This window comes from Diadema setosum, chromosome 20 (assembly GCF_964275005.1).
Source record: "Diadema setosum chromosome 20, eeDiaSeto1, whole genome shotgun sequence".
In the NCBI taxonomy this organism is placed as follows: domain Eukaryota; kingdom Metazoa; phylum Echinodermata; class Echinoidea; order Diadematoida; family Diadematidae; genus Diadema; species Diadema setosum.
This window is the reverse complement of record NC_092704.1, coordinates 19043187-19104134: the sequence shown is the minus strand read 5'-3', so window position 1 is coordinate 19104134 and position 60948 is coordinate 19043187. Positions and strand designations below refer to the sequence as shown.

The window sequence follows — 60948 nt, the reverse complement described above, 5'->3', positions numbered from 1 at the left end:
TATGCATGTGTGTTATTGCAGGAAAAAATAATGTGTCACATTCTAAGTCTTTTATTACAGAAAATAATCATTATCTTAATGCCAAACTGTTGTATCTAGCGAGTTTTACATACCAGTTCAGAAGCTGTAGTGCAAAACTATATACAGAAAAAAAAAACAAATCATTTCATACAGAATAAATTTTTTTTTTCTTCTTATTCCTCTGATAGATTTTACAAATAAGAAAGATCAGACGAGGTTTTTCTCGACATTTCTCTTCCAACACAATTTTTTATGTATAATGCAGAATGGATATTTCATACAACGCGAGTCTAATGCTTTTCATTGTCCACTTAAATGTATCCTTTATATGCTTTTATAACTATACCTATACTGCCACAGCATAGGGGCCTAGACTAACTGCATGTTCCCCGTCTAGCTAGACCTACTATAAGGGCCTACTCCGACTGATATATCGTGCTACCAAAATATGAGACATAAATCTCAATTATCGATCGTTATCTTTTTCAAACAACATCATCAATCATAATTTTGCGTGATTGACACCGTTGTTGCAGAGTTTGTTACACTATAACGACAACGAATGATATATAAGGAATACACACTTGGTTGTTAATTATTACGCAATATGGTCTCAAAGTCCCAGTATGTCCCGCTTTTTCTAACATGGCCATGATTTGGCAAAATAACGTACATCAGTTTCGGTACTTCATGGATATTTTACAATATTGCATACAGTTTGTAAGTATATAGTTCCAATAAAAACGCATTTTTACCCATTTCGAATTGATGAATTATTTCCCAAAAATGAGTTTTCAAAAAGGCGCCTGCATGAGCTTTCGTCTCTAGAAGAAATTCCTCGGAGGGAAAACGGACGCGCGCTTGACAGGCCTATAATCAGGCAACAACATTATTGCGCACACGTTTGGGGCTATAAGGACACAGAACAATGAAAACAATGGGGTAGGAGATTGGGTATTAAAATCTGTGATTTGTTCAGGTATTGGAAGGGAGAATAAAACCATGGAGAAAGCAAACACAATGCACGTTGTAATGAGGCCAATGATTATCCTAAAGTTCAAATTAGGTGGCAACCTGTGAATTAAATATGAACGGAGAGGCAGCATTAAACAAGATCAGTACAGTTACTGACAGTGATGATCCAATGATGCATGGGTACATAATAAAGGGAGAAAGAATAACAAGTTAAAAGAATCCTCTATAATTATGATCCGCTTCCTCCTGAGCAGCCAGTTTTTTTGTATTAGTGTTCTGGACAAATGAGTTCCCATTCTTCCTCATTCATACTTACCTAATTCGCAACATTTTGGTGTATTCCAATACTCAATATGAATTTTGATCATAATAAAATATGCGACCAAAATGTTGTAAATCATTCGAGTGATTATCATACAATAGAAGAATTCAATGATAAATTTTATTCTTTATAATCATGATCAGAGATATACAGATATTTCAAACGATGCAACTAAAAAATGTTCGAATTGTTTGAGTTTAATCCACATAAATGCGAGAAGTCTTAATAAAAAATTTTGATTCTGTAGAGTTACTGCTATCATCCGTAAAAAAAAAAAAAAAAAAAAAAAATCCCTTTTCAATATTATAGGAATAACAGAAACCTGGCTTAACGCAAATTCACCTCCTTTATTTAGCATTCCGCATTATCAGTCTTTGCGTTTGGATCGCCGTCACGGGAAGGGGGTGGTGTTGCGCTTTATGTTCATTTCTGATTTTAAATTAAGAAACGATTTACAGATAGTGAACAGTGAATCCTTATTTCTTGAAATACTACAAAAACACAAAAAGAATATTGTTCTAGGAATGATATATAGACCACCTGGTACATGTAATTCTGCAGATAATTTTTTTGATAAATTTGAATTATGTTTAGATAATATAACACGTGAAAATAAGTATATTTATTAATTGATGGGTGATTATAATATTGACTTACTGAAAATGGATGCAAATACCTCACAAAAATTTGTTGGCATCCTTAATTCGTATGCTCTTTATTCCCACATCTCCAGAGCAACTCGCATTTCGACAACATCACAAACTCTCCTTGACAGTATATTTTCAAATATATACCTCATGACACTTGTTCCAGTGAATTTTGTATTATGACATTTCAGACCATTTACCGATATTCACTGTCATTGACCAGCTACATTTTACGCCGCCTGTACCCCAACTTAAGAAAATATATACACGTGTAGGAAAGAAACTCCCATGAATATTGAATTATTAATTTCTGATTTGGTAAATGAAGACTGGTCAGAGGTGTTTCATCAGTCCAATACTGACAGGACCTATGATATATTCATATCTAGGTTAACGGATTTGTATGAGAGAAATATACCGTTAGCCCTCACAAAAAAAAAAAAAAAATAGAAAAAATAGAAAACCTTGGGTAACCAAAGGTATAATACAATCTATAAAACCCGTAATAGATTATATGAATTAGCATTGAAGAGTAAATCAGAATCTCAATATTCAAAATATTGTTTTTATAGAAATAGACTTATACCTCAGTGATACGACTTTCCATGCAGAAAACTTCATTACTCACGGAAAATTGAATCACATAAAATTGATATAAATGCGTTTTGGTAAATGTTTTACTGGGGGAAAAATCTCATAATGACAAATGTAATTTACATATTGATGATGAGCTGCTGGTAAACGATACACTAAAAATCGCAGAAAAATTTAATGCGTATTTTGTTGAGATGGGTCCTCGTCCTGCCTCTACCATAAATTCGGGAAATGCTCATTTTACTCAATACTTACCGTCATCTCCCGAAAATTCTTCATTTCTTACGCCCACAAATCGTTATGAAATTATCAAAACAGTCAAGGAATTTGAGACTAGCCATTCTAAAGGCTATGATGGGTTTAGTGTTAACCTTGTTAAGCAGATAATAAACCACATAGCCGACCCATTATCACATATTTTTAATTTATCGCTTTCTTCTGGTCAATCCCCAAACTCATTAAAAAAAGGTAAAGGTTATACTAATTTACAAGAAAGATGACTCGTCTCAAATGAAGAATTATCGTCCAATTTCTTTGCTTCCTGCCTTATCAAAAGTTTTAGAGAAGATTGTACATAAAAGACTTTATGGGTTTCTGAATGATAATGCTTACGTATTAGTTTCTAATCAATTTTGGTTTTAGAAAAAAACATTCTACTGATTATGCAATTATTAAATTACATGATCAAATTATTGAATCGTTTATGAGAAAAGGACATGTTATCGGGATTTTCATGGACCTGAGCAAGGCATTCGATACCATAGATTATGTAATATCTTTTTGTATAGAATGCAGAAGTACGGTATCCGCGGCCAAGAACTAAACTAAGCACATACTGAATCTTTGTTTTATGATTTAAAGACTCTTAGAATTTCTGATATACATGCAGGGCAAACAGCAATATTTTTGTACAAATATACTAACAATCAGCTCCCTGAATTGTTTAAAGATAATATCTTTTATTAAAATATTATTTCAAATTATAGTAGTCGTTCATAATCCTTACCCGTCATGCAACAGATTATCATTTGGAAAACCCTAAACCCATTATAGCTCAAAATTCCATAAGACATCATGGTCCAGATATATGGAACTCACTGAATGATGACCTTAAACGCAGTTCTTCTTTACAATATTTTAAATCATCTTATAAAAATGTTCTTCTCGCAATGTACCACTCGAATTAGAAATTACGCTTTAGTTGTATATTGTCCCCAACTCCTAAACACTGCATCTCATCGCTTTTCTTCTCTTCTCTCTTTCCTCTACTCTTCCTATTAGGGTACCTTATTCTCGGGATTTGTTTTGTTTTGTTTTGTCCTTCTTTCGTCTTTATACATTCCACCTTGTGTTGTCCTTTTTGGTCATATGACATTTAAAATACTTTAAGATATACATTATTTGTTCTACGTGTGTGTTATTGTTCCGTTCCTTCCTTCAGTTAAATTAAAAAAAAATGATACAAGGCATATTATGTTCAGAGACCGTTGTCCAAGTAAAAGCGTTTTGCCTATTGATAACGGTCTCCTCCACCTGTACACTTAAAGATTTGTAATGATATTTATGTATCATTTCACATGATTATATATTTGTAATGCGACATTTTGTTCATATTTTCATGACTTGTGAATAATAATGTTCGATATTGTTATACTTATCTTATGTTATGTGTGAAGTGGAGAAATAAAACTTACTGAAACTAATGATTGTAGTTGTCTTTTATTATTCACCCTATGTGTAATTATCGCTAGTCTCTCCTAATGATCACCCTTTATTTCCTTTTGGATGATTCCTGCCTATAATACTAAGTATGATATTATAATATTATGTTAATCTAATATTTTTCTGGAGGAACAGTTCCAATCAATTAAGGCAGGGTTCGTTCTAACTTTTATGAATGTAGGCCCTACTACATGCATGGTCAAACAGGATCGATAGACAAAGTCCATTATGCTGGTTTACAAGAATGATGGCAAAAATAATAAAAATGATGATGATAATGATGATGATGATAATAATAATAATAATAATAATAATAATAATAATAATAATAATAATAATAATAATAATAATAATAATAATAATGATAATAATAATGATGACAAAGATAATAATGATGATAATGAAAAGTAGGAGCCAACCACTTTTTTAGAGCCAACTGAACAGTAACCATAGGCTATACATAACGTTAAACCTAGAATAATGCAATACAGTCATGTGTAATTATACATAATCTTCGTATAAATAAAGTCTAGACATATAGGCCCAATATCTAAAACGAGAATGATGAGGGGAATGATGCGTGCATGAGATTTCTAAAAAAAAAAAAATAGTACATATAGGAGCATACAATATGTGGCATGGGAATTATTTAGAGGCATAAAAACAGTGAAATGGATTGTAAAACATAAGACCATTCTAAATACTATTAATACGTCAGTGGGGAATATAATGAAATGTGTTGCACTGTCCGTGAATGAGAGTGAAATGTGTTGGGTATGGGGTGTTGTTTCACGAAGAATTTAAGTCAAACTTATAATTTAAGATTGACTAAAAATTATCGTATGCTGTGTGTGTCTTCCATGCTGCTCAACTTTCTAATGAAAATGAAGATTTTAGTTACTTTTTTCATGTAGCCATTGATAATACAAGATAAAATAGATAACAATGGAAAACATTCTGTAAACATTATATTAATGATAATTTGAAGAAGGTGGTGATTAGGCTAATGAAATTGAACAGGGAAATACCAATCATATCGCTGTGTACTTTCTCTCTTTGTTTATATGTTGTTGTTTTTTTTATGAAGTATTGAATAAATAAATCCAAATCCAAATACCACAAAGTTCGACTTCGTGAAACACCCCCCCCCCCTGTACAATGTAAGTCGATTTTAAAAGTTTATGGTATATGCTGTGTGTGTCTTCAATGGTTTTCTAGGTTCCTAATGAAAATAAACAGTTTGGAGACTAACAGCCATTAATACACAACATAGAATCCATAACAAAGTACTATTTCTAGTAACTTTTCACAACAATTTGAGTGAATTCTGAAAGGAGCTAATAGAACTAAACAGGGAAACAAGTGGCATACCATAAATCTTTAAAGTCCACCCTCTTTTCTCCGGACCCCTTTTCTCCTCACCGCTGGGCGGTCCTACTAATTGACGCAAACTAATGCAAACTGATGCAAACTAATGCAAACTCAATGCAAACTACTAATTAATGCAAACTAATACAAACCGCTGGCGGTGAAAATTAGGGTTAATTACAGCACCTGGACCTGGCTCTTCCCAGGCCACTCTAGCCCTCTCGAAACAGAAAGTGATCAAGTAAATCCGTCCTATCGAAGAATGACTAACGTCACGTTTACTTCAGTATATCAAGCATCTCACCTCAACAGTCAACAATAACTCGGAAAAAAAAAAACATTGTATTGAAAAATCATCAAATTCATATTTTTGACCAAACAGATGTCGTTTAGATTTTAGTTTGCTTTCAAAATTCAGAAAATGTAGAACAGAATGAAGCGTAGAAATACGGACTGTAACGATCGATCATTGCTGGCCGAACTATAGTAATCAACTTAGCGAACTCAACGCAAACCCCAAGCAGGAAGGTCTCACCCATAGCTCCCCTGCTCCAAGACATAACGCTATCCTAGGGTCTATGTGAAAACCAAGTAATACCTATTACGATTATCAGAAAATGACACCCCGAAATCAACGCAAACTGCAAGACACAGCGCTATCCTATGAGAAAACCACATAAATCGATTCTAAATTTCGGAAAATGACACCCCGAAATACTGGCGTAATTAATGCAAACTCCAAGACCCAACGTTATCCTATGTGAAACTGACCTAAATCGATTACAAATATCGGAAAATGACACCCCGAAATCTTAATTAATGCAAACTCAAAGACACAATGTTACCCTATGTAAAAACGACCTGATCCGATTACAAATATCGGAAAATAACACCCCAAAATATCTAAAAAATCTAGATATCTGACAACCTAGGTCTCACGGAAAGTTGGTACAATCAAGCATCAAATCTTACTCTAGCAGAAGCAAAAGTTTAGTTAGCGCCAGATTAAATGAAAATTATAAGGAAGAGTGGCGCAGTGATGTATAGAAGAAATTTTAATCCCCAATGTTTGCACTATCGAATTTTCAAGCAGGAGCTTCATTTTAAGAAATACCTCCAACACTGGAATGATTCGCAGGGAAATTTTCATGCAAATTCCGTTGTGCTAATCACAAATAAATTATCCCCAACAGTTCTGGAAGATATTCAAATACTTTAATATCAAAGATTGTGTGAATAAAAGTGGTGATGAATTCTATTACCTTTTCATTGCAGCCTCTGAATGAACAGCGAAAGAAATAGACCTGCTTATAATAAGATAACACAGAAAAATACCCCAAGTGAAGATGGATCATTTAACTGTGAAAAGTATGAAAATAGGGCAGTGCTTTCTAGTTAAAATAAGTTTAGTAGTTATGACACATGTTAAGATGACTATATTTCGTCCTTTTCTTAGTTACTGCGTATCAGCCTTTTTACAGACTGCGACTTCTTTATCTGTAACGTGTCTTTTCACTCTCCCCCTCTTTCTCTTCACTTCTCCTCCTCTCTCTCTCTCATCTCCATTTTTCCTTCATTCTTTGTTCACTTATCATATGAATATATTTCCGTACATCTTTGGGGTTTTTTTTTCCCTTTTTGTTTTTCTTAACTATACGTGACTTGTATTTCTTCCTTCTCACTCTTCCCATTCCCCTTTGTTTTCTCTCCCACCGCCTCTCTCTTTCTCTCTCTCGTCATATTTTCCTTCTTCTTTTTTTGTTCACGGTGTCGTGTATTGTAATAGGCCTATATTACATATTACTGCACATTTCCTTGGTTCTTTTCATCATAATTCACTCTGATTTACTTGATTATAGTTATTTTGCATATTTTCAAAGTTACTTGCAACTCTGTTTGTATTATTGAATTGAAATATGACTTTACATTGGACTCCGATACCAAGGATATGGGTTATATAGTGAAGGAAATAAAATTTTAACTTTCCACTAATCACAGTACTGCAAACTTGTGAAAGGAAGGTGTCTATCGATTAACAGGTTCTGAAATGCAAACTCCTGAGCGCAGTTGATCGTAAAATTAATCTGTTTCCCCTCAAATTACTGACAATATCATACTGTACCGAAACAATCAAAACCACATTAGCTATATTAATAGTTGCCTTCATATGTTTGTACTTTTATCAATGTTTGTTCAATGTTTGTTCACAACATCAAGTTTAACAAAACCTCGCATATAAAGAATATACTAACCAATTTATATGCAACTTTGACACATTTATTTTAAGAGACAATTTAGGAACTAAATATCACAGCAATGTTATGTTTGAAATGTTAAATCCTTATCAGCTCCCCTCTCTCCATCTCTTCTTTACTAATCTCAAGTTGTCTCATCTATTCCTTCTGTTTCGTATCCTTCCATCTCATTTTTTGTTATCATTGCGGGGCTTTAGTTTCAGTTGTTATAGTTATTGGCTTGTTTTTAAAGGTATGAATACTTTGTTGTCGTTGTTGTTGTTTGTGTAAATTACGGTTCTGTTATAATGGGATTTTTCAGGGGCCTGTCTAATATACTGGTTGTGCTTTTGACTTAGACTCCTCCACCTAGGTTCTTATGACCACTAGTTATTTACGGTTTGTTGCAAGCGTGTATGTTATCTGAACACGTTTGAGATTATTATGTTTTTTACATTAAAAAGATATATATATATATTTCCTTTTTTTTCATAATCACTGTAACTCATTTTTTCCTGTTCTTGTGAACATAAAGTGGAAATGAATTCAGATCAATTCAATCAAAGTAACGATGTGATTTATTTCGGGGGTCCCAGGTAATACGATTATTACAAGCTGCGTAGGCTCCCCCCCCCCCCCCTTTGACTCTATACATAGGGCCTAAATGCTCTTCTGTTGTTATGTATTGTATCATGCTATTGTATAATCATTGTAAGTCAATTATGTTTGTTTTTGTGCTAGCGAACACAGTGGAAATAATTTCAAATCGAATAGATTTAATCAATCAATCAATCAATCAATCTCCTAGACGGTGCATTTTGTTTTACCTATTGTTGTGAACAAGCATTCATGAAAGTATTAACATATTATACAAATAAGTCTATCAATATCGTTTCGGCACAGTGGCAGCAATTTAGTCAGATATTATAAAGAGATCGATCTAATGCGCTCGGGAGTTTGCGTTACACGACACCTTCCTTTCATGAAAAAAAAAATCATGACGTGTTTGCGGGACTGTGATTAGTCGAAAGTTGAAAGTTCATTTTACTCAACAACCCATACTCTGGCTATCGGAGTCCAATTTAAGATCATACAGAGCTGCAAGTAACTTAAGTTTATACATTCAACTATAATAAAGTAAAGAAGAGTGAAATACAATTGGTGAACAGAAATAAAGAAGAATGTACAAAAACACATGCTTTATATACGATATAGTGAACAAAAAAGGAAGGAAAATATGACGACAGATGAGAGAGGGAGAAAGAGATAGACAGCGTTTGTCAGCTCAAACGTAGACTTTGAAGGACTACAGATTGAAAAGTAAATGACATCATTTCAATTTTTTAACGAATCGACAGAAAATATACTTCTGCTGATATTTTGAGGTCTGAAACACAATTTTACCGCTGTGTGCCTCCTTAAAATGAAGAAAATGTAAGGAAGACACAGTTCGCTCCATAGGCTCGCGTTTTAAGAAGCTCGCGGTATTAGGGAGCTTTAGATTTTAGACGCGCGGACGTTCAAAGAGAAAAAAAACATGATCTGAGTGTGCGCAGTAACTTGATCGCGCTACTGCGCACGCTCAGATCGTGTTTTTTTCTCTTTGAACGTCCGCGCGTCTAAAATCTAAAGCTCCCTATTATTACTAAAATGGCCGCCGTTCCGGCTCCATGGCGTGCTCATAGAGCTGTGAATGCAGCTCTATGGGCAGCTCTATGGGCGTACTACACCCGTTGCGCGTTGCGTTACATATATACCGGTACAACATTCTTTGTACACATCCCACGTGTGTTCCCCATCGCATCGATCACAGTGCAGTAGTCAGTACACCTGCTCGCTCTGCTGCCATCTCCAGTCAAAGTCAACGTGGCCGCTGATCCGTGTGCGTGCGGACAACTGGAGGAGTCGAGACCATTATTTGGTTGTTGTATCCTGTAAAACTTGTTCTACGATGTCGAAGACAGTACGAAAGAAGAAGAAGATGGAGGGTGTAAAAAAGTCGAATAGCAGCACGAATGTTGGTAAGTCATGAACAAGAATTTCACGAACGAACTTGCCATTCTTAGGCTGCGTGCTGCCGCAACCGCGTGTTATGAATAAACTGCACTGTTGTGTAGTGTTGCAATATGAGTGTGACTTCGATTCGACACTTCGTACAATGTATTTCAGGGGTGTAGCATCGGTGTGCTAAGGAATTTGTACGCCTACAGCACCGGGAGCAATACCTCGAGCGTTCCGATTACTACTAGTTTAAAGTTATTGGCGAAGCGGTTCATTCTTTCAGGACATGCCATGCCAATTTTGAGCGGTCAAGTGTGCATTGAATGTATCATCAACATTTAAAGGGTGTGTACAGTTCTGCCCGAGGTGAGGATTTAGCTTTTACCGGTACCGTTTTGCGAGATATTCAGAAACCACTCGGCACTCTATGATCACACTGATGATCTGATGATATGGTGTGAGATGTCGACAGAGAGCATGCAATTTAAGGGGTATCAAAAGTTTATTTGCTGAAAATCGGTTTTGAAATGGCTGAGATATCCAAAAACAAGGTACAATGTAAAACAAAGAGATCCTAATAAAAGGCGTGGCGTGTAAATTTAGTCTTTTATTATAATCACTTTTTTGGATATATCTCGGCCATTTGAAAACCAATTTTCTTCTTAAATGTTGAACTCTTTGTCTTCTTAAAATTGCATGATCTTTCATACTTCATAGGAGGTTTCTCATTATCTCACTTGGGAATGTTCAAAACCTCACCTCACCTCAACCAGTATTGTACAGCCCCTTTAACTTTGGGTAAGATTAGAAAGGTAAAACCGGGTTTGAAGCCACCGGGTCTAATGATAATATCAATAATGGCCGGGCCAGTAAATTGCTTACTGGCACTGCTGCCAAACTGGCACTGGACTGGCACAACAAGGAGAAACTGGATCGCTCATAATCACGTCAATCACACTAAAAAGTCACTGACACTAGATCTAGTCATAGTGTTCAACATGACGATGGGAGTAAATAGTGGCGAGGCCTGTGTACCCTGTGGTCAGGCCCATATGGTATTGCACGAGCACGCCTGTAGAGCCTCTACTAGACTATGGATCTAAATCAGATTTTGTTTTTCTTGATGAATGACTCAGAGTTAAGACTATTACAGGAGTTTTTGTTTTTTGTGTGGTGTTGGTTTTTTTTTTTTTTTGTCATTAACATTTTTTATTTAGTTGTTTCTATGTACGATATGAATAATGCATAGGGCCTACAAAACTGAAGTAGTCTAAACAAAGTCATGTGATGTGATTGCGATAGCTGTTTAAAGGACAAGTTCACCTTCATTAACATAAGAATTGAGAGAATGTAGCAATATTAGTAGAACACATCATTGAAAGTTTGAGGAAAATCGGACAATCCGTTCAAAAGTTATGAATTTTTGAAATTTTTGTGCAGTTACAGCTGGATGAGAAGACTACTGCAGTGTATGATGTCACATGCGTACAACAATATAAGGAAAATATAAAGAGAATTTCACAAAATTTCATCTTTTGAAATAAGTACATTTTCCCTTGACTCGTTACTGACATATGTTATGGGTAATGTTATTCCCATTGCCTTTAGAAAGAGGCAAGTCAAGTGCTCTTTTGTTATGCGAAAAAAGTGAAAATACTGTATGTTGAAATTTCTTTACATTTTCTTTATACTGTTGTACTCATATGACATCACGAGCCTTAGTAGTCTCTTCATCCAGCGGTTCCAATACCAAAATTTTAAAAATTCATAACTTTTGCATCGATTGTCCAATTTTCCTCAAACTTTCAATGTGTTCTACTAATATTGCTGCATTCTATCAATCCTTATGTTTATGAAGGTGAACTTGTCCTTTAAAGGGGAAGGCTAGTAACTGATCAGTGGGAATCAGTGGAAATGCTAGGAGATGATTGTTCCAATCCTTATGGGATTCATTCAAGAGTTCATTGTATATCTATTGTTGTGTGAAAATGATTTGCTTCAGAACGGTCTCATATTCAAGTAATGTGCAGATTAATGCTCCGTCACTGACCAGGGACACTAACCTGGAAGCATTAAACTGCACATTACTTGAACATGAGACCACTCTGAAGCAAATCATTTTCACACAACAATAGATATACAATGAACTCTTGAATGAATCCCATAAGGATTGGAACAATCATCTCCCAGCATTTCCACTGATTCCCACTGATCAGTTACTAGCCTTCCCCTTTAACAGTGGCTATGGTGTGTACGTGATGGTATACTCCTATCATTGTATTGTAGTCACTGTCTTGTCGTTCAGCTACGACATACATACTTTTCTGTTGTGCTCAAGCTCATCTTGATCTGAAAGTTAAGGGTCTGTTTCGTAAAGAGGTTTCAACTGTCTGGGATGTGATAATTGCAGTTGATAGGGCAATATTGAGACTTCAACCAGATATGCACATGAGCAGTTCAAACATTACAATTTGAAAAGAACCTCTGTAAATCTGTGTCTTTCTTCCTCAACATTTCAACCAACTTATCTTTCTAATCTCTCATTAAAAAAAAGGATACTACACTGTAAATACCTTGTCATTGTCAATACATTTGTATTATTTTTTTTAGTATTTTGAATAATAAGAGAATACTTGGCACTTGGTCAAAGTTACACTGTACTTGTAATTCTAATTCTGTAATGGTTTCTTATACAGTACGCGCAATAGAAAACGCCCGACGAAAGTGCGTCCAAATTTCGTCCCAACGCTTTTAGCGTTGTTGATTTCGCCTGGGACGTTTTCAACGCTTTTTGCGTCCAGACTTCATGGACGGATTTTGGACGAATTCAACGAATTCAACGAAATCCCCGAACGCTTTTCCGAAGCTGTGGACGCTTTCAACGCTTTCAATGCTTTCAACGCTTTCAACGCTTTCAACCCTTTGTACGCGCGATCACACACACAGCTACAGTGTATACTAAGTTAGCTCTAATCGCGAATCGCTAGCTCTTCTTTCGTCGAAGTTCTCTAGGTTTCCCGTCCATTTCTCTCATTTTCTCTCTTTTGCTTCCGTATCATTGTATCCCTTTCTTTTCAGAGTACAATCATACTTCTGAGAGTGTTTTTTTCTCATTTTTATTAAGTGATTACCCTGTTTGCCACAATTTTGGGTGAGTTTTTGTTCGAGTGTTTGTTGAGTTTTTCGATTGAACGATGTGTCGATTATCTTCGTGTGTGCGAGAATATCGTACCCACTCGTTTGTTTCCGTGTAAGTATTTTTACCGTAAAAGTGTCTTCATCGTTCGTCTTCACGCATCGGGTTTTCACCCTAGTTTTCCTCATCGTAGTTTTCCACGTCCATTTTTTTTTTCCAGTGCAAGATACTCTGTGTATTTTCTGCTACGGTAAAATGCCATCGTCGATAGTTTTTGTGTATTCATCGTAGTTTTCCACCTCCATTTCATTTTTGTGTGCAAGATGTGTAGCTAGGTCTGCGATGTCTGAATCGTTTACAGATGTGTTTTGTGAGAGTATTAACCACGATGATTTTGAGGATTTTGAGGGTTTCGCTTTGGATGAGATTGACTGGAATGATAGTGATAATGATAATGATTCTACTATCTAGTGGTGTTGATATAAGAGCTCTTATGATGATGCAGTTTATTTCGTGTGACCGACCATCATGACGTTGGCGATGACGAGTACGAAACGATGTATGTACAATGTAGGCCTGTATGACGACATGGCCTGGCCCTGGGGGCTGTTTTAGTGTTGCTCGCTCGATCGTGCACTGTAGTGGTCTAGAGACCTGCATTTTATTTTTTCACTTAATTGTATCCTTTTGCTTGTTCACTCTGGTTTACTGCTACCAAAATTTATGTCTCTGAAGAAACTCAACCAGAAGCTAGACAATATGTTTGCATCAGGTCCAAGTCTGTAAATTGCGATGTTCCTACTCCTATTGAACTCGAAATCCCATTTTCTTTGCTCTTTTTTCCACTGATAAATTATTTAGAACTGTACTGCATTTCTGATGAATTGCTTTTGCGTTATATCAAGAGCCTGCTGAGTAGGTGTTTCATTCTATCCTTTCAATTATCTTTCTATCACTTTCTTCTTTTGACCCTGGATGGAAAAAAAAAAAAACCTATCTTGCCATGTAAAGACAGAACACATGCCATCATGAAATATCATGACATTACGAAAGTAATAAAAGAAATAGGTAAGCGATGAAAATTCTTGTTTGTAAAATCATAAATCAAAGGTGATTTCATATGAACCAGCTCTTTGAAATGTATTTATTTTGCCTATTGATACTTGCTTTGCAAGTATACATTTTCTCTCCCATGGACTTTGTGTCCCCCTTTTTTATGTGCTTTAATGATTATTATTCTAATTTGTTTTGTCAATATCATCATTATTACTGTATTAATATTACCATACTTTGATATGGTTAATTGCATTTGTTGATTGACTCTCACTTTCATTTTGTTGCATCCTCTTGGTACTTGTACAGATCCTTTCTAGGGCTTGCTGTTTGCTCACCCCCCCCCTTTGCTGTTGCTATTTCACGCTTTACCTTTCTTTATCTCTCTGTTGTTCCTTATCTTGTTTGATGTTGCCTCCATATTCATCCTTTTCCTTCAATGGTTGCCCCCTGGCCCTCACGGCGACCATTACTAACCTTCCCCTGTCTTTTGTTTGTCCATCCTCCTGTTCTAATCCCCCTGGCCCTCCCTTTACCTGTTGGGCTCCTTGCCCATGACTTCCTACCCTCTCCTTTTGTTTTCTTTGTTCCGTGTCCCTTTGCCCTGACTGTTCTTGTTGTGTGAAGTCGCTTTACATGTGTGTGGTTGCTTTTTCCGCCTATTTGCCATTTTGCTTCTGACGAAGATTCTGCTATAATCGGAAGCTTAGGTCCCTCTTGACTCTATCCGAAAAACATTCATGTACACTCCCAAAACTTGCTGGGCTAGTAATGAAAACTTCCATTATCTAGCAGGGGAGGGGGAATGCTTTCATTTTCTCAAGAGAGCTTTTGTGTGAGAGAATGAAAAACTTGATTGAGTGTTGCCAAGTTGTTTTCAAACTTCTTCATTTTATTTGATCTTAAGCATAATCACTTTCGTAAGTACATGTACAGTATTACGATTTCTTCTCCCTTGACTGTAATCGGAAAGTTTGCCATAACGACGATCGCTAATGTGTTTGGATGTGCCGATATGCGAAACATGTGGTTCAAAGGAATGCACCATGTGCTACAGCTGTACTAACTTACTGCCTTAGAGGTTACTGCAAGTTGAATGGATCGAATGCGCCATAGGCTTAGTTACGGTAAACAGTTTACGTTCGATGCGAATAATTATTACGTCTTTCAGGATCGAGGAATAATACACACAAAACATGCAAACAAACAAATCCACGAACGAGTGTTGATAACCAAAATTCATATGAAAAGTAATAGGCAGTTTTGGTGAGCGTGAAATTTTACTGTCATGATTTTGCTGTTTAATCGGGTGGTGGCTGCATCTCACCAGGGAAGTGGAAGAAATCCACCTCCCTGATCTCACATAGGACATCTCAGTGAATTTGTCTAGGCATATGAGACCTTTCATAATCTGTGATTGCATTTTTGAGTGATTAATCAATTCCTTTTTACAGCTCGGGAACATATAAATACATTGTACTTAGATCAAGTACGCAATAATCGACTGTTCGATGTATGCGCCTAAAGAAAGGCGAAAGAATCAGAACATCTTTGCAATGATTCCTTTAACTCAACTCACCAGCGAGTTCTTACACCAGTGCGCGCATTCTTTCGTCTGGCACCTGGGGTCTGGCACGCACCTGGTTTTGTGGAAATTTCCACAAAGGGATCCGAGGGTGGGGTTTTTCCAATCCCAAGAGACCGCATTATACACAAGAAGACAATCTCGTCGCTTCTATCATTTTCCGTCACTCGTGTTTTCCCCTTATTCTTTGCTAATAATGAACGTTTCGATTGAACTTAACGATGGTTGTTCACACGTGGTTCCTTTTGTTGTGAGGTGTAGGTACAGTATTTTCTTTTTTTATCATTCCTGGGAGGGGAAAGAAGAGTAAAAGAGGGAAAACTTATTTAAATAAACGAAGGACACGTATAAACGCTCAGCATCCACAGCAAGCCGTCTTTTACATCAGCATCGTTGATTATCATCACCTGCACTATCATCAGGCATCACTCAGATAATGTCCTTTTTTTTATAAACATTTAGAAACACGATCACCATCACTCGAGATAAACACGTAGCAGTGGCAGATCCAGAGGGGGCGCATGAGGCGCGCGCCCCCTTTATTTATCGTGAAAAAAAAAAAATAGAAGTGAAACCCGGAAGTGGCACCAGAAATACTAGTTGTGCCCCTCCCCCCTCCTGTACAGAATTCCTGGATCCGCCCCTGCCTGTACGAAAATAAATGTCAACAGACAAAGTATCAACAACCTCCCCGACAACTACATAAACATTACCACAGAGCACACCGAAGCGGCTGGCATCAAACACCCTTCGAAATACTGCAGCAAAGCGGGAAATCGCCGTTACGAAAATGCATGTACACAGTGCGAGGCAATTGAAAGAATTACCTTTAGATTAAGAATATGAAGGGAACAAATACAGTGATATGAAACGAAAGAAATCGTACACCAAACGAGAGGTATAACGACCTCCAATAGGCCCTTAGCCGCAGCATATCAATAAACATGACGTATAAATAAGCACACGGAATATGCGTGTTTCGGATTCCTCCCTTCTGTTTCTTTCCTGAACTATTCCCAATGCCCGAATAAAATAATGACTAGTTTGTTACTCTGATTTCTTCTTCTGAGGAAAGGAAGTTCGTTCATCCGAAAACAAAAGGATTGACACTCCGAAGGTTTGCTAATCGGGCAATGCCCCCCCCCCCCAAAAAAAAAAAAGCCAACAAAATGCTCGTTAATCAAAATATTGGTTAATAATGTTAAAGACGATAATAATAATAATAATAATAATAATAATAATAATAATAATAATAATAATAATAATAATAATAATATAACAATAGACAGAAATAAAACAATATATGGCCCTATAGCAAATACCCGCAGCATGATTACATTTTCGAATCAACAAACATGGATAAGCACAAGGAATATGCGTGTTTCGGATTCGAAATAACGCCGTAACCATCGGAATAGCGCACCCGCTTTCTTTTTCGGAATAATGAACACCACGGAAATCAATAAAATGATTTCAAACTAAGAATCCATCGTAATTCTTGCCTTAAAGATTTTCCTGAACTACGTGTATTCTCAATGCCCGAATAAATTAATGACTAGTTTGTTACTCTGAAAGTGGTGTTGTGAGTTAAGGAAGTTCGTTTATCCGAAAACGAAAGGATTGACACTCCGAAGGTTTGCTAATCGAACAATGGGGAAAAAATAATAATAGTAATACATTTTATTTTCACACTAGGTACGAACATCTATGGTGTAGGGAATTTGCGTGTTACGGAACATTTGATCACTTTCGCATCAGCGAACTTTACGTGCAGTGGGTACTACAAAAATGCCTCCCCCCTAAAAAAAAATAAATAAATAAATAAAAATGTATATATAATTACACCAACACTTGAGCATAACAACAAACAAGCAAGCAAACAAACAAATAAACAACTTAAGATTTAATCTCATAGCTGCTTTGAATATTTCATGTTCCGTCTGTATACTTCTTTTCAGAATTATCTCTCGCTTCCCGCTTCACAACTAGGAAATAAACGATGTCAAACTATAATAAGAATTAAACTTATTGTCTTGCTCTGAATATAAAATTCATTATTCCAAAAGTTCGTTTATCCGTGAATACAACAGGCTCGATACTACAGTACTCCGAAGGTTTGCTAATCCGACAATAACGCACCTATCCAATCACAAACATTCGTGCATTTTCGGATTATGAATCATAATTTGACTATCACATTTACGAACATCTATTTTTCGTGTAGGGAAGTCGCGTGTATCTGAATGTTTCATTTTCGTACTAACGAACCTTATGGGTGCATGGGTACAACGAACATGACCCTCAACCCCCCACCCCCCCCCAAAAAAAAAAAAAAGAAAGAAAGAAAGAAAGAAAGAGCCAAGTCAAACTAAGAATCAGTCTGAATTAGTCGCTTTGAAAATTCCACGTACCGTCTGAATTATCTCTCTGTCCAATAAAGAAATAAACGATATCAAACTAAGAATTAAACGTATTGTCTTGTTTTGAATATCATAAAACTTACCATTGAATTTCAATGGTAACTACCGTCAAAATTAGGCATCACAGCCAATCAGCATCAAGGATTATAAAATTTACCGCTGATTTGAAGACTTACCGCTAGAAAGGAGCGGTAAGTCCAGCGGTAAGGGTTTTATGCAACAGGGCCCTGATTCAATAAAAAAACGGGCAATGTAACGCGCAATTGCTGAAGAAAGAAATATATTTAATGACCAAATAACGGCGAACAAATCCTTCTAATTTCTTTTTTCCTCTCTTTGGGGGTTAATTTTCTTTCTATACTCAAATGGATTTTACGTACACGCAATTTTAGTGAAACCATTTTCTTTTTGGTCGGCATTCTACGATAAGGTTCCTGTGGGTTCACCCTCGCCAAAATTGCGTGATTTCTCTTAAATACTATGAACCCGAATGATCTCTGATTGGTAATTTAGTCTATTTCATGATCAACAGTTGTTTATTTTCTGCTTGTGAAAAACAAAACAAAACACGTGAACTACTACATCGTATAACATCTCTGTTTCGTTCAGCCGAGCGAGCCATGCCATAGCAATGGCGACGCACATACGGCGCACTCGCCTTTCCCATACGTGCACATTCCCTGGTTACATGCAGCCCGCATACCACCATGTGATGTATCAGGTGACTTTCACTAAATGCAGTGAATAATCTGCTAACGGTGCCGTACTTACAGCTAGGGTAAGGAAACTAAAACTTTTACAAATTGCTTCAATGAAAACGGCATCGATATATGTATACATGTTACCATTTTTAATATTATTATGTGTATCAGGTGAATTCCACGCCTGTCTACTGTTCTCATTCCCGACCGCTGTGCTACTTGTTGAGTCTAATCTTGCACTGATTCTTGCCGGCTAGCGGCCACTACACACACACGTGTGTACTGTATTCCATGTGCGCCTTGGATCACGGATGCTTCTAACGAAATTTGGACGAAACTGCCGAGCTCCGAACACGCATTTTCCGAACGAGCAACGCATTTGCCGAACGGAATTGAGCGGGCGGTCGTGCGTGAAATGCGTCCACAAAGCGTCCACAAAGCGTCAGAATCGTTGCTAATAAATCGATAACGAAATTTCGTCCAAATTTCGTCCAGATTTCGTTGCTACTCGATCGATAACGAACTTTCGTTGGAAAACGAAATTGACGGAGGCGTTTCTTATTGCGCGTACTGTACATGTACATGTAAGAATACCATCTTCTTTTTTCACCATTTTCTGTTGGTTTTCATACAAGAGTATGCAGACCTGTTCCATGTCTTTGATATGTGAAAGAAGTGCAAGGATCAATTTGTTCTCTTTGTGAAATCAGGAAATCTACTTCCTAGACGATATTTATTAAATCAGGCATGTACTGTAACATCGTACACGATGCAGACAGTGAACTTTTATTGCGTTGCACAAGCAGACTGTAAGTTCATAGCACCCTATATCTTATACATTCGTACTGTGTTTTTGAATTATCAAAACTTGGAGCAGAGTAAACAGTAAGACATTGCCAGTGAAATAATGACAGAAAGTTGGTGCCCATACCAGTTATTTGAAGAGATAAATCTTTCAACAACTCTCTTGATATGAATTTGGAAAAAAAAAAAGAAAAGAAACGATATGAATTGATGCATGATCAAACCTCTGATGACTTTTTATTCCCACCACAGATCGTGCTACGGGTGTAGGTGGTAACAACATGCGAGATCGTGCAACTATCAAGCGTCTGAATATGTATCGAAAGGGGAAGCCCCAACGGTAAGGAAAACCTAACTTTGCTGCTTGTGTTTAAACTGTCATTAGTCTAAAACAATTGATTTCAAGAAGCTTTGCACTAGGCTGGAATCCATTGATTTTATTCAGAATATTATACAATCTGACATGACATGGGTCACCTTCTTGTATTAGGCCCAAAACCACTATTTCGGCACAATTGGACAATCGCAAAACGCGAAAATTAAAGTTTTTAGAATAGGTTTCATTTTTATACCAATCCATGACACAAATATTCAAGTTTGTAGTTGAAAAATATGAACACACAATCTTACTTTATTTTTGTGGTGTGATAATTTCTTTCATAGGGCGTAGATTTCATCATGTAACATACGTTACCAATGTCATTCTATTTCAAATGCTTTAAGATTGGTGACTACAGTCTATGATTGAGATACTTATGCGTCAGATGTGAAGTATACCATCGGCTGCCATGTTTGTAAATGCTGCCTGCAGATGGGAAGGATGGCAAATGACCTGTATGCTATACTGAACACAGCATGTCCTATTGTGTTAAATCTTATTTCATGTAATGTTCATTTGTTTTCTCGATAATTTGATGTCAGACTTTCTTCAGAAAATATTTTCAACATTTATCAGTCCCAAATTGCATGCCAATTCTTGAGTATCATCGATGAAACATGTGAATCTATGTGCGCAAAAATATATTCGTCAGATTCCACGTAACGTATGTTTCACGTTAATGTAACGTAAGTTACAAAGATAATACTACTACATGTGCAACTGATTTTGGTACTTTTTCTTTTTGGTTTTGGTATATATTCTGACATTAATTTCTCGTCAACTCTAAGTGAACGTTTATTATAACAAGACGTCGCAATATCATGGTGATACAATTCTCAAAAATTACAATTGAAATAGTTGTAAAACTGCAAGACTTTATAACATGTCCGCGTATAAACTCTGGAGTAGAACATTAATCCGTTACTGCTGATATTTTGAAGACAATTGGCTTCATACTTATGAATTTATGGCATTGAAATGATAAGAGTTGGGAACATGCTTTCACGTGCCTTCACGGACGAAAATATTGTCATGATGTACGTGTAATATAAAACGAGTGGTGGGTAACGTAGGTTTCACTTCAATTTCATCATAATGGAAGTTTTCGTATGCTTGACGTCTTGTAACGTGTTATCTTCATATTGATGTCTTGTAACTTGTTATCTTCAGCTGTCACTTCATGCTGTTGAAAGATATGTTTCGAATCCATAACTTTACAGACTCCATAAATTTGCTGTTGCAACAGTTATTCTATGCAGGAACAGTTTGAAAATAGCACTTGCAATACAATAGTATTCACAAAATTTTTAACACTTGTATGAAACAAGAAACGGCAAAAACGAGATGGTTACTCTATTAAAGTGCTTCATAATGAACAATAACGCCGTATTGCTTGTATTTGAAATTTCTGAACTCGGTAAACAAGAGATATTGACAGAAGGAACCAAGAAATGTTCTTTGTTAATTAAATAAATGACAACTTTACTAAGTTGATTATGGCAAATGAGGTCGATGAAATAACGTCAAATTACATAGTTGCATTAGCACAATACTGGGTAGGATGAATGAAATTGTCATTAGTGAAATAATGTACTCGATTGCCCTTGTTATGTATGCATAAGACAGTATAATCCACAACGATAACAAGAATAACAAGTCTTGCATTTATAATTCTTGCCGTATCTGGAAATTGTTCTCCTGCATGGAAAAATGTTTTTGAATCTTTCAAAGAAAAGTGAAAGGACAAGTTGCTATACATGCACAACAAAGGTACTGATAATGATTACAGGCAGGCCCGTAAGTAGGATTTTCATGGGGTGGGGGATGGGATCAGAGTTAGAAAAAGTTGACTACTTCCAGTTTTAATCACCTGACAGGGAGAAAAATAAAAGCTCCCGTGCCATTTTTTCTTTTGTTTAATTTCTTTTACCGGGTTTCATCGACTGACAAGCAAGAAAAAAAAAAAGAAAAAAAAAGAAAATTGAAGAAATATAAAGAAAGGCTTCAGCTTAATTCTATGCTGCCAGTACAAGCCAAATTTCATGTTTTTTTATTTGTTTATTTCAAACTGGAGAGGAGAATTCTGCGATTAATTTTTTCTTTTTATTTCCTTTTGTTTATATTTTGACTGCTGGCAAAGGGGCGGGGGACCTCGAACCCCCTCCCCTATAGTTACCCTGGTAGGGTAGATTTAAAAAAAAAAAAAAGATGCGTGACTTTGCTTTTTTTTTTTTGTCAACTACGCGACGGGTACATGTTTGTTTGTTTTTTCTTGAATCTTTGCTTAGAGATATGATTTTTCGACAATCTGATTGCAGCTTATACGTTCCCTATATATGGGGTTTTAATCTCAGCACTGCTCTAACCCATTGCAACTGCATTAACTTCAACGAGAAGGAAGAACAAAAAAATGTTGATGTCTTAAACATATATCTTACTGAAACATACATCACTATAATTATTATTAGCATTATTGTTATCATGTAGGCCTGATCTATGATGGTATACTCAGTAATAGCTAAAATTACATTTCTTTAATGCACATGTATTTTTGTTACCTTTTCTTCATTCAAAGTGTGTTTTTCTTCACTTTGAGATCATCAACGATATAACGACAAAAAATTGAGTTAATTTTGTCCGTTAAAAATAGTCAGGTAGGAGTAAGTCACCATATTGATTTATGATAACCGAAGATAAATATAATTGAAAAGACTTATTTCCCTATGGAATTGCTTCAACTATAGTTCTAGAACAATTAAATGTTATTTTTATCCACGCACATTCTCTAAAATATCCTTTTTCAATGACATGAATTGATGAAACTTACGTTACTAAAACTAGAAACTTACATTACTATATTAATGCAGGGACCTGATCCAATAGTTTTGAAGTAGAGATCTGCGTAATCCCTAAGTTTATTAGCTATTCATTGAATTTTCTTAAAACAATGTTAAATTCATTGTTTATACCTGGAATATGACATCATTAAAGCCAAGTTGAACATCAACGCCCACCAAACGATTTTTTTTCAAAGATACTATGATTATGTCCCCTTTTACTGCATCCTCCTAACAAACAAGAACATACAGCTGTAAATGAATTTGATATGTTTTGACGGAGAAACTCATCAACATCATAACTGCAACAATTAAATTGTCTCAAATTAAATGGGCTTTTCTGTGGATTGTCTGTTATCAACATGACAACATCTTGAAACTTACGTTACCAAAATTTGAAACATACGTTACGTAATAAATTGAGTGATTTATTTCAAAAGAATAAACCTGTACAGCAAAGCAATAACTGGATTTTTACGGTGGAATCTACTGACTTAATAAAGACACAATAAACAGAAGTAAAGCATGATTCTATGAAAAACAACAACACATTTCCAACAATCAAATACATACTAAGTTTTTCAACACATCATGTAAAGGTATTTTGCGCGCTGCCAATGCTCAAGATGCCATTGAAAGAAGTTGCTGAGCTATCCCATGACCTCAAATCGACGGCACAGATTCGATAAATGTACATTTAGGTGGTAACTAATGGTGTAATTAAGCTTTCTGTCATTTGGTAGTAACGTAAGTTACATCACGTATGTTACACTTGTGGATTAAATCGTATAAGTTAGCAACATAATAATGAATCTTTTGCCACCCATGGGTATGACGACAATCTACTCCATTAGTCTCAACTCTAGAACAATCATTCAGAGCCATGCACCTTCATACTTTTTACAAAGATGGTAACGTATGTTACTTCTCTTAAATCTACCTTTTTAAAATCTATATTTGCAAGATTAGCAGTCGCATGTCTTTTGAAGTTGAGTGATGAAATATCTTTTAACATAAACTTACACCCCTTTTCGTCAGAAAAACAATACAATTGTGTAGTACTCACTGTAATAGCATAACCAAGTTGGCAGTACAAAGATGGTAACGTATGTTTCAGCGGATCTGGCGACACATTTCCATCAGTTATTTTGTTGATAAAAAAAGGTTAGTTTAAAAAGTTGTGTTAGGTTTTCATAGAACCTTAAGCCACTTTTCTGAAACCGTGAGTAAGCTTCCTCTTTATGCTCATATTTTCCCACAAAGTTGAGAAAACATTAAAAATCATCGTTGGCGACATGCACTTTTAAGCCTGTTGGCCGAACTTAACCCTCCACCAATGGCTTAGTGGTATAATTTCGCCTTCGAAATGATTTCAGTTTTTGTTTATATGTCCCTTGGCATCGCATAAAATCACAGGGGCATTTTGAAAGAGCTTTTTATCTCTCCTAGGTGAGTAGGAACATAAGCAACACGTTTTTTGACCAATTGCGCCGAAATAGTGGTTTTGGGCCATTAGAGCTTCCTGGTTGCTATCTTATCTGTAGTCCTACCCAGTGTATGTCGACATTAGTATTAACAATGCACATCACATGTTACTCACTAAATTGTTGTTCTAAATTCAGTATTACATATAGTAATAAATATTGTTTATCCCCCTTCTTTTTTTTTTTTTTGTCAGAGATCGCAAAGGTCGCATCACCAGACCTGCTCCATTCCAATCCAGGCTGAACTCTGGAAGTGTGGCCAGAGTGGAACCAAACAGAAAGTGGTTTGGTGAGTGTTCTAAATAGCCTAGAAAGTAGCATTAGCATTGGTGATTTGCTTTCTCCTGGAAAGAAATTCATAAGAGTAATTTGGGTGTGGGAATGATAGGATGATCTCTTTTCACTTGCTTTTGGAAAAAGTTAATATTCCCTCTCCTGGTCATTATTTGAAACTTTCATTTTACATTAATTATGTTAGCAGTTTGTGTATATCTCTAGATTTGAGAGGCGACGTTCCCAAAATAAAAATTGTTTCAAATTAATATTCCCTCACCTGGTCAGCACGTGAAACATTTAATATGTAATATTGACAGTTTGTATGTTTCTGGATTTTGAATGCTGACATTCCCAAATTGACAAACTAATCACACTTCAACAAATATTACTTGTGTAATTAAACTTTGTTATTTATCAGGAACAATCACTGAATGTAACTTGTTTATTCATTCATATAAAAGAATGAAGCGTGACATTATCCTTGTGTATAAATTTTTACTGGAACTATTTCGGACAAGATGAAGCATGAAGGGAGAGAAGTGCTCCATCCGAGCACCGACGGATCTGGGCCAATTTGCGATCATTGCCCAGACCCAAGCCCAGCAGCCTAGCCGCACCGGACGTGGACCCGAATGCGAAGCTGTCACTTCGTGACAGCATATGGGGAGTTACGCTCAGCCCTTCATTTACCGGTCATAGGAACATTTCTTTCACTAAGAAAATTCTTTAATCATGACAGAAACATTCTCCGAAATTGGTCATCAGGTCGATCCATGTTTGCCTGTGCATGATGAGTTCTGTGCATTTTCAATGTACGATCAAAGATCCTACACTGCACTATTGACATGGTACGATCTTCCAGAACTGCAAAACCGGAAGTACATGTCCCAGAAGCGATCAGATATCGGTATCACAAGGTGATATCGCTTGATATCGGCTATATACAATAGGGAGAGTTGTTGGGGGGAAAAGTACACACACAGATTTTGTTTCATGGAAGAGGTGAGAAGCAGTAAATACTCTGCACACCTTGTGTCTTGATTAAATACTAGTAAGTATCACAGTATGTGAAACTCTTGCAATTAGCATAATCACAATGACTGCACCCTCTCTAGGTAACACAAGGGTAGTCTCCCAGGATGCCTTGCAGACATTTCAAGCTGAGCTGGGTAAGGTTGTGAGAGATCCATACCAGGTTGTGATGAGACAGACCAAACTTCCCATCACCCTCCTCCAGGAGAAAGCCAAGGTTAGTCGAACCAGGACTTCTGTGATCACCCTGTTTAGTGGATTAAGACTCTGTTCATAATCATTGCTAACAAACATTTTTTGTCTCTGTTTTGTATCAACTCTGTAACACGTTGTCCGCAGGATAGAACTGACTTCAGATTGTCCAACCATTTCTGAGTTGTCGGTATGAGAGTTAGTTTAACATGTTGTACATGATATGGTACATTGTAAATGCATTGATCATACAGTTTTATTTGCTGTACCATGTGTCTCAGAAAAACTATACACTTTTGAAATGGCTGCCAAATGAAAAGATATATGATTCTGGGGGAAAGGTTTATATGTATGGATAGCTTATGGACTCAACTTTCATATGACACCAAAAAGTCTAAAAATAATTCATGCTTGAATGAGCACTGCTCACTTTTGTAAAAGGTATGAAAATAAGACTGCTCAGGAATTAGCCTTTTAAATTCGCAACAGGAATTAGCCTTTTAAATTTGCAACAGGTGAGTCCGTTGGAGCTTACAAAACTGAAGTTGATATAAATTTATGATCAATTGCGATCAATTTGGGTTTGCTGAGTGAAGGGTATGAAAATTAGACTGCGCAGGAATTGGCCTTTTAAATTTGCAACAGGTGAGTCCGTTGGAGCTTACAAAACTGAAGTTGATATAAATTTATGATCAATTGCGATCAGTTTGGGTTTGCTGAGTGAAGGGTATGAAAATTAGACTGCGCAGGAATTGGCCTTTTAAATTTGCAACAGGTGAGTCCGTTGGAGCTTACAAAACTGAAGTTGATATGATAAATTTATGATCAATTGCGATCAATTTGGGTTTGCTGAGTGAAGGGTATGAAAATTAGACTGCGCAGGAATTGGCCTAATGGGGCCTAAATTGTACATTTTCATCTTCTTCTTGAGAACCCCATGACCCATTTTCACCAAACTTGGCAGGTAGCATCCCTAGGGGGTTAGGAACTCAATTTGTTAAAATCGGCACCATGCCCCACCCAGGGGGCCCCCAGGGGGCCCAAACCCCCCAAAATGAAGGAATCTTTAAAAATCTTCTCTAGAATCAGAAGTTATAGAGCTGAGATAATACTATGATTGAGTACATTAATGACTGTAGTTTCAAGTTTGTTCATAGCAGATCCAGGGGTGCCCCTCTTGGGGGCAGGGGGGGGGGGGGTGTGGGAAGGTCCAAATGGGGGCTTGAATTGTACATTTTCATCTTCTTCCTGAAAACCTCATGATGGATTTTCGTCAAACTTGGCAGGTAGCATCCCTAGGGGGTCAGGATCTCAATTTATCAAAATGGGCACCATGCTCCACCCAGAGGGCCCCACGGGGCCCCAATCCCCCAAATTAAGGAATCTTAAAAAATTTGGGCCCTTATTGTACATTTTCATCTTCTACTTGAGAATGCCTGGTCAAATTTTAGTAGAGCTGTGAATAATTTAGATTAGTGACTGCGTGAAAGGTGAACTTGCGATATCAGGTGAGCGCTAGACCCACGGGTCTCTTGTGTGAAACTGTTATCACACATTGTGAACTATTGTGTACTATACAAATTGTACACCTATTGGGAGAATCATGCATTATGGCGGAGGCATCGGTCGCCGTAGCGACATTTCTAGTTTACATCTGTGATATGAATGAAAACCTTCGCCCCACATTGAAGTTATTTTCAGATTAGCAGAATAGCTCATTAGGCGTTTTCACATCAGCCCGATAAAAATCCAAGCTCGAGATATTTTTCGCGATCGCATTAAGAAATTAGCACGCTATTTCATTTCCTATTCACATCAGCCCAAACATTATCAAATAGCGCGCTAGTTCGCATTGATTGTCCTGCTACACCGCGTGTATTTCGAAAATTTCCCGAGTTGGACTTGAGAAATTAGCGAGCTAATTTGTATTCACATTATCAAATAGCGCACTATTTCGTGATCCGGTTACTTTCCCAAGTCAGAAAATCGCGCGCTATATCGAAACATCGGGCTGATGCGAAAACGCCTATTGATTTACTTAATAACTAGATGGGGATTATGTAAATTTATTATTCAAATACATTTTGTTGAAAAAGGAATGTCACGGCTACTGGCTACTTATAATTCAGGTTACCCATTGACCTGAAGATTGAATAGCTGACATCTTTGACATTCTTTTTTTTTTTTTTTTGACAATCCATAATTGAATATTCAATGTTACATAATCCCTACCTGGGTATAAGAAAATCAATGAAATGTTCAATGTGGGGTGGAGGTTTTTTTAAAAGTCAATGATGTTAAAAAAAGTAACAGTGTGTCACTTGGTCATGATACATTAAGAATAAATTAAGAGCTGTAAGTTGTTACTCAGTCCTCATTCATCTCGGAGTCTTGGACTGACCACCAAAGATGGAGAGGCCTCAGTTCACACCACAGCAGCGTTCTTTTATGGTAACAACGGACTCACCTCTTGCAAAATTGGAAGGTTAATTCCTGCGCAGCCTAATTTTCATACCTTTTACAAAAGTGAGCAGTGCTCATGTAAGCATGAAATATTTTCAGACTTTTTGGTGTCATATGAAAGTTGAGTCCATAAGCTATCCATACATATAAACCTTTCAGCCAGAATTGTATGTTTTTTTTTATTCGGCGGGCATTTCAAAAGTGTATAGTTTTTTTTTTTTGAGACACACTGTATAATGCAGAAATGTAACTTTTTCTGGCATATCACAAGTGTGTACAATAAGTTGGTGAATCCTGAATTTCCCTCTACAAAATCCGGATTATATTGAAACTGTGAAACATGAGACTTCTTTGTCCTGCAGTGAAAATTTTACCATTTTGTTTGTTGTTGTTGTTGTTGTTTTTCTCCAGTACAATAGAGTGCATCTGTTGGACACGGAGAGTTTTAGCTCCACATTTGGACCCAAGAAACAACGGAAGAGACCCAACATAAAAGTGGGAGATGTGGAGGTATGGAGGACTTTATTGCTGCTGTTTCTTTAAAATTTTTCAATAAGCATATTAATTCGTACAATTCTTCATGTGCTTAACAGTCCATAATCATAATGATTGTCTCTCACAGATGAATATGGGGTAAATAAAATTGCAGCAATAGTACATGGAGTGAAGATGCTTCAGTGACCTACTGATATGCCTGTATTTGCATTATATTATCATAAGATGTTTGTTTAGAAGGCATCCAGATTCCAATAAGGCAATGTTGAGTTAAGTTCCTCTGAACTTCAAGGCAAGTTTCATTGGACGTATGGGAATCCTATAGATGAGTATTTCTCATTTAGTCATTGAAAAGTGTTACAATGTAATTTTACCTGCATGTACCCACTTATGATTACCTTGGGCGAAACAATCCCATACGTATTTTGTTTTTGCACAGCTAATTTGGGTGGCATGAACTTTTCAGAGATGAACATTCATGCACTTCAGTTTATATGGATGTGAAGATTGAAAACCATTAAAAAAAACCCACACAATTCATGTCAATAGACAGAAATCACTTTGGTTATCTCTGGTTATCTTGCTGGGTGAAGTCTGACAAGGTCAAAAGTCAAAAGGTCAGTGAATATTGAGAGACATTATACTCACAATTTGCCATATGCAGATGAGGTATCACTTGGCATTTTCCTTTGCTGAAGTTATTTCTGCCTACATCTTGACTGTATTTATGGGCTTTTACATCAAATTGGTCATCCTCGTAATGTTTAATTTTCTGAATTAATTTGCGGGTAGTCCCTGGTGAAGGCAGCAGAAGAGTCTGGAGACCAGTATGACGCAGGAAAAGACAAGGATTTAGTGGTGGAGGATGATGGAGTGAAGGAAGAGGTCAAAGATTACATCTTTTCTGCCGGTCAGTCCAAGAGGATTTGGAATGAACTCTACAAGGTATGTTATCTACTCTCCGAAGGACTTTTAATTGCTGACTATCACTCTATAATTATGAATGATTTCCTTAGTACTTTTTAGCTGCTTTCATACCTATCATTAATTTCTCAGCGTAATGTAGTGTCACATATTGTTTGCCTGTAATGCACTGCAAGGAGTTTATACTGTGTCTCATGTTTCCAGTACTTGGATATTTTGATGACTCCCTTCCTGGATGTTCATTCTTCTTCATGGTTTATACATACAGGTTTGTATGTAGTAGTGTTGGTTGTGGATTTCATATGAAATCTTAATTATGGTGCTACAGTAGGAATTAGAGTGTTTGCCTTGTGTCAGAGGAATAGTCATGTATATTTGTGTGACAGATTTCTGCTGTCCTCAAAGAGTCATGTTAGAATTTCAATGTATAGAGAATATAATATTGAATACTATCAAGTGTTACATTGTATATCAAACTCTCTCTGTAAATTCTCAGAATTATTTTCTTTCAGTGTACCTGTGAATGATGAAAATGTGTCATTTCCTATTGTGTAGGTGATTGACTCGTCGGATGTACTAGTCCAGGTCTTAGATGCCCGAGATCCGATGGGAACCAGATCCAAGTACATTGAGAACTACCTGAAGAAGGAGAAACCTCACAAACATCTTGTCTTTGTCCTAAATAAAGTGGACCTTGTGCCGACCTGGGCTACAGTGAGTTAAATGTGAAGCAGAATACAATGCTTTCTATTAGCAAGGAGTCAAATTTTCCAGATCTTATTGCAGTGTTAATTGTTGAATAACACTGATATTGTTTCCTTTTTTTTTTTCCAATTATGCCTTGGTAAGCCAAGATTTTCTTCCATTTTCCATGCACCGGTATTTTTCTTCTTTATATCTGAAGTTAGCTTAGAGTGAAAGCTCTGGTGCCATTCTATTGAGTTTTTGCCATAAAATGACTACAGAACGAAAAACAAAGCAGGAACAACAACAAAAAAAAAAAAGACAGTGTAGCAGACCCAGATTGTTGTGAAGAAGAAACAAGTTTGTATTCTTGTCTAGGCCATAGATACTAAATATGGGTCTGTATTTGGAACCCCCACCACATTAAAATGACATCTGATTGTAAACGTCATGAATGTGTTGTTAGTTGTAATTTTAGTCCAGTGTTTCTGTGAATTAGGAGACAAATGAATTGTAGATGTAAAGGAATCTGGAGATCAAATTTTAAGATTAATATTTAACACTCTAGTAATCAATGGTAACACTCACTGTGGCTTATAGATCAGTTAATGTGATAATCTTCTGCTTTCCCTTCAATTTGAAGTGATTATTATATTTCTGTGTTGATATTTGTTTTTTGAGTGTTATGTGATTTGTGTGTGTGTGTATGACCTGTTGTCTTCCTAGAAACGCTGGGTAGCTGTTCTATCTCATGAATACCCAACTCTAGCCTTCCATGCCAGCATCAGAAATCCATTTGGAAAGGGCGCCCTCATTCAGCTGCTTCGACAATTTGGCAAAGTGAGTTACATTATTGGCTTTTAACAATATATCTTTGAAACTGGTATAATTACCTCTAAAAATCTTTTAGTTAATTTAGAACCGAAACTGTACTTGTTTAGAAATTAAAAAAAAAAATAATATTCATTGGATTTCTGTCAAGTTCCAGTGATTATATAGAGCTTTCATGATGTCTTAGTGCAAAATCGTGACATTCTTATTTAACTGTCAGCTGTATCTGGGAATCAGTTAATGGCTCATTGATTATAACATATATATTTACTATTTCATGTCAGCTAATTTCTCTTGTACACATCAATTCTGCTTTGTGAATTGAGGTTACTTCCTCTTGTGAGAAGTTCATGTAAAGTATACATAGATTATTTTCTTGGTTTGCAAGGGGGAATAGCTGTTTTTGATTTCACATAGTTCTTCCTTACACAAGTATTTTATTTTTTGGCTTGAAGCTGTCTCCTATTTTGCATTGGGATCAGTTCAGCGAACGATAAAAATTGATTTGATGGAATATTACTCGGGTGCCATAGAGTCTCTTTGAATACTGTTGTGTAAAACCAAGTCAGTCTTGAAACCAGCCATTACACACCGCATGTTAAAGACAAAGGGACGTATTAAGACATATTTTACTGATGGTAGAGTGGTATGTGAGAAAGGAAAACTGATATAACAATTTCATATCATCCTGATAAAATGATATTCAGAATGCTAGGAGGCTAGAACTTTTCTTGGTTAGTACATTCACAAACCAATTTAATAATGAGCTTTCATATTCACGAATGATAGTTGTTGTCGTAGTAAATATCATTTACTGGCAATGGAATTTATTCTTCCATTACCTCCTACAGCTCCATGTGGACAAGAAGCAGATAAGTGTTGGGTTTATTGGATATCCCAATGTTGGCAAGAGTTCCATCATTAACACACTGAGGAACAAGAAGGTCTGCAATGTGGCTCCCATAGCTGGCGAGACCAAGGTGGGACCATCGTCATACATCTCTCCTCTCTGTAACTCTGTGATGATTTCACATACATTATCCACTGCTATTACACTAGAGATATAGTAAGGGACTCAGATTCTGGAGAAATGTGTAATATTAATACCAGGGCTGAGAACAGTGTATAGGTCATTTGATGTTTTATCTAGTTCATATGTAATTATGAATACTTGATGTTTCATCTAGTTCATATGTGATTATGAATACTTGATGTTTCATAGTTACTGATCATTTAAGTACATACTTATATCCTCCTACAAAAATTGAATGTCTATGTTTAGTTAATAGCTTGATGTAATTGTATCAACGGTCAAAGGATGAGATAAATAGTAGAATAATCAAATATTGTTCTTGTGATGTATCATTCTTTGTCTCAATGCCAGCCACAAAGAGAAGACTGTAGATGTATTAAAATAAAACATTTACCTGATGAATAATCAAATATTGTTCTTATGATGTATCGTTCTTTGACTCAATGCCAGCCACAAAGAGAAGACTGTAGATATATTACCAATATCAACATTTTAGATGATGAGATGACTTCGATCTGTACCCCTTGCTAATGTGGAACTCAAGCAACTTTCATCAGCTGTGGGTATGTTGTGATCCAAGACATGTTGAACTTCACATTGACCCTATCTGATTATTATTGTTCAATCAGGTATGGCAGTACATTACACTGATGAGAAGGATCTTCCTCATTGACTGTCCAGGTGTGGTCTACCCGTCTGGAGATACAGAGACAGAAATCATTCTCAAGGGAGTGGTCAGTATTCTGGTTGTTTCAAACCTTTATGTTAACTCCCTTATTTTAGGGTGACTATATCACTCTCTTCAGTACAGTCAGTGTTCAATCATGTGCTTTGTATATGACTTTGGTATTGGCAATCCTAGCTTAGGTTACTGATCCAGAGATATTAAGACTGACTTCATCCTTGATGGAGTGATCAGTATTCTTTCTTTCATACTTTGTAAAGAACTTATGGATATGAATTTCTAGAGAAGAATTTGAAATCATTGATTTTTTGTTTTAATTACCAAAATTGATCCAAAACGTACAGTTAAATGTAGTGATCAGTGTTTGATACTGTGAACTGACATGACAGAGTTGAAGTATGTTTGTAGAAACAACAATATTCTTGTATTCATGACATCTGTTTCCATCATGGTAAATGATTTCATCTTACATTCTTTCATAACAATCAGGAAATTAAAAGAAGCAAAAGTTCACATTCTGTTATCAGGAATAATTCACTGATATTACATTAAAAAGAGACTAAATAATTGCTGTGAGCAGATTTCAATTTCCTGAAATGAACTGAAATTCTTAAAGACATAACCTTTGCTATTTTCTGGTCTTGTGGAGTTGTCTTTTGAAACAGCCCAAGTTTTACTGTATTCAGAAATTGTATGTAATAAGTTCACTGTTGACATGTCTTGTGCATGTCTCTGGATCATGAGATATAGCTGTCTGATCAGATAAAGCAACAAACCATTGAAAATTATAGGATTTGAAAATCCGAATGTTAAAGAGAAAATGTTATTGATGTTTGGTTGTGACCCAGGTACGCATCGAGTATGTCAAATCTCCTGAGGATCACATCACTGAGGTGCTGCAGCGAGTCAAACCAGACTACATCCAGAAAACATACAGGATCTCAGACTGGACAGATCATGTGGACTTCTTAGAGAAGCTAGCTCAGAGAACTGGCAAATTACTCAAGGTAACTTCACTTAGTTTTGCCCTTATCATAACATAGTTTTGAAATCTTGTTCCATCTGTTAGTAGTTGAAAACAGAACCTTGTGTGTTGATTCTGAATGTTCCTGTTGTTCACCAGAATGCTTCTGCTTCGCATGCAGGCTCAGTTACAAACTGTGTAACAGTTGGCTATTGACTTGTGTGAGGTATACTGCAGTCCAGGGGCTTGACCATCCAAAGGGTGTGCAAAGATCCCCAAATCTCATCTCCCAAACTTTCTGTAATCATTTGCCCTATGTGGAGTGCCATGAAAGCGAAGTGTGCTGCTCAGGTAACTGCTAGAGACACAGGTCTCTTGTGCTATTGGTTGTTTGTTTGTTTGTTTTTAAAGCCTGCATTGTTTAGAAACTATTTACCGGTACTAAAGATGATAAGAGACCACAGAACAAACTGATATTGCAAGTGAAGTTGATCAAAGCAGCAACACTGTGTACAAGGATAGATTTTGAGCTCTCAAATTCATGTGCATTCCAGTTATTGTTTAATATTGAACCTAGTCACTTTGTTCTATGTATCAACTATTCAATCATGTCCCTACTAGTGGCAGGGTACCAGAAATCTTGTCACACTCCATATCTCTATCCATGCTTTGAATTCAGGGTGGAGAGCCAGACCTCAATGCTGTGTCTAAGATGGTCCTCAATGATTGGCAGAGAGGAAAGATCCCTTTCTTTGTCAAACCTCCCAATTGTGAACAGGTCAGTGCGCCCTCTTGACTTATCAGTTTTCTCCGCCATCCAACTTTCTTCTGCTTCTTTGTGATTCTTGTTCTTTTCACACTATGAACAGGTGTCACAAAATGTATGTTGCATTGATTTTTATGCCTCCGCCACGAAGTGGTGCCGGAGGCATTATGTTTTCAGGTTGTCCGTCCGTCCGTCCGTACGTACGTCCGTCCGTACGTACGTCCGTCCGCTTTCGTTTACGCGATAACTTGAGTAATATTGACTTGAATTCTACCAAACTTGATCCAAGTATAAAGTATGATGGGGCAATTAGTTGATTAGATTTTGGGTGAAATCCGCCAAAGGTCAAAGGTCAAGGTCAAATCATGAAATTGTATCCGTTTACGCGATACTCAAGACTGGATCGAGCAAATTTCACCAAACTTTGTCGGAGGATGATGTATGATGGGACAATTACTTGATTAGTTTTTTTGTGATATCGGACTGAGGTCAAAGGTCAAAGATCAAGGTCAAATCCTGAAATTTATCTGTTTACGTGATAACTCAAAACTGGATGAAGCAGCTTTCACCAAATTTGGTCCAAGGATGATGTATGATGGGACAATTAGTTGAGTAGATTTTAGTGACATTGACAAGAGGTCAAAGGTCAAAAGGTCAAGGTCAAATGCTAAAAATGTTGCTATTTCCCCCAATATCTATGCAATGCCCTAAGGTATTTTCTTGAAACTTGGTGTAGTCATGTACTACTGCATAAAGAATCTCCAGAGAGAGTTTCATGTCATAAGGTCAAAGGTCAAAAGGTCAAAGGTTAGGTGAAAATGTTGTAATATCACTTTTCTCTCAAATGGTTCAATGTATCTTTATGGAACGTGGTACATATGCATGTACTGACTGGCAGAGATTATCTAGGGAATTTAGGGGTCAAAGGTCAATAGTCATGGGGTCAAAGGTCAAGGTCAACTCCTCAATATTTTACTATTTCCCTCATATACTAGTATACAAAATGCTCGCATTATTAGTTTTCACACTTACAGTAATATATACATGCATTACCTAATGGAGATTCTCCAGGAAATTTCCCGCCAGAATGTCAAAGGTCAAAGGTTAAGGGTCAAAGGCCAGGTTTCAATGCCCCCCCCCCCAAAAAAAAAAAAAAAAAAAATCTATTTTGTACTGTAATTACACTCTTTCTTCATACCTTGGAAATTACTCAATGCATAAACTTATAAAAGGGTCCGTCAGAATTCAAGTAAAAATTCTCAATTCCCCAAATATGTGTACCTGCACTCTTCGACAATTATAGCAAACTCTGTTCAAGGAAACTGTCATGGATCACACATTGTGAAGACATTGTACTATACGCCTATTGGGAGAATCATGCATTATGGCGGAGGCATCAGTCGCCGTAGCGACATTTCTAGTTTTTTGGGTTTTTTTTTTTAGACCAAAGTATGAGGAACTCTGGAGACAACAAAAAGGGCAAAAACTCTCAGACCCGTTTACAGTGCAGGGCTGGGGCGAGCCCGGGCCGAGCCGCAGCTGAGCCCGGCCGCAATTGCGGTACTCGGCCCCACAATTTTGTTCATTTACAGTGGAGGGCTCAGCCCGGGCTTTTAATTCAAACCTTTCAATATTTTGTCGTAGTGGCGCTCTGCTTGTAAACAAACACTATTATTGGGAGCGCGCCAGTGGCAGTTTGGTACTGCATTTGGCCCAGTTTGCGTTTACAGTGAGAAAAAGCTGGGCTCGGCAATGGACTACCTCCAGAGCTTGGCCAAATGCGCGGCCGATTTTGGTACCGCATTTGGCCTTTTGCGCGTTTACAGTGAAATGAAGGCCGGGCTCGGCCACAGCCGAGCCCAGCCTTTTCGCTCACTGTAAACGGGTCATAGATTATGTGACAACAGGTTGCTGTATATATGATGAAAAACAAATAAATGCATATAGCATGGCCTTTATGTTTTGGAAAAGAATGGTTCTTGTGTTTGCCAGTAGATATCCTGTTGCACAGAGACTTTCTTTTGGTTGTAAACGAAAGGAAAGTCTTTAAAGTTAAGCACTCTAATCAGCTGAAGGCCAAGTTGTTGGTCAGTTTTTGACATCCAATGTATCATTCCATTTATAACTGTAGTGTGTTACCAGTGAGACTCTATTAGAACATGTGCTGGTGCATTACACAATCTTTTGTTCAGACTCATCGTGTATTTGTGAATTGTTTGCCTGTTGATGAAATAATTAAGTTATCCTTGTATTGATGTAAACTAGGACTAGAGAAGTATTTTTTTACAAAAACTCATTTGCCTTGCTCACAGGATACAAGGGAAACAAGAAAAACAGGGGAATCCAGTGAGAAACCAAGTAACACAAGGACATCCGTGCCTGAGAAAAAGGTCAAGGGAGTGAGGCAGGACCTGAGAGAAGTAAACATTGGACCTGAATTCACAGAAGAGGACTTACAGCCTTCTGGCGACCAAGATGATCAGTCAAATGAGGAGGAAGATGACAGAATGGAGGAAGAGGAGGAGGAGGAGGAGGAGGAAGAAGAAAAGGAGGATGCAGATGGAAAGAAGGAAGAGGGGGGAGTGGAGAAGGTTATATCCAATAATAAGAGGAGGCAGCTAGGGCCATCAGATTCATCAGTGATCTCTGTGAAGAGAACAAGGATTGGTGAAGGCAATGCTGACATCTCATTTGGTCCAAGTGCTTTCCTCAGCACCAAGAACAAGAAGCTTCTAGCTGGAGTTCTGAAGGAGAAGAAGAACAAAGAACAAAGAGAGGAAGAAGAGGAGAGGAGAAAAGAAGCACCTTCAACCAAGAAGCAGAGCACAAGAGGTACACTATACATTGATATTTATTGTATCTATACCCATGAACATCTATTCTCCATTTGCTGCGAAATGTTAAATTAAAGACAGGTCTTGAATCCCTGTGTATGTGCTCTTAAATTTATCTCTATTGTTCTAATATGAAATTTTATTTTGCATCTTCTTTGATATTAGTGAGCTTTAAATCTGCATCCGAACACTATAGATGACGCTATTAGGCAGAAAACGGTGTTCTCCACATGGGTGAGGCAGCTGTTTCCATTGTCCAACCCAGGAAGAGGCGTAGTCTTATCGTTCGTGTCACAGATCTAAAGCTCTCTAATGTTTTAGATTTCAGAATAAAGTGGAGATCAAAAGTGTGAATTTGGTCCCTTCATGCTTTGGATAACAGAAGGCTTCTGATTTACAGGGATTCCAATAAAGTACTGAGCAAATTAAACATCAGATGTCTGGCAGTGATTGTTGAAATGATTTTGAAGACCAACACTGAGTTGAAAGAGATGTTTCTGGATCGTTTGAATTATCTGCAATTTTCTTATTTTGTTTTTTTATTCTTTTTCACCTTTCATAAAGTATAGAACCTTTCTAATTTTGACATACAACCTGAGGTGTTTTCAAGGAAAGTTCCAGTCCATTTGCAAGAATGTGAAAAAAGTTCAGTCCAACAAACAGAAGACTTTAATATTTACTGTAGTCTGATGAAGCTGAATTTGGTAATTCTAAATATTGCTAATAATTCACTGGATTTCAATGAAACTTTAACAGTTCTATGTGAGGAAATTTGCCGAATTTGTCAAGGTGAGAATGTATAGTGGCCTTTCATGTTGAATTATCTGCATTTTTTATTTGATTTATCTGCATTTTTCTTGTTTGTTTTTTTTTATTCCTATCAACTTTCATAAAATATAGAACCTTTCTGATTTTGACATACACCTGAGGTGTTTTCAAGGAAAGTTCCAGTCCATTTGCAAGAATGTAAAAAAGTTCAGTCCAACAAACAGAAGACTTCAATTTGTACTGTAGTCTGATGAAGCTGAATTTGGTTATTCTAAAAATTGCTAATATTTCATGGGATTTTAATGAAACTTCAACAGTTCTATGTGAGGAAATTTGCTGAATCTGTCAAGGTGGGCATGTATAGTGGCATTATTTTTTAAAAGCTGTGAGAGTAATAGGGATATACATTAAATAGTGTTGCTCTTGAATTTCCTGCTGTTATGACTGGCTGGTGACTTACTGTATTTATCATTTCTTCCACAGCTAAGTCATTAGGATCTTACTGTCCCCTTGGTAGTGATGAGGAGGAGGCTGATGTCCCTAGCAAAAAGAAGAAGAGATACTTTGATGAGGACAAACCAGAGAGCAAAAAGAAATTGACCTCAAAGCAGGTAATATATCTCTTTTGATGATGGACAGATTTTACTCAGTTATACATTGCAGTGTTGATCTTCCATGCTGATGAGAACATCTCAACTTTCATCTTGTTTGCTAGCAGTCAAAATATGTTGAGATTATTTGCTCACCAAAGAAGAAGCATTAAGAAATATGACACTTTTTCTCAATCAAATAGAACTACAGGGTTGAATTTCCTTTGCAATGTCAGAATTTCAGCAGTTTAGTTGGAGAATATTTGCAAACTCTGGCTAGACCTAATACATAGCAAAAAGTGCAATATATTGTCAACTTTTCACTCCTTGCTGGTGAGGTAACATATGGTGAGGTTGTCACCATTCTATAAATATTCGAAGAATAGCATAAATCTACTTTCATGAAAGCTTTGCTCTAGAAACACTTGCCATAATGGGTCATACTTTCAACAGCTGTTTTTAGAACAGGACCTCTACTGATACAATATGATTAATCCAATCTCAGATTTTTTTTTTATTTTTATTGAGTTATTTTCTATGAAATATCTCTTCTTTTATTCATGTTCCTAGAAAAGGGATTGCATACACCCATTGAGGCGATTTTAGGTCATTTTGTATTTATGACAGTAGCAAGTATTTGATTTATATTGAGTCACAATTTTAAAATGGCACCAAAAAAAATCCTAATTTGACCTTAATTATTGCTAATAATTCTGTTTCGGGTTTGTGTCTGTGTGTGTATGTATGTGTCTGTCTGTCTGACTTACAGAGACGGAGACTGGCAAGGGAAGAGAAATCCAAGAAGACTGGTCAACACTTCTACACCACGGCCAACGTCAAGAACCGAAACCGCTCAAAGAGAAACAAATGAAGAGAGTGTGATCCTGTTTCTCTGAGACAAGGACTGTTCCACATAATGAAATAGTTTTGTGGAGTAACTTGGCATGGAATACTGTATCATGCGCCATATATTTCACGAGTCTAAATTTTCACGAATCGGAAATCCCTGACGATTTCGCGAGTGGTTAAATTCGCGATCGTGGAGTCTTGTTCTGAAAGGAGAATTGTACACGCGTGTGTCACATCCACATCGGAATCAGAGTCAATATTTTTGCATGTCTTTAATTTCGCGAATAGCACCTGACTCGTGGAATATCCGAAAATAAAAACCTCGCGAAATATCCGGCATATACAGTATGATATCACAACAAGTATTACCTCAGTATGATTCACATCAAATTGAGAATCAACTCATTGATATTAAGAAACACACACACACAGTAAGGTGGTGGTCTATTGTCATACGAAGTGATATCGTGGATGAAACTGGACTCATTGCTGTCACTCTGAGAAAAATATTCTCTTTGAGTATGTGAGGTGCCATTAGTTGCTTTTTGACACACTCGTGAAATGTTGTGACAGGGAAACATGCATGAGATATGAGAGAACTCGGTCATTGTAAGATGACTTGCCATGGTTCAGTCTTTTGGTCTGTACTCTGCCTCATAGTAAAGTTTATTGACCTCACACAGTCTTGCTAGAGTTTTAGTTCTCACTTGGATGATGCTGCTTGATAAGAGGTGTTTGCATTGTTCCCATAGTGTGCCCTCAGACATCTGTGCATTATCAAACTTTAAAGCAAGAAAGGGTGTAACAAGTTTCTGGCTGTCTGGAGTTCAGTTATCATTTCCAATCAGTATAAAACATTACCTTTTTTAACTAGAAGAAAAAAGGATTTTATGTAGCCAACACTTTTGTCATACTTCCAGGGAATGGCTCAGGATAATTTGGTTTGCTTCTAAAATCACATCAAATCCATATACCCAGCCCTGTTCCTGTAATGAAAGTGCAATGAGCTGTTCAAAGCCTAACCCATTCATATTTGAAGTGGACTAGACCCATCCACTATACTTCACTCTTCCATAATGAGCATTCACAACAAAAAATGTAATGCAATGCTTTTGTGCTCGTAAGTAAATAACCCACAAGTGAATTTATGGTGCAGACCCTCTTTCACGTTCAGTGATGTATGTGAACATGGCCAAACTAAATGAATACTCCAAATGCATGTTTTTATAAATCACATTATTTCTGATGCAACGATCTATAGTGATGCATCTTGTCATGTCATTATTTATGTATTACAGTTTGCAATGACTTGAATTATGTTATTACAGCACTTATAACACCTCTTTTCACAGACATGTAATTTTATGTCTTTTCATTGTTCTGCTTGTGCAGGGTATCAGGTATAACAATGAAATTTCCTATCATACAAAATTTCTCTATGTTTGCATTTATTTTCTAAATGCTCGTGGCCTTCTGCAATCAGCAGTGAGTGTGTAAGTTTATATGTTCAGGTAACATTGTGAATGAATTTCCTGCTCTCAGACATGCTCTGTGATTAGTTGTCTACTCTCTTCCACTGAGTTTCTCTCAGCAAGATTATGGAGCTGTAATTATTTCATAATGATTCACTTCATGGGCCCTCAGTCCAGGAATTCCATTATGGAAGAAAATGACAAACAAGGAGACCCGACTTACGGTGTGTTTATGTAAAAATTTTCTGAGGCAGCATCGCGATCCTAAATGCGTTTTAGGCATTTTCGGGAGAAAGATATACACAACCATGTTTTCAATCATGTTTAAAAACACCAATTTGAAATGCCATTCAAAGGGCCATTTAAAAGGCATGTGAGACCATGATCATCTTTCTGCAAGCATATAAACACAATGCCATTTTGAAACGCGTTTCTCTGAGCTGCCAAGGTTAACTTCCAGTATACTGTACACAACGTTGTTTAAAAAAAAAAAAAAAAAAAAAAATGCATGCCTCAGTTTGACCTCCACTTCGCTGGTAGAACCCTGCAGCTCCTCAGTGACAACACTAAAATCGCCATTATAAATGCAGCATGCTGGGAATCACGTTTCAAGCCACGTTCGTAATCACCATTCAAAACTCATTTTGAAACGTGATTCTCTCTCTCAAGTTAGATAAATGCAGCCTATACAATGTATCACCTAAGGATGGTAATTTGTGATCTTGCTACAGATAGGCACGAATGTAAGGAGTAACTTTCTTTGGTCTACAAAACTATGGCCCAGCTACCTTAGGCAAAGACACAGACCCACAATGTCCTCTGTGCTTTCAAAGCAATACTAGTACAGTACAATCTACACTGTATACAGAAATTACAGATCTCTTGATCTGGTGAAGGCAATGTCATTTTGTCATAACAGATATTCTCCAGGTCTGTCAATTCAAGTGAACTGGTGACTATTCTACAGACCTATCGGATTTCACAGTAAACTAGCGATGAAATGTCTTTGTTGGTAATGATGTTACTGAATTCATGAGTTGTTTATTCATTTATTTAAACTTCAAAGAGTATACTTTGTACATATCCACAGTTATTTGGACCCTGCCGTTAGCAAGCTTTAGATCTGCAACACAAATACTAATCAATGCAGCCTCCTGGGTTGGACAGTGGAAACAGCTGTCTCTTACATATGCAGAACACCATTTTTGTCTAATTAGCATCGTCTTCTTAGCATTCACGTTGCAGATCTAAAGCTCGCTATTCACTCAGACGAGGAAAACATCAAAATTTAAAATTTCCTCTGAATGATACATAGTGTTGATGTGTAAAGAATCCTTTGGAAGCTATGAGATAAGGTGTGAGTAAAGCACAGACCATCAAAAGCTACCCTGAAACATACAACATGAGGTGAATAGGGAATTCCCTATTGATATTGATCTCATAGCTGCCATAGAAAGTGAAAGCTTCCATAATACCAGAGAGTGTGATGTTGCAATGTTAGAGGTGATATGTCTTAATCAATGTGAGAGTTGATTGTAGTAAAACAGAGTGACCATGAGATGTGTAGTACACCGTGCAATGTACCACTGTATGAAGCATTGTATACTGGTACATGTGTTGTGTACTACACGTAGTACATATATTGCGAACAAAATCTGCTGTAACTGACACGAAAGATCTTCAATTTTGAGACTACAGCTTGTGAAGTAAACTGGAAGTGTGATAGTGAACTTAAATTCCTGTGATTTCATGTGGGAACGAAATGTTTTAATTGTACTGTCTGCTCATAGTCTTGAAAGATATTGTAATAAAATGTATCCTGCATTCAAAATGTGTATTTTTATGTTTTTGTGTAAATATATATTTAATATGTTTGCAAAACTCAGATATGTGTTATGAAGAACACTCCATGTCTTTAGAGGTTTTCAGTCAAAATGTAATTTGTTGACTTACGCGATTTGTTGACTTATGCGAGGCTTACTGTGTAAACTGTATCATGATAATGCTGAATTCAATGAATAGAAGTAGAATTAGACATGCTATACCAAACATTTCCCGCCAGCACTTGTAGATCAAACTCTCTAAAAGCAGAAGGAAATTGTGAACCTCGATAAACAGGTCAGGACCTAAAGCCACGGCAATTACCTTGTGAGAGTCCATGAACAAAGAAATGGAGAGTTGGATAGAGTTGGGACCTGCAAAATCACTTTGTCATAAGAAGGATTTCTTATACAACCTCTTCATAACAAGATTCCACAACCTGTTTTTTCTTGAGAGAAGGAAAGGTGAAGTATAGAAAGAATGGAAAGAAGGAAAGAGGAAGGAGAGAAGAAAAGGTCAGGAGTGACTGAAAGGGAGATGAAAATGGAAAGGGGAAAGGAGAGAAAGAAAGGAAAGAGTATCGAGGATGCAGACTAGGGAGAGAGATCTTATGGGCTAGTAGTAGATGAAAGCCTAGTGTACTACTACAAACAGGTGTGTAGATGAACAGATAAACAGAATAAACAGAATGCATGATGTGTGAGTGTGTGTGTGTGTGTGTGTGTGTGTGTGTGTGTGTGGAGGGGGCGGGGTTGTGAGTAAAACATAAAAGATGGAAAAGTATTGTGAGCTAGCTGCCGCACTAGCTCCTTCACTCATTCCTTTCCATGCTCATCTTCGGAAGGAGGAAGAAAGAAGTCCACCCTGCTCTGTAGACTAATATCTTGGCCGCTAACAGATATTTGTTTCGTATTGTACCGTCCTCCACCCTACCAACCTTGCTGATCATGCTAAAGCGATCTGGTGGTGCGACTCACTGTTGATGGCATATTAAACTCTGTCAAGTCATTCAACATACAGAATGACTGACTACTGCGCTGATGACACGCGATTTTTTTCCCCTTGTCGGTGATCCTAAAGCTGCAGGTAAACGAAATGGTTACGCCAGCGGCGGAACAAGATTTATGGTTGTCAAACAGGAAGCTGTCTTCTGTCTCTTAGCCTTGTATCTTTAATCCTAACACTATCATTATATACTTCTGTAAATCCCTAGATTCTATGTTATCTATTATTAAATCTTTAAGAATGTGAATTTGAATGGCACACAAGAGGACCACAGATTGAAGAGTAATCATACTGATGTGATATATTTCCAACACTGTAGATAAAATGATATACACGATGTACTCCTTGGGAAGTTGATCATGCTGCTACAATGTGTGTGTGTGTGTGTGTGTGTGTGTGTGTGTGTGTGTGAGCGTGTATGTGTGTGTGTGTGTGTGTGTGTGTGTGTGTGCGTGTGTGTGTGTGTGTGTGTGTGTGTGTGTGTGTGTGTGTGTGTGTTTGAATGGGGTGGGGTGATAGGTAACGTGCAGTGTGAATAGATATACTTACAGGAGATTGGAAGAGACATTCAATGTTTGACAAATTCAAGATTTGAAATGGCACAAAGGCCACTTGATTTAAATTCCAACATTCTTGGTGACAATTAAAATCGAAATTTGAAGTCAGTCGGCTGTTTATATGTATTCCTTATAGATGAGGGGAGGATGTCGAGTTTTCAGACAGTGAGTCTATTAGGACTACTCTTTGCAGCAACGTGATTATTAATGGTTTCTTTATATTATTTTATTATAACTTGCTATAAATTGATTTTCATCTGCATGTTTTGATAATATGAGTGAGTATTGATCCTTGAAGAATATATTACTAATTTGTCCCCGCCGAACGAGTTCGAGCAGGGGACTATGAAACGGGCTCCGTACGTGTGTGTGTCTGTGTGTCCGTCCGTCTGTCCGTCTGTCCGTCCGTCTGTGCGTCCGTGTGTGATCAAAATGTTCAAAATGCTACTCCTTCGCCATTTCTAACCCGATTTTGATTCTGCTTGCTTTATATGATAGCACTACATGGGAGCTTTGAAACTTCTACACAGAATTTCAGTCGTGACCTTTGACATTGACCTTTGACCTATATTGTACATTTTGCTTCAAAATGCTACTCCTTTGTCATTTCTAACCCGATTTTTGATTCCGTTTGCTTTATATGATGGCACTATTGAGGGCTTCAAAACTTCTACACAGAATTTTGACCTTTGACTTCTTTGACCTTTGACCTTGATTTTTGACCTATATTGTACATTGCCTACAAAATGCTACTCCTTCGCCATTTCTAACCCGATTTCGATTCCGTTTGCTTTATGTAATGGCACTAGGTGAGGGCTTCAAAACTTCTACACAGAATTTTGACCTTTGACTTCTTTGACCTTTGACCTTGATTTTTTACCTATATTGTACATTGCCTACAAAATGCTACTCCTTCGCTATTTCTAACCCGATTTCGATTCTGTTTGCTTTATGTGATGGCACTAGGTGAGGGTTTCAAAACTTCTACATAGAATTTTGACCTTTGACTTCTTTGACCTTTGACCTTGATCTTTTTACCTATATTGTACATTTTGCTACTAAATGCTACTTCCGGCGGGGACATATATTACGCACCGCGTAATTTCTACTTTTCCTTGTTTTCAATTTGCTATTAACCATTGTTGATATTAATGATGATAATAGTATTACATTTGTATAACAATTCTAGTGATGAGAGGAAGCCACGAAGAGGAGGAAGAAGACGAAACACCAACTAATCTCCTCTCTAGTACTCAGTATACCAATGAGCCACTCCATCCCCTGCCCCAACCTAAAGGTTGATATACCAGCTGTGCAGCTAATGGTATACAGGTCGGATGACTGTCCAATGACTCATGACTCAAAGAGAGATTGGAAAAGAGATGGAGAGAGGGGGGAAGAGAGATCAGTATCTGTTTAAATGATGCATGTTCCAAGTATATCATGGCAAATTATAAGGGATATTTTATCTTGCTCAATTTATTCTATAGCTATTACAATTATTCTTTGTTCATTCATTTATGTCATACATAATACATGTTTCATGTATTATATCATCACCATTATTCATTTGTAAATTTCTTTATTCATTTTCTTTTCAGTCACTGTATTTCATTTGGGAGGAAACAGTCTGGTTTTGGACATAGAGGAAATGGGGAGACAGAGAGGGAGACAGACATACTAACACAAACACAGATTCAAAGAGAAAAAGCGATAGAAGACTAATACCTTATCACCAGAAAGCCGTCACGATGTGTAATAAATGAGTTGTGTAAGTATGTGTACCACTTTCACTTTGATGAAGGATGTGAAAGCTCATAGTGTGCACATCAACAGCTTTGTTTTTAGCAAGGATATCTCCTTGGTTTTCTTCAAGCCGCCATGGATTATTATAATTGAATGTTATCTCCTACTGATGGTGTAAGACTATGTTATCCTGGCTATCAGATTGATTAACGAGTTCAAAAGATGATGCACGACGCTATGTTTTTACTCAGACCCATACATGTAGAGAAATTAAAACCTTATTTTCTAAAATGGTTACATCATAATATATATATATGCCATTTCTTATAGAGCTGGTTGTCATATGCATTCTTTTTGGTGTCTTATGTATAAACAAGGGATTGACCCTTTTCATCATATTGTATCTTAATGTAGGTTGTCATTGTTCTTTTTATTTCGCAAAGGCTTTAATTTTAAACAGATTTTACGCATGACCTTGCAACTTAAGTATGACAGTCATTTCTACAAATTAATTTTTTCAATTTTTTTTTCCTTGTCAGCCTCATCGCCATGCAGAGAAGAGTGATTATTACTAATAGGAAAGTTTGGTATGTAATATAAAACTACATATAGTCTGATCCAATTAACGTTTGCAATTGATTATGTGTTGCTATGTAATATACATGCGGATTACATGAGTGAGCAAGTCTTCTGGTTGAAGAGGAAACTTGTTTCTTCTTAATGGACGTGCAGGAACTTTAAGTTCATAATATGAAATTCCCCTTTTCATTCCATGCATTTGCACCTTGTATTTGTTGTCATAGCTCTGGCTACATAAAAGACCCTAGATGTGAGCTGCCCCACCTCAACGATCCCATTCAAAGAGAACTCACCGGCGGTCTTTTCGTTCAATCATCACTCTTCAGGCCCGTATAGTATTTATAGGGAGAAAGTTGTACGCTCAATATTTTTTATACCATGTTGGAATTCAGACAATCCACAGCCACAGTCTGAGGAAGATATTGGACAATCACGCAGTTCAAAGGTATTACTATGATACTATCTGGTATAGCTCAGCAGACCTCCCTGATATCGTAGATAATTTGTCGAGTTTGGTTATTCAATGTGTACTTCCCTCTCCATAAAGCTTTGCAGCAATTCGTGATGCAGATGTTGGCAGAAAGATGAAAAGGTAGTATATGATAAAAGGAATTTCACAAACTTTCCTTTCTTTTGAAAGGTACACATTCCATTGACATGTAGCTGAGATGTTATAAAAGACAACTAATTTACTCCCTTCTATATACAAGCAGTCTTTTGAAGTCAAACATGGTCTGAGTTGAGATCTATATCCATGCACCACTATGTAACACCATGGTTAGGGTTGTCATACAGTAGTCAACTTCAAAATCATTTGTAGCATGAAATGCATGCTTTCACAGAATTTTGAAAAGGTCGGAGGGATGTAGAATAAGCAACCACTACAAAACTATAGGCCCTTCAATAAAGTAAGTTTTCATGACCTCTATTGATATGAAATTCGTCACACCAACGCAATTCAACACGTATAGTATGTTATCTAGGTGACAGAATGGTTTCAATCCTGGCAAAATGGTTGAAATTTTGTGTTGATTTTAGAGCAGTTAGGTCAAGTTCTCTGGTGATATCGTAGTGAAATTTGAATGAAATTCCCTTTATGAAATTATACCATTTTGACGTATCACATTTTCCCTGTTGGGTTGCACATGCCAGTAACTCTTTGAGAGATTGTGCAAGTTTCCTCGAAATTCATAAGGAATGTTTCTTCGATCTGCCTGCATTATTCGTTCACACATGAGCCTGCTTGACACAATACGCATCGTGACACATTGTGGTGCTTTCCCTTACTCCACTATAGCAAACACCAGACAATACCTAAAACATGATATCTATATGCCGCCACCTTGAGTTGTGGAATCTTTTGTGTGATTTTTGACACCCGTCTACAACACATTGTTATTGTAAGAACTGCGTGATAGAATGGTGGTGTTTGTCTGTGACATCACGTGCCACGTTTTATTGAAACCATATTTTATGCATGCAGACTATTATCAGCAGGTGACTTTTAGTGATTCGCATGGAAACAATTATTCTAATGACTGATTGGAGGATGATGTATACATGTATGCATCCGTGTGTTGTTGTAGATTCATGCATTACCTAGGACTATCATAGAAATTGCGAGCAGATGTATGTTTAAATTATTGAGTGTGTAATATACAGCTCTAACTTTTACACTTAGAACAGGGCCAGAAGTATAAAAGACATTTTCTGTAGAGGCGAAAGGGACTCCCCATGCATGCCCCCTATGCCTCACTGAATTTTCATTGTAGTGCACCGTATAGTATACTCACATTGTATCAAACTTATAATAATATTATATGACATCACCTCCTGCACCACAAAACCAACAAAGACTCGCCAAACATGGAATCTTAGTTAATGGCAGATTCTAAAAGAGCAGACTATAAAGTTTTAAAGATAATGATGTATAACTCAATTCAAATGGACTCTTCTATGAACCAGTCTAAATAATGGAAAGAAGGCACACACTCTGGAAAGGTCGCGGTATACATAGGAAAAGATATATTGAAGGGGTTTCCTGTGCACTGTGCATTGAATGTTACAAAAAACAAAAAACAAATAGAATGTAAAACTCCACAGCAGCAATGAAGGGATTAACAAATTAGGCTGAAACTGAGCTTGCTCTATCACAACACATTCAATACCCATGACTAATACCAACTTAGCAGAAGCATCATCCCTTCAACGGTTATGACAGTGAGTGTCGAGAGAGTGTGTAAAGGGTAAAGGGAAATGAAAAGGGGAATGCAAGACGTACCTATTATATTTTACCAAAAAAAAAGTGTTCGGTGAAAAACTGCTAAACACACACGCACACACACACACACACACACACACACACACACACACACACACACACACACACACACACACACACACACACACACACACACAATTTTGCATTCGTTTCATGATCCCAAACTTTAGAATAATATAGAAGAATTTTATAATCACTTTTTTCCAGAAAACATGAAAAACTAAAGATTGACTACTATAGGTTGATCTGTTTCACCTTTTTAGTCCTCACGTATAGGGAGTGCGACTTTTTGTTGATTTCGTGATGCAGGGTCACATTTTTAAATTAACTTGATGAAAGGGCTATTTCTATCCAATGTACCAACTCCTTATCTATATAGTTTGGTGTTTTACAAAACTAGGATGGATTGTCAGAGGACGTTAAGGGGATATTGGAAATCGGACATTACCTTTGTCTATTCCCCAACGGGGTTACGTTTTACCCGTCAACGCGGTCCGAGACTATTTTGAAGTCTTCCTGTATAATAAGAAACCATTGATGTTTTGGTGGGGATGCGGGGTGGGAGGTGCCTATTCCTAATAGGTTTATTTTTAAGAACTATAACATTGGTAATGTCAGTCGAAAAGGAAGGCCGATGGGGCAGTCAAAAAAAAAAAAAAACAGCTCGGGAGGTAGATTCTGCTATTTCTTTCGCCCCTTTACATCATCATTTTGTGTTGTTCCTGATCTTGTTTAATACCTTCCCATCCATCTTTTCTTAACAGGTTGCCCATGCACCTTTGGACTAGGAATTAAGACTATTATGGGCTAACATTCCCATTATTTTGTGTGCGGTTCGGCGATCCATTGATCTCTTACCCTTTCATACCTAAATGGCTCCCGACTTTTAATACCCACTCTATACCACAGAACTCGAGTTCTGTGCTCTATACCAAGGGGCGGATCCAGGAATTCCGTCTTTACAAAATTAAAGGGGGCGCACGCACCCCTCCCCCATTTTTTTTAATTTCTTTTGTTTTAACAAAAAATAAAAGGGGCCCCCGGTGCGCTCCCCACCCCCCTCCCTGGACAGTTGAATCCGCCACTGACACATCTTTTTATTCTCAATGTGTTGTGTCTCTACGAGACTCTACAGACCTCCAACATGTGCATTCCATGTTGTTATCATGATAGGCTAGGCTCATAACCATGTGTCTACTTTTTATGTTTGTCATTTTTTTTTTGGGGGGGGGGGGAGGTAAGAATACTTAATCTGGGGAGAAATTGGAACAATTTAATGTAGGACCTCTTACAAACCGTACAATATTACAATTTTTAATATCTCAGAAGTATACCTATTCCGAAACAGATCTTATTCTGTCATAATAACGCCGTGAAGAAAAAAAAAGCACGATAAGACTGTATCTTTGAAAGGCGTGAGACCGTATGTGAATGAATGAATGAATGAATGAATGAATGAATGAATGAATGAATGAATGAATGAATGATTTATTTATTACCAAATTTAAGTTCAAGTTTACAATCACAGATAATTTATACAATCATTGAGAATACAATAATAATAATACAATTAACAGGAATACAAGACATGAAAGTATAGAATCAAACTTATCAACAATATGAATATGAAAGTGCAAACATATTTACAAATTTGGTAAAAGGGTCCAACAAATAGCAACGCTAATGGACGTTGGCCCTTGAATACAGAAGAAGAATATATAAATTCAACACGAAAATTATGATCTATTGAATGATAAAAAAAAAAGAAATAAATAAATGGAAAGAAATAAATGAAGATTATCAGCAAACAAGAGTATATTCTTCTAATCGTGTATACTTAACGTTTGATTGTAAGCAGTGTCACGAATACTGCGACAAAGATGGAAATCGACGAATGTTATTAGGTAATGCCATGATAACGATCGATGACGGGGATTTATGTTAAAGACGCAATATTGATCTATGCACATTTAGGCAGTCGAGGTATATTACGAGCAGCAGTAGGCCTATTGCATGACAGCAGTAGGTGTGAAGGATGCACCAACGTGAATATTGAAATGAATTAAGTGGACTCAGATTGTCAGCACATCAACTAAAATACATTCTCTTCTCTAGAGAATTAAGTTACAATCCATTCTACATCCACCGTACTAAAATGAAAAGAAAAATCGTCTCATTTTGGTCATTTGTAAAATTATTTAAACACACACACACACACACAAAGACAAAACAACTCTAACTGAGTATTTCGTTGTTAAGGACTTTTCGGATGTCTATGTTTTGGTTTCTTTGTTGTTGTTGTTTTGCAACAAAAACAAACATATATTTTTGTGTGTATCAAAAAAAAAAATCCGCCATCTTTTTCAATGGAACAACAAAACTGAATACGAAAACCTTACGGTTGACAAAGTTTGCAAGTTCAAGATTTATATGGTAGATGATGCGCCAAACTGGATGTTTTAATCGGCAATGAAATCAGAGCTAATGGTGTGATTATGCATCATAGAGATGCCAAGCAATTCTTACAGATAAATTTGACAAAGTAATAATTGTACACGGTATCCGTTATGCTAAGAAAGTAAAAGAACACCCCTCTCTTCGATGGCTTTCCATTTTTCGAAAAGTTTGAGTAGAGTCTAATCATTAATTTGTCAAATTTTAATTTCATTTCTCAAAGTGTATTGTATCTAAGTGGCATACTATGGCAAGGGCGGATCCAGAAATTCCGGAAAGAGGGGGAGGGGGAGCGCAAAATAATAATTAAAAAAAAAATACACCCGATAAAGGAAATCCTCGCTTTTACAAGAGTAACCCAAGGAGGTGGAGTGTTGCTGTTCAGTTTTAAAGAAAAGAAGAGACAAGAGAGAAAAAATGAGTCTCTATTAAACAAATAATTTGCCCCAGAGGAGGAGGTGGATAGTGGAGTGACTCTTGAGGAAATTTTTACATTATTTCGGAGGCCTTATGCAATCTCAAAAGTAGCCCAGCAGGACAAGAAATAAATGAGTAAAAATATTAGTTGATGCAAAGGAGATGTGCGAACGATAGAAGCTGTCAATATAAACTCAAAAAGTATGTTTGATATCGCGCATGAAGGAAATCCCAAATATCACTCTTTTTCACATCCTACAGAATAAACGCTTGCCTCATGGAATGTTCAATGCCATGGACATCTCAGGGAGGTGGAAGAGATATAAAGTTTCCACGCACCTCCCTGATATGGTCATCTACATTCCGCCTAACCATCCTCTTTAAAGATCTTAAAGCTGCCACGTACAAGACCACACGTCCCCTTCCAACAACAAAGCGCAGAGCGGCAGTACCGAAGAGACCGTGGAGCATTCCACCGTGCAGATCGATCGCAGCAGCTGACCCCGCCGAGGCCGCAGGGATTCGACGAGGAATGCATTAAGTGCCATTTTTAGCTAGCGAGGAATTCGTGACTAACTCAGGGCAGAAGTCGAGTTTCTGTCGCTGCACAAATGGATAATTTTACCTAAATCATCAGGAAATTCTCGTCATCAGGCGTACCTTGGATAACTGAATACCTTAGTTACGGACTATTTGTACATAGGGAGGGAATTCGACCACAATTAGCCCAGAAAAGGGCTAACTTCGTAACTACTGTAGAGTGTAAGTATGATGGAGAAAGATCTACACGTTAGTCAACTACGTTGAGCTTTGTACGGCTTGGGATACGGGATTGGGATTGTGCAATGCGAACCATATCGGATTTCATTTGTCGCATCCTAACAAGGTTTCCTCTTGTCTATATGTCATATTCAGTTTTGCGAGTGCTATCAATGTGAAGAAGTACAGAATATCAACTCAGTTAAACATCCATAGCATGTAACTTTTGTTGTAAGAATGTAAGTCACTTTGAAATGGAATGGAGCTCATACTCGGTACTAGCAGGTGACGCGGCTAAACGTTATTTGTTTGTAGACCCTACGTACAACTGCATGATTCTAGACATGTTGCCCAATGTTTTCCCTTTTCTGACTATTGAATTACTGCTAAAAAAGTCTAATAAACAAGAGGATCGCGCCCAATTGGAGACTAACTGGCACACTGTATTTTCGACTCCTAAAACTGTGTGCAAATGCCCTCAACAAATCAGTTCAAAATCAAACCCGTATGGCCTTGTGCAATTTGTACGAATATTAAAATGCCAAATGGCACTGGCAGGATCCCTCTATGTACATTCATTTTCTTAGGACACAGCCATAATAAAATTGGTGTTGTACCATGATTTTTGATGAATACATTATTGTTGTTATTGTTGATTATCATGTTGATGATAATTTCAATATTTTCTTTACTTTATCAGTGGCAAGTCCTCTTTAAATCTATGTGGAGATTACACTAGATCTATTTTTCTTCTCACCAAAGCAAATTTCTCAATGCACAGTATGCATCCAGTGATTAAATGCTGACATTGTGAAGTGACGTTTTCATGAACCTTTTTTTTTGGGGGGGGGGGGGGAGATATTACATTACCATACATACTGTACATCATGAATGTAGAACAAAGTTACAATGTATTACAATATCACAGATGCACTCTCTTCGCAGATATTGTGAATTTGAAAGTGAAATTCACTGATGTCAGCCTGGAGGATAAATGCTAGGCCCTACTAATTATTAGCAAACATTTCTACTTTAAAGAAAAGTCAGATTCTTTAATAGTCAGAAGTAGAGTGTTTTGGGAGTGACAACCTCTGCCAGGGTCTGTGTGTTCACGAAGGCAAGAAAAAGAATACATAGGCAAATTATACTTCGGGTCAGCCCATGCTTTTTGCTCTGTGTTAAACGTTACTCGCCATGTACATTGCTATTTGTGCAGTAGATTAGCCGTAGGATTGTAAACCAGGATATGACAGTGTTCATGTAAGTTCATACAGGATTTTTGTCATTCATGCTGGATACGTTTAGATTGTGGGTACAATTCTGACTGACTGTGGGGGTTTTTTTGTGTGTGTGTGTTTTTTTTTTTTTTCTGTTGGCAGGCAGAAGTGTATGACAACTTGAACAATGTGCACCATTGAGAGATTGTTGGCAATGTGCCAGAGCTCTCTTGATCTGAAATTTCTGGGTATTTCCACAGTAAAAGGGGATATTTCAGTTTGAAAGGGATTTTGTATGAGGACTCAAAAATAGGTACCGGTACTAATGTGTAATGGGTGGAGCTGCGTGTAATCAATCATGAGTTTTTCATATTTTATGAAATAGCAAGTCTTCTACATTATGCTAAAGTTTAAGATCATAAAATGAATGGGAAATTGTGTTGTACCAATATTTGTAGAACACTTTAGTCTTTGTAGAAAAGTGTTATCAGGTGTATCTCAACTAAGAGTCCCTTTTTAATTTCTTAAAAATACTTTACAGGTGTACACACTCTTCACTTTCAACGCTAGTGACTTTTGAAAGGATGATATTACTGTTTTGAAAATCGATGTTAGTCATGGATAGATTGTGTCAATTGAGCATGATTAATTTCAGCATAATCTGATAATTCCTTCATTGTTGATATGAATGTTTACATCCTGATTTTTTTTTCTTCTTTTTTTTTTTTTTGGTCCTATTCATTGCACAGAGTATAGCTCACAGTCAGATAAAAAGCACTTTCGAAGACCCGACTATATGTTGTACTTCAGAGCCTCTTTTCTCAGCACACACTTTTCCAGAGTGTGTGCTTCCTTTCTGATATTTACATTGAAGATAGATTAGGAGAGATCATTTGAATTGATTTACACTGACACCATTTTAGATAATATTTCAGAATCCGCTCTTGTCCATGTCTGGTGACTTTTTGTTAGTTTTGTGATGCATGATCACATACTGTAGATGATCTTTTAGAACACTTTTTAAATGAGAGATTACTTGTCCCCATAATTGGTTCAAACAAGCAATCTACCAGATTTTTTTTTCCAAAATGAAAATTGGATTGACTTCTATAATTTTTTACATACGAAGGTCAAATATAAATGTTCATTGAAAATTTGTTTTTCAACTTAATGGCTTGAAGTTTATTAGAAAAAAACAACAACTAATAACAGCCCTAAAATTTTATTGAACACTGTTTTCTTTTTAACCCTTTCTAGACTTGATAGTGAATGTTTGTGACGTGGACTGACTGAACTGCCACATGACACATCCCTGAAATGTCCCCTTTAACTGAGGAAATACCCAAAAGGGGAAAAATGGGTTTTTCCAGATGTGAAACCAACATGGGAAACATGAATTGATTTGGGATAGATTTATTCTTTTGTACTGTTGATTGTGTTGTATGAAGTTCTTCAAAATGTTTTCTCCCAACAGACTTGTGTATATCAAGGGTAACAGACCAAGCTGAAAATGCCTGACTTCTATCGAGTTCTGAATGTCGCCAAGACAGCCAGTCCTGATGATATCAAGAAAGCGTAAGTATTCACACTGGAAGGAAGGAAAATCTTAGATTGCTGCAATATTTATGTGTATGCAAGAAAATTTGAACCCTGTACTCTCCTTGACCCAAATATGAGTCTTAAGGGAGAAAAGATGGAGGGTAGAAGGGTTCTTTGGATGAGAAGGTTGAGAGAATGGTTGGAAGAGAGAGGGAAGTGAATCAATCATACCCTGATGTTGAAACAGAAAGCGAAAGCAAAGATTGCCTATAAGATGCTATACATACAGTACTGTATATATCATAATCATTGTACACTTTAGTCTTAGAGCAGGATGGTGAATCACATGGACTTTCATTTTGTAACTTGACCTACTCTAGTTAAGAAGGCCCTTTCTATGTTTGTTTGTTTGTTTTGTTTGGTTGTTTATTTTTTTAAACACATAATTTACATAAAATGTATGAAATGAACTCGATGTTTACATGTGAAATTTGTATTTGGATGCACTGGTCACCTGTAATGAAATGAAGTCATGCAGAGTGTGATTTTAGATGTCTGAAAGTTGCATATTGGGAAGTGTGTGCATTTGGTATCATTCAGTTGCCTTTCTTCAGACTTATTTTGTGCTTTCTTTTACATGTACATATTGTAAGGTAATAGTATTCATTCAGAATACATTGTATTTTAGTGATATTTTAGTGATCAATGTACAAAGCAAAATTGGTCTGCGAACAAGCAGAGAGAATTATTATACAGTATGTCCCCCCAAAAGATTACAATCAGATTTTGCATTGATAACACCCAATATGATTAAACTGTCTAAATGCTACTTCAGGGTCCTAAAATATTACATCTTACCTCTATTTTGCAGAAAACCCCATTCAACTTGGTTAAGCGGTCACAGAGAAATGTGGATTGTTGACAAAGCATGTCATGAGTCTGATTCTTCCAAGGAGGTATATCTCATACCTCCTTGATTCTTCCAAGTTTCGCACTTGGATGCTCTTGGAACTGCATACAGTGTGTAAACACAATACACAGTACTTGGAGGGAAGAGATTTCTGACATGTATGCTCTACAAAATTCCTCATTTCTCTTTGACCACTGAAACAAATCAGATGGGGTTTTTTGTAAGATGTGGGCAGTGAGTTATAGTTTCATACCCCAAAATTGTATTTAGATTGATTCACTGTTTTTAAAGTTGTCATTGCGGAGGGTACCATTTTAATTTTTTTTTTTTTTTTTTTTTTTTTTTGGGGGGGGGGGGACATTCGGTAGAGAAAAAGGAAATACAATGTAGACTAGTACAAGGTGTGGGTAGAGTACATGTAGGTACACAAGGAGTAGATTGAGAAGGGAGGAGGGACGCAGAGGGGGAGAGAGATATATCTATATCTCCACTGATAGATTTCGCCATTTGATTGAAACATGTTTAGAGTGAAAATCGTGCGTGATGCTCAGAGACAGACTGCTAAAAGGTCACTTCTTATTCCTCCGCAGATATCGAAGGCTTGCCCTGAAATGGCATCCAGACAAGAACCCCAACAACAAGTTTGAGGCAGAGAAAAAGTTTAAGGAGATTGCTGAGGCGTACGAGATTCTCTCAGATGGTGAGTCATCCAATCCGTGGTGCCTTGTTTGGCAAGTTATAACCCTTTTAGTGCCGTGTTTGTCAATCACTTCAGTGGGATCTATTCACTGATTAGTACAACCAATTTTACTTGTTTAAAGATTATGTAATGCTTATATGTATTGAATCTTAGCAGCCTGTTGTAAGACTAAGCTCTGCATTGTTACACCTGAGTGAAAATGTCTATTGCATACAGTACAAAGGTGAAGTTTTATGTGCAAGTTTCAGTTTTAATAGTGTATGGACACTTGCTGTTGTGTAATCTACATATAGGATGAATGCATCCCGGTATTTACACAATGGTCAAGATACCTCCTCCTTCCTATTTAAGTTCTATGGATTCTTGATTTTGTTTCACTTGACACATTCAGTTCGAAGTAAAACAAGGAATGATGTTAACAATGTGTCATCATCATTGCCACTGAGACTGGTTTTTTTTTTCTCCACCATCACTACAGATATGAAAACTTCCAACAACTGACTCCATTCCACAGAGATTTTTTTAATCATTCACTAGTCGGAAGCAAAGTTTTTTTGCTTCTGTCCACCAATCGAAGTGTATCAGATCACAGTCTGATGAATCTGACTTGTGTTTGTCAACTATCCGTCAGTGTCAGACATGTTGCGCATGATCCACTGAGGCAAGATTGTCCGAGGAGGATCATGTGCAACATGTCTGACACTCGCCTGATGGTCAACCAACACAAGTTGGATTCATCAGACTGCCATCTGATACACTTCAGTTGGTGGATGGAATCAACAAACTTTGCTTCTGATGAGAGACCAATGAGACAAAATCTCTGTGGAAATGGGGATATAACCTTCACAGTAGACTAAAACTGTCTGATGATTTTGCTGTTGACTGTGCCTATCTTTAGGTGTTACTTCATTGGAACACCATTTTAAGATATATTGAGATACTGGTAGCCATTAAACTTATTTTTGGTGGGTCATACTTTACCACATCTACAGTTGTAAGTTCCACCCGAGATTAGAAACGCTGAGGTTATTTCTTGTCTTAAACAGCTTTTGCATAACCTGACATGAGTGACATCTAGAGCCACATGATTCTTTTGCAACTTGCACAATAGCTGCTAATGGCACAATATATTTCATGTTTACCACAAATTTGTTAAGATCTGAGCCCATCAGACCATTTTGTCCTCATACATGTATATGAAAAATATCTGATGAGATCTATATGAGCCACTGTAGGAGTGATACATTCAGAACTTGATTAGTGATTAAACACACCACACACAATTGTGGTTAGCATGCACTAAAATGACCTCATCAGGAATTTCCCATAACCTTATTCAATTGTACAGAACAGCCCCACACTCATAGAGCTTGCATTCTTCTCACATCTGCCCATTAGACATGTGTTTCTGTAATGGTACAATACATACTACACAAAGTGGGCATTTTAAGATTACATTAGAACAAACCTTTATTGTATCAAAGTGATGTGGTAAATAAAGTACACATAAATTGGACTTTTTTTTTCTTACCTCTTTTTCTTTTGTCAGTTGTTTACATGTCATACAATCAAGTATATTGAGCTTGCTTAATTGTTGACTATCTGAAATGCCCAGTATTATGCTCAGCAAGAAAACTATGTGAACTTAGTTTATTTTGGGCATGTTTTGTTGACATTATGACTTGTTTTTCTTCTTTGATAGAGAAAAAAAGAGAAGTATACGACAGATATGGACTAGATGGTTTACAAAGACATTCAGCAGGTAGGTACTTAGTTTGACACCAGTAATGTGTTTTTTTTTTTTTCCTGACAACTACATCCCTTGCTTCTCTTTCTTTTTTCTAATATTAGGCGCGGTCAGACTGGCAAAAGATCGAGAAGTTTAAGATCACGATCTTTGCAGTGTAGTAAATGGCATACCTTTGAATGGTACCATGTGGAGGTCATATCAAGGTCAAACAGATCTTGAGATGCTCTTCTAGAGTAATTGAAATTTACAAGCTATTCTTTTCTTGTGAATTTCTATATATACTGTTGCAAAAAAAAATGATTTTAATTGCTTACTTGTTCAATTGTCAACACACAAAAAAATTACTATGACTGTATTATGTATTACTGAAATTTTTGTGATTTGAAATTCTTTACTCATGTAAGTGTTATGTATATTACCTTTTGTTACTTTATTAGAAATAAAATCATCTGAATTGAATTGAAGCTGAGTAAAGGCCCATGGAACTGCTGATGTTTAAGTTCCGATTGCTGTTGTTCTTTGTGTGTTAATATATTGTGTATGCTTACTCTCTACTAGGTGGCGGTCATGGTGGCTTCAATGACTTTGGAGACTTCGGGAGGATGGGAGGGTTCCACTTTGAGTTCCGGAGTCCAGATGATATCTTCAGAGAATTCTTTGGAACCAGTGATCCATTTAGTGCCTTTTTTGGAGGTGAGAGACTCATTTTGCCATTATCATTATTATTATTATTATTATTATTATTATAATTATTATTATTATTATTATCATTATTGTTGTTGTTGTTGTTGTTATTATTATTATCATTTATTATCATCATCATCAAATGCAATCAACTTTACTTTTTTCATTGTCATTTGCCATTCAGAGTGTTGAAAGTTTTCTCTGACTTTGAAGAAATATTTTTGCTTCTAGTATCATCTATGCTGAAAGATAAAAATCTAGATAAAATGATAAGGATTTCACGATATCAAACAGGGACACACAGCGTGCTCACAAATGATTTGTAGAATGCCCAGGAGTCTAAGGATCAACACTATTGGTATTCTTTGCAATCACTTCATATGTTCAGCAATGGAGTCTCAGGCGCTATACTTGTGATTCATTTACACAAAGTGGACTGAGAATGTCCACAAGCTGATAGACTTATATCACTTAACATGGATGGCCCTGTACCCATAGACTGATTCCCTCTATCAAGTTATCAAGTTCTTGTGCAGAGGTTTGCAAGGTATTAATAAGAATGGCAATGAAATGTCATTTATCACACATATATGGAAATTTTAAGAAGTTGTTTACAAAGTTGTTTGTCTGATAAGTGTTCATGGGGATCATAGCAAACAATCCCAAATTATTGGAAAGTTGGCCTTGTGGAAACCTGTCACAGAATGGTTTGTCTATTAAAGAGCATTTACATTCTCATTTAGATAGATAGAGAATATTTTCCTGTATAATCCTGATCGTGAAGGTCAAAGGTTGTGAGGCATGCAGTAATATCTCACTATGTCAACAAAAACATCCACAAGCCACAAGCCATTTAGGTATTTTTCGGGGAATATTCCTTTTACGTGCACTATCTAGCACTATTCATGTTTGCTGAAAAAAGGAACCAATTCAATCATTTGTCACATTCAATATTATCAAAGGGCCCTCAATGTTACAGTGCTTGACTCCAGGTACTTAAAATGCTACTCTGATTAGTAAAACTATGAATAAATGGAAGTATACATGTGTCAAATGATAAGAGTAAATGAGAGTAATGATGTCTAAATTTAGTCAACTGATAACCAAGTTTTTGTCGACAAATATTTTCTTTCATTACAGAATCTCGGAGGAGGACCCCAGAAAGTCATGACTCCTTGTTCCAAGATTCTTTTTTCAACTCTGGCTTTCCTTCTTTCGGGTAAGAAATGCTATCCAGCCAGATCTGCATTCACTGCTTTTTGTGACAAGATTACATGATATCTCTTGCTGAATTTTTCTCTGTTTTATCAGGGCACCATTTCAGTGAAAGTTGTCAGCCCTGACAAGTTGTCAGTCTCTGACAATTACCATAGTAATAGATGTTTGAG

General features: G+C 36.9%; 2 protein-coding genes across 3 annotated transcripts in view; both read left to right on the top strand.

The window, feature by feature from the left end:
- The first annotated feature begins 9780 nt into the window (after positions 1 to 9780).
- LOC140244093 (uncharacterized) lies at positions 9781 to 42966 on the top strand. The gene is made up of 15 exons (XM_072323741.1): positions 9781 to 9904; positions 19836 to 19923; positions 24478 to 24572; positions 25675 to 25808; positions 28658 to 28756; positions 29534 to 29686; positions 30221 to 30379; positions 31076 to 31189; positions 32032 to 32160; positions 32843 to 32947; positions 33747 to 33905; positions 34542 to 34640; positions 36941 to 37460; positions 38714 to 38841; positions 39590 to 42966. The coding sequence occupies exons 1-15, from the start codon at positions 9835 to 9837 to the stop codon at positions 39689 to 39691; spliced, it is 2154 nt and encodes a 717-aa protein (XP_072179842.1). The 5' UTR covers positions 9781 to 9834; the 3' UTR covers positions 39692 to 42966.
- Positions 42967 to 55451: 12485 nt separating this feature from the next.
- The window catches only part of LOC140243800 (dnaJ homolog subfamily B member 6-B-like), a 17903-nt gene continuing 12406 nt past the window's right edge, over positions 55452 to 60948 (top strand). For both annotated transcript variants that reach the window (XM_072323467.1, XM_072323469.1), the window contains exons 1-5: positions 55452 to 55552; positions 57017 to 57126; positions 58829 to 58888; positions 59435 to 59569; positions 60701 to 60779. In XM_072323467.1, the coding sequence (XP_072179568.1) occupies positions 55488 to 55552; positions 57017 to 57126; positions 58829 to 58888; positions 59435 to 59569; positions 60701 to 60779 (449 nt within the window). In that variant the 5' untranslated portion in view covers positions 55452 to 55487. The remainder of the gene's footprint in view (positions 55553 to 57016; positions 57127 to 58828; positions 58889 to 59434; positions 59570 to 60700; positions 60780 to 60948) is intronic.

Excerpts from the sequence above, each read along its gene's own strand:
- LOC140244093 (XM_072323741.1), top strand. The coding sequence starts at position 9,835 with ATGTCGAAGACAGTACGAAAGAAGAAGAAGATGGAGGGTGTAAAAAAG. Across the intron at positions 25,809-28,657 it reads TCCTCCAGGAGAAAGCCAAG|TACAATAGAGTGCATCTGTT; the intron begins GTTAGTCGAACC and ends GTTTTTCTCCAG. Across the intron at positions 34,641-36,940 it reads AACCTCCCAATTGTGAACAG|GATACAAGGGAAACAAGAAA; the intron begins GTCAGTGCGCCC and ends CCTTGCTCACAG.